Source organism: Bufo bufo, chromosome 1 (genome assembly GCF_905171765.1).
Source record: "Bufo bufo chromosome 1, aBufBuf1.1, whole genome shotgun sequence".
NCBI lineage: Eukaryota > Metazoa > Chordata > Amphibia > Anura > Bufonidae > Bufo > Bufo bufo.
In genome coordinates, this window is record NC_053389.1 from 49,899,336 (window position 1) to 49,960,283 (window position 60,948).

The 60,948-nt window shown below is 45.4% G+C and overlaps 1 protein-coding gene across 1 annotated transcript; it reads left to right on the forward strand.

Annotated features, from left to right (window-relative positions):
• Nucleotides 1-38,656: 38,656 nt before the first annotated feature.
• Nucleotides 38,657-60,719, forward strand: FBXO42 (F-box protein 42). Its single transcript, XM_040423207.1, has 10 exons — nt 38,657-38,781; nt 43,348-43,605; nt 48,496-48,612; nt 50,788-50,922; nt 54,699-54,852; nt 57,455-57,565; nt 57,792-57,888; nt 57,967-58,023; nt 58,119-58,235; nt 58,800-60,719. Exons 2-10 carry the CDS (start codon nt 43,365-43,367, stop codon nt 59,856-59,858), a joined length of 2,088 nt encoding a protein of 695 aa, XP_040279141.1. The 5' UTR covers nt 38,657-38,781; nt 43,348-43,364; the 3' UTR covers nt 59,859-60,719.
• The last annotated feature ends 229 nt before the right edge of the window (nt 60,720-60,948 follow it).

Here is a 60,948-nt window from a genome sequence, read left to right on the forward strand (position 1 = left end):
TCCTGACCTCTGGCTTCGCAAAGACTCTGCTCGGTTTCACCATCCGTTTGGACTTTTGCTTTACAGCTTTATTTTCAATAAAGCCTTCTTATTTTCACTTATCTCTTGTTGTACGTCTGGTTCATGGTTCCGTGACATTAGGACCAAGCCATGAATTCTGACGGTACAGGGCCATCCTCGCTACCCACGCTGGTTGCCAGACTTGATCAGCAGGATCACCTGTTGGGTCGGTTCGCTGTGGCGTTGCAAACCCTGCTTGAACGCACGGCTCATTTCGCTCCCGTTGCCGATGGGTCGGTTGTCGCTCCTGGGCTCGCTCCTACTGCCGCTTCGGTTGTTGCGCCAGAGTCTACCCCGACACCTGTTGTTGCGCCTGCGGTGTTTCGGGGTATGACCGGTTCTGCCCCTCTTCCACAGCGCTTTGGGGGAGAGCCAACTCAGTGCCGAGGTTTCCTTAACCAGGTGGGCATTTATTTCGAGTTGCTGCCACATGCCTTTCCTACTGAGAGATCAAAGGTGGGCTTCTTGATCTCGCTGCTCTCGGACAAGGCCTTGGCCTGGGCCAGCCCTTTATGGGAGAACAACAATCCGGTGGTTGCCGAGTTTTCCGGTTTTGTTGCTTCTCTTCGGAAGGTATTCGATGTGCCGGCTCGTGCTGCCTCTGCTGCGAAGCTCCTTATGTCCATCAGACAGGGTTCACGATCCGTAGCTGAATACGCCATTGAGTTTCGTACCCTGGCAGCAGAGGTGGGCTGGAATAATGAGGCTCTGGTCGCTGCTTTCTCTCATGGTCTCTCGGATGCCTTGAAGGATGAGGTTGCAGCTAAGGACCTACCAGTTGAGCTCGAGTCTCTTATTTCTTTCCTGATTTTGATTGACACCAGACTCAGGGAGAGACCTTCCTTTAAGGAGAACCTGCGGAGGTCTTCTAACAGATTGGTGCCTACGTTTGCTGCCCCACCCGTGCCTCCCTCTCCTCCCACGCCTCCTGGGGATGACTTGTCTGGGGGTGAACCCATGCAGCTGGGGTTTGCTCGCCTGTCCGAGGGGGAGAGGGCACTCCGGAGACGTGAGGGCCGATGCATGTACTGTGGTATCGGTGGGCATTTTCGGTTGGCATGTCCGAACCGTCCGGGAAACGCTCGTACCCTGAGATCCTGTCGGGGGCAGATCTTGGGTGGAGTCTCCTCGTCCCCGGTTTCCCGTGTTGACAAACCACTGATCACTGTTGTCCTCTCCTGGGTCGGGGGCTCGGTGACGACCCAGGCGTTGGTGGACTCTGGTGCTGGTGGTTTGTTCATTGATAGTGTGTTCGCTGCCGCCAATTCCATTCCTCTGCAGGCTCGAGGTTCCCCACTGGCTCTTGAGGCGATAGACGGCAGACCCCTTCTGCCGCCACACGTGACTCATGAGACCCTTCCAGTGGGGATAGCCATTGGTGCCGTTCACAGAGAGTCGGTCTGCCTCCAGGTTATTTCGTCTCCACACTACTCGGTGGTCTTGGGGTACCCCTGGCTCCAGAAGCATAATCCGACTTTCGATTGGAGATCGGTCGAGATCCTCTCGTGGTCACCGCAGTGTGGGGCTAGTTGCATCCATGGGTCTGTCAAGTTGCTGTGTACTTCCTCGGACTCTCTGTTGCCTCCTGAATATGAGGAGTACCGGGATGTATTCGATAAGGTGCGCGCGGTTGCCCTACCTCCGCACCGCCCATATGATTGTGCCATAGAGTTACAATCTGGTGCCGTTCCTCCTCGTGGCAAAGTCTATCCACTGTCGGTAGCGGAGAATGAGGCCATGGAGGAGTACGTGAGGGAGGCGCTTTCACGCGGACACATTCGCAAATCTTCGTCCCCGGCAGGGGCTGGATTTTTCTTTGTGAAAAAGAAGGGCGGTGAGTTGAGGCCTTGCATCGATTACAGGGGTCTCAATCGCATCACGATCAAGAACGCTTACCCGATACCCTTGATTTCCGAGCTGTTCGATCGCCTTAAAGGGGCCACGGTCTTTACCAAACTCGACCTGAGGGCGGCATATAACCTGGTAAGGATCAAGGCGGGCGATGAGTGGAAGACCGCGTTTAACACCAGGACCGGTCATTACGAATCCTTGGTTATGCCCTTTGGGTTGTGCAATGCGCCCGCAGTCTTTCAGGAATTCATCAACGATGTTTTCCGTGACCTGTTGCAGCAGTGTGTGGTAGTCTATTTGGATGACATCTTGGTATATTCTGAATCCATGGAGGCCCACATTCTGGATGTCAGACGAGTGTTGCAACGGTTACGAGAGAACAAGCTGTTCGGTAAGCTTGAGAAATGCGAATTTCACCGATCCCAGGTAACCTTCTTAGGTTACATCATTTCCGCTGAGGGGTTCTCCATGGATCCTGAGAAGGTTTCGGCTGTCTTACAGTGGCCCCAGCCCAGTGGTCTTCGTTCCCTGCAGCGCTTTTTGGGCTTCGCCAATTATTATCGGAAGTTCATCAGGGACTTTTCCATGCTGGCCAAGCCTCTCACGGATCTGACCAGGAAGGGCAGTAATTCCCAGGTCTGGCCGCTCGAGGCCATCCGAGCTTTTGAGGCCCTAAAGTCCGCCTTTGTGTCGGCTCCGATTCTGTCGCATCCCAACCCTGGGTTGCCCTTTGTCCTCGAGGTGGACGCGTCTGAGACGGGAGTAGGCGCCCTTCTGTCTCAGCGTAGAACACCAGAGGGTCCTCTGCTTCCTTGTGGGTTTTACTCCCGGAAACTGTCTTCCGCGGAGTGCAACTATCAGATTGGTGACAGGGAGTTATTGGCCATCGTGCAGGCCCTTAAAGAATGGAGGCACTTGCTCGAGGGTTCGGTGGTTCCGGTTCTCATCCTGACGGACCACAAGAATCTGACCTACCTTTCTGAGGCCAAGAGATTGACACCACGTCAGGCCAGATGGGCTCTGTTCTTGTCACGTTTTAATTACGTGGTCTCCTACCTACCCGGTTCCAAGAACATCAGGGCGGATGCCTTATCACGGCAGTACTCCGAGCTGTCCAGGGAGGAGTCGATTCCGACTTCGGTCATACCTCCGAATCAGATCCTGGCCGCCATTCGCACCAGCCTGACCTCTCCCCTGGGTGAGCAGATTTTGGCGGCTCAATCTGGTGCTCCCTCTGGGAGACCCAACGGCAGATGTTTTGTGCCTGAGGAGTTGCGCACTCGGTTGTTGCGAACCTACCATAACTCCAAGACCGCGGGGCATCCTGGAAAGAATCAGCTGTCCTGGGCTGTTTCACGTCTGTTCTGGTGGCCTTCCCTACGTTCCGACATCGCCGCATATGTAGCGGCATGCTCCGTTTGTGCCCAGAGTAAGTCCCCTCGGCACCTTCCGTTGGGCCTTCTGCAACCCATAGCCACCGGGGAGCGTCCATGGTCACACCTGGGGATGGATTTCATTGTGGACCTCCCTGCATCCCGAGGCCATACGGTCATTCTCATGATTGTGGATCGGTTTTCCAAAATGTGCCACTGTGTTCCTCTCAAGAAGTTACCCTCTGCACAAGAGTTGGCCACGATTTTTGCCAGGGAGGTCTTCCGGTTGCACGGTTTGCCTAAGGAGATTGTGTCGGATCGGGGGAGTCAGTTTGTGTCCAGGTTCTGGCGCGCCTTTTGCTCCCAGTTGGGGATTCATCTCTCCTTCTCCTCGGCCTACCACCCTCAGTCCAATGGGGCCGCAGAACGATCCAATCAGGCCTTGGAGCAATTCCTTCGTTGCTATGTCTCCGATCACCAAGACAATTGGGTTGACCTCCTGCCTTGGGCTGAGTTTGCCAGGAACACGGCGGTGAACTCTTCCTCTGGGACGTCTCCCTTCATGGCCAATTATGGGTTCCAACCTGCCGTGTTACCGGAGGTATTCTCTCCCCAGGATATTCCGGCTGTGGAGGATCACCTTTCCGTCCTACGTGCTTCTTGGGTACAGATCCAGAAGTCCCTTGAGGTCTCTGCGCAGCGCCAGAGACTCCAGGCTGATCGCAGACGAGCGCCTGCTCCTTCCTACCAGGTCGGAGACCGTGTATGGTTGTCCACCCGCAACCTCAACCTTCGAGTGCCCACTCCCAAGCTGGCGCCTCGCTTTGTTGGTCCCTTCCGAGTGCTTCGCAGGGTAAACCCGGTAGCCTATGCCCTTGCGCTTCCTCCTGGCATGCGGATCTCCAACGTGTTTCATGTCTCCCTGTTGAAGCCACTGGTGTGTAATCGTTTCACTTCCTCGGTTCCTCGGCCTCGTCCGGTCCAAGTGGGCAATCGTGAGGAATATGAGGTGAGCAATATCCTGGACTCACGCCTGGTCCGCGGTCGGTTGCAGTTTTTGGTCCATTGGCGTGGTTATGGTCCAGAGGAGCGTTCCTGGGTTCCCTCCGCAGATGTCCATGCTCCTGCCTTGCTCCGAGCCTTCCACGCACGCTTCCCTCAGAAACCGTTTTGTGCTCCGCGGAGGAGGGGCCCTTGAGGGGGAGGTACTGTCATGGTCTTACCTGCTTGCTGCTCTCCTTCGTTTGACATGTGCTGGCGGCCATCTTGGTTTCTTGTAGCCTTCCACCCTGCGGCTCCTCCTTCCCCTGGGAGGAGCTGGATGCCTAGCTCATATATATAGGAGGTCTGTGGCTTCAGTTCCTTGCTTGGTCCTCTTGTGTTCACATGCTTCTAAGACTGCTGCTGCTTCTGGTTCCTGATCCTGGCTTCGTCTGACTACCCTTCTGGTTCCTGATCCTGGCTTCGTCTGACTACCCTGCTGGTTCCTGATCCTGGTTTCGTCTGACTACCCTGCTGGTTCCTGACCCTGGCTTCGTCTGACTACCCTGCTGGTTCCTGATCCTGGCTTCGTCTGACTACCCTTCTGGTTCCTGACCTCTGGCTTCGCAAAGACTCTGCTCGGTTTCACCATCCGTTTGGACTTTTGCTTTACAGCTTTATTTTCAATAAAGCCTTCTTATTTTCACTTATCTCTTGTTGTACGTCTGGTTCATGGTTCCGTGACACACAGTGCACGCCCCTTTAACAGTGACCTCCACAGTGTCTGCCCCTTTAACAGTGACCTCCACAATGCCCACCCCTTTAACAGTGACGTCCACAGTGCTCGCCCCTTTAATAGTGACCTCCACAGTGTCCACCCCTTTAACAGTGACCTCCACAGTGCCCGTCCCTTTAACAGTGACCTCCACAGTGCCCGCCCATGTAACAGTGACCCCCACAGTTCCTGCCCCTGTAACAGTGACTACCCCTTTAACAGTGACCTTCAGAGTGGCCGCCCCTTTAACAGTGACCTTCACAGTACCCGCCCATTTTAGAGTGACTTCCACAGTGCCCACCCCTTTAACAGTGACCTTCATAGTGGCCGTCCCTTTAACAGTGACCTTCACAGTACCCGTCCATTTTAGAGTGACTTCCACAGTGCCCATCCCTTTAACAGTGACCTTCATAGTGGCCGTCCCTTTAACAGTGACCTCCCCAGTACCTGTCTCTTTAACAGTGACTTTCACAGTGTCTGCCCCTTTAGCAATGACCTTCACAGTGTCCGCCCCTTTAACAGTGATCTCCACAGTGCCTGCCCCTTTAACAGTGACATCCACAGTGGCCGCCCCTTTAGCATTGACCTCCACAGTGACCGCCCCTTTAATAGTGACCTCCACAGTGTCCACCCCTTTAACAGTGACCTCCACAGTGCCTGTCCCTTTAACATTGACCTCCACAGTGCCCGCCCATGTAACAGTGACCCCCACAGTTCCCGTTCTGTAACAGTGACTACCCCTTTAACAGTGACCTTCATAGTGGCCGCCCATTTTAGAGTGACTTCCACAGTGCCCACCCCTTTAACAGTGACCTTCAAAGTGCCCGCCCCTTTAACAGTGACCTTCATAGGGGCCGCCCCTTTAACAGTGACCCCCACAGTACCCACCCCTTTAACAGTGACTTCCACAGTGCCTACCCCTTTAACAGTGACTTCCACAGTGCACGCCCCTTTAACAGTGACCTCCACAGTGTCTGCCCCTTTAACAGTGACCTCCACAATGCCCACCCCTTTAACAGTGACGTCCACAGTGCTCGCCCCTTTAATAGTGACCTCCACAGTGTCCACCCCTTTAACAGTGACCTCCACAGTGCCCGTCCCTTTAACAGTGACCTCCACAGTGCCCGCCCATGTAACAGTGACCCCCACAGTTCCTGCCCCTGTAACAGTGACTACCCCTTTAACAGTGACCTTCAGAGTGGCCACCCCTTTAACAGTGACCTTCACAGTACCCGCCCATTTTAGAGTGACTTCCACAGTGCCCACCCCTTTAACAGTGACCTTCATAGTGGCCGTTTCTTTAACAGTGACCTTCACAGTACCCGTCCATTTTAGAGTGACTTCCACAGTGCCCATCCCTTTAACAGTGACCTTCATAGTGGCCGTCCCTTTAACAGTGACTTCCCCAGTACCTGTCTCTTTAACAGTGACTTTCACAGTGTCTGCCCCTTTAGCAATGACCTTCACAGTGTCCGCCCCTTTAACATTGATCTTCATAATGGCCGCCCCTTTAACAGTGACTTCAACAGTGCCCGCCCCTTTAACAGAGACCTCCACAGTGCCCATCCCTTTAACAGTGACCGCCCTTTAACAGTGACCTCCACAGTGCCCGCCCCTTTAACCCTTTAATAGTGACCGCCCCTTTGACAGTGACTTTCACAGGGACCGCCCCTTTAACAGTGACTTTCACAGGGACCGCCCCTTTAATAACAGTGACCTCCACAGTGCACGTCCATTAATAACAGTGACCTCCACAGTGCCTGCCCCTTTAATAACAGTGTCCTCCACAGTGCCCACCCCTTTAAGCAGTAAAGAACAATGGCTGAGTTGTTATGGAAACCTGGAGTAAAACTGTGTGTATGGCAGTTGGGATTTGAAGAGAAAGACTTGCAGGCTTGTATTGACTAATGTGGATAATTTTTGGGGAATATCTCAGAAACTGTACATCCTAGAGAGCGGAGACCTGGTCTAAAACCTTCTCGGACACCTGAATTACCTGTGTGCCAAATTTGGTCAAGATCGGTCCAGTCGTTTGGTCGCGCATAAAGAACGTCCAGACAGACAGACAAACTCATTTTTATATATATATAAAAAAGAGACTAGCAGAAGGACAAGGCTTCGCATGGGTATATTTCATCTATTTCATTTTGTTTCCGTGTGTCGTAAAAAGATATCGACAGTATCCCCCATAACAGTGACCTCTACAGTACCTGCCCCTTTAACAGTGACTTTCACAGTAACCGACCCTTTAACAGGGACCTTCATAGCGCCCACCCCTTTAATAACAGTGACCTCCACAGTGCCCGCCCATTTAATAACAGTGACCTCCACTGTGCCCGCCCCTTTAATAACAGTGACCTCCACAGTGCCCGCCCATTTAATAACAGTGACCTCCATAGTGCCCGCCCCTTTAATAACAGTGACCCCACAGTGCCCACCCCTTTAAGCAGTAAAGAAAAATGGCTAAGTTGTTATGGAAACCTGGAGTAAAACTGTGTTTATGGCAGTTGGGATTTGAAGAGAAAGACTTGCAGGCTTGTATTGGCTAATGTGGGTAATTTTTTGTGTAATATCCTCGGGAACGGTACGTCCTAGAGACAGGAGACCCGGTCTAAAACCTTCCCGGACACCTGATGTACCTGTGTGCCAAATTTGGTGAAGATCGGTCCAGTCGTTTGGTCGAGCATAAAGAACGTCCAGACAGACGTCTAGACAGACAGACAGAAACTCATTTTTATATATATATATATATAGAGGGGGTTAAATGTGTGCAATCAACGTTATCGTCAATCACATACCATACATTAGCCCCAGGTGTCTGCTGTTTAAAAATGCAGCTATGGTGCTCGCGAGCGTCCGCCATATTTAAATACCCACCCACCGAGGTATATTTACGTTGGGTGGTCAGGAAGGGGTTAAAGCATTGTACAGGGAGTCCCCTTGTAGCAGTAAATGCTGATCAGCAGGGAGGTGTAATGTGCGTGTCTGTTAGGCCATTGTTGGTGTCGAGGGCAATGAGCTTTGGATGCTTCATCCGAAGTCGCTACGTTCAAAACTTCGGAATAATACCGTACAGCGAGACTTCATTAAATAACTTTTGTAGTTGATTTTTAAAGTGGAAAACCACTGTAAAACTTGAAACTGAACTCTGCTTCGGTCCCGTTTAGGACCTCTGAACCAAAGACGAGTTCAGTTTAAAGTTTTAAAGTGTTTTTTCCACTTTAAAAATCAACTACCCGAGTTATTCAATGAAGTCTCGCGCGACTTCGTGAATAACTTACTTCGGCTCATCGGAGCCCATACATTCTAATACTGTACGGAGACGGATCTCTGTGCGGTATTATTTCGAAGGTTTGAATGAAGCGACTTTAGACGAAGCATCTGAAGCTTAACTCAACACTAACCATTATAGACGTCTGCGCCTATCTCTACGCACAGCTACAGGCGCCTAGAATACAGAAGAATGGCAATTAATAAAAAAACAAACAAACAACAAATTACTAAAAAAATTGAGAAATGGACAAAAATATATAGAAACAATGGTTCAACGATAAGTTTTTATTAAAAACAATAAAACCGGCAGCTTTCACTTCAACTTCTACAGTAGAAAATATATATATGAATAAATATCAGGTGCGGAGAACATACTGAAAACCTGTTGTATTCAGTAAAACATGTCACATACAATGTGGACCCCCCAGATAGCAGCCCACATACAAAATCACACTGAACCCCCCCCCCCCACACACACACACACACACACACACACATACAAAATTACACAGCACTCCCCTCTGCATACAATATTACACGGCCTCACATTCTGCATTTCAATAATACACCCCCCCCCCCCCGCACACAATATTACATGGCCCCCACCTCTGCGTACATTTTCACACAGAATCCCCCAGCATACAGTTCTTGACCCCCCTCCCCTCAGCACGTCCACAGCGCACACATCTACAAACAGCCTGAGCTCTCTGGCTTCCGACCCTTCTATTCACGCTGCCTATTCAGAGTCACGTGACAAGCGAATGTCACATGACCAGTGACGTCAGGAGGTCCGTTTCCTGTATGGAGTTTAGCCGCTACCAATAGGGAAGCCTCCTTAGCGCCATGTTGGTACACCCAGGAGATGTTTCTATAGCCATGAACCTCAAACAGCAACTCTTGCCACGGACCAAGTCCATTCAGTACTGCTGGCAAAAAGTAAACTGACAGTGTTATAGTAGTTATATTCTTGTACATAGGAGGCAGTATTATAGTAGTTATATTCTTGTACATAGGAGGCAGTATTATAGTAGTTATATTCTTGTACATAGGAGGCAGTATTATAGTAGTTATATTCTTGTACATAGGAGCAGTATTATAGTAGTTATATTCTTGTACATAGGAGGCAGTATTATAGTAGTGTCGGTGGGTAATAATTCAATTAAGAATTATTAATTATGGTCATAAAAATTATTAATCATAAAAAATAAAATTTATAAAATTTGTCATAAATTCTTAAAATCATGACCTGGTGAATTGTAGACAACCTAATTGATACAATTCACATCTGAGTCCGACTATTTCCTCAGATAAATAAGTTCTTTTTGACGTGAGATGATGTTAATGATAAAATGTAGTTCTGCATTATACAATAATACATAGGTATTATAAAAATATGCAGATTTATTGGTTACAAGGTTATAAACATATATAAGTAATAAACACAATGATACATGCAAATGAATATATATAGCGTTAATATAAAGCATTACAAGCTTAACAATACATGTGAGTGGAAATAACTCGTCACATTATAACCAAGCTATTATTAGGTTAGGATATCAAAATATGAACATAAGTTATATACATTACTTCTGTTCAGAGAAAACCTCATGATATCAGGATGGGCATGTCTAATCCTAGACATCAATATAGAATGCTGAATACATTCCACCCCCTCTAACCAACTACACATCACATGACCTCAAGATGGGCAAATCCATCCAAGGATATAACTTAGAAGAGATAACTGTATCCTTCCACCCCATCCTGGACTATTTTCACATACATGACTTTGGTAAGAATATTAAGACAAATAACAGGGATCTAGGATTTTGCTAGTCCATATCTTAAATGGGAAGGATTTGAAATAAGTCCCTCCTGTGGGAATCCATCACTTAGCTTGGCGAAGAATGTTCTATCAATAAATAAATATATATATATGAGCAATTATTTAATGCTTTGCTAGATTATGAGTCTAGATTCTTCTGCAGGTAGAATGAAGCCTCACAATATCCTAAAACTACATCTCAATATGGAGATGATCAATTAATTTAATTATTTATTTATTCGCCAATCTAGATGGTATAATTTCACCCACACTATCAAATTAGTCTTAATAAAATGAAATATCATTTTCTGTGTCTCTTACCAAGTCCTAGTAGGAATCTCACTTCTGCTCCTAGGAAAGCTGGGTGGTCCATCATAGCACATCTCACTATGGCTTTCATCTTGATAGACCTCAACTTCTCCTCTCCTTCCTCCTTTCTTTCTCACTTTCTCTTACCTTCTCCTCTTTTCTTACTGTGTATGGCTTATGATCCCAAACTTATCAGTTAGACACACCTTCCTAGTTTGGATCTTTCCAATCATTGTCGGATGGGCGTGATCATTGATAAAAATGTGACATCATAACCCTACCCAGAATGCACTTTTGCTACTGTTGTAATGTCACCTACTGATACATAGGTGGCACTGCTGTATAAGCTATCTGCATCATAGTATAAAGGGTTAACTTATATAAGTCTGAATATACATTTTGACCTTAGAAGCTTTAATTCAAAGCCATAGGGATTAATTCTGACACTTGTAGCAATTAGAGACAGACCTCTAGGCGTCTCTTTTGAATGTTTTTCACACTTAATTTATGGATCGTAAATGGCTTGTTTTCTCAGAGATATCAGTACCTCCTGTCATACCAAAGATGTGATTAATTGTTACAAAACACACATCTTCACAGACACTCTTCTAATGAGAAATATATACAATATACTGGATACATGTTGTCTTCGTAACATATAACAATATAATATAAACAAATATATATATATGTCCTACTGATTGTCTTATGCTAAGGACTAACTAAGGCTCATTAAATGAATAGATACATATTATATATTTTGCTTCATTAATAAATGCCTAATTGTATAGGTAATTATCACCAGCTGCACAGAGCTTATCTTTATCGCCCGTCATAAATTTAAAAGTAGACAAGGAGGCATCTTCTCAGACTGATACATTCATGAGAAGAATAACACTGAAGAGTATAAACCTTTGTGTGACCTTAATTTGGCCTACTCAAGACATACAAAATTGTAACTATAGTCGAGCATGGCTCTTAAAGGCAATGAACATCTATCTTGACAATGATGAATTGGATATGAATGTATTTACCTATGAAAATGCACAACAGTAGTTATATTCTTGTACATAGGAGCAGTATTATAGTAGATATATTCTTGTACATAGGAGCAGTATTATAGTTGGTATATTCTTGTACATAGGAGCAGTATTATAGTAGTTATATTCTTGTACATAGGAGCAGTATTATAGTAGTTATATTCTTGTACATAGGAGCAGTATTATAGTAGTTATATTCTTGTACATAGGAGCAGTATTATAGTAGTTATATTCTTGTACATAGGAGCAGTATTATAGTAGATATATTCTTGTACATAGGAGCAGTATTATAGTTGGTATATTCTTGTACATAGGAGCAGTATTATAGTAGTTATATTCTTGTACATAGGAGCAGTATTATAGTAGTTATATTCTTGTACATAGGAGCAGTATTATAGTAGTTATATTCTTGTACATAGGAGCAGTATTACAGTAGTTATATTCTTGTACATAGGAGCAGTATTATAGTAGTTATATTCTTGCACATAGGAGGCAGTATTACAGTAGTTATATTCTTGTACATAGGAGCAGTATTACAGTAGTTATATTCTTGCACATAGGAGGCAGTATTATAGTAGTTATATTCTTGTACATAGGAGCAGTATTATAGTAGTTATATTCTTGTACATAGGAGCAGTATTATAGTAGTTATATTCTTGTACATAGAAGCAGTATTATAGTAGTTATATTCTTGTACATAGGAGCAGTATTATAGTAGTTATATACTTGTACATAGGAGGCAGTATTATAGTAGTTATATTCTTGTACATAGAAGCAGTATTACAGTAGTTATATTCTTGTACATAGGAGCAGTATTATAGTAGATATATTCTTGTACATAGGAGCAGTATTATAGTTGGTATATTCTTGTACATAGGAGCAGTATTATAGTAGTTATATTCTTGTACATAGGAGCAGTATTATAGTAGTTATATTCTTGTACATAGGAGCAGTGTTATAGTAGTTATATTCTTGTACATAGGAGCAGTATTACAGTAGTTATATTCTTGCACATAGGAGGCAGTATTACAGTAGTTATATTCTTGTACATAGGAGGCAGTATTATAGCAGTTATATTCTTGTACATAGGAGCAGTATTATAGTAGTTATATTCTTGTACATAGGAGGCAGTATTATAGTAGTTATATTCTTGTACATAGGAGGCAGTATTATAGTAGTTATATTCTTGTACATAGGAGCAGTATTATAGTAGATATATTCCTGTACATAGGAGGCAGTATTATAGTAGTTATATTCTTGTACATAGGAGGCAGTATTATAGTAGTTATATTCTTGTACATAGGAGCAGTATTATAGTAGTTATATTCTTGTACATAGGAGGCAGTATTATAGTAGTTATATTCTTGTACATAGGAGGCAGTATTATAGTAGTTATATTCTTGTACATAGGAGCCGTATTATAATAGTTATATTCTTGTACATAGGAGGCAGTATTATAGTAGTTATATTCTTGTACATAGGAGGCAGTATTATAGTAGTTATATTCTTGTACATAGGAGCAGTATTATAGTAGTTATATTCTTGTACATAGAAGCAGTATTATAGTAGTTATATTCTTGTACATAGAAGCAGTATTATAGTAGTTATATTCTTGTACATAGGAGGCAGTATTATAGTAGTTATATTCTTGTACATAGGAGGCAGTATTATAGTAGTTATATTCTTGTACATAGGAGCAGTATTATAGTAGTTATATTCTTGTACATAGGAGCAGTATTATAGTAGTTATATTCTTGTACATAGGAGCAGTATTATAGTAGTTATATTCTTGTACATAGGAGCCGTATTATAATAGTTATATTCTTGTATATAGGAGCAGTATTATAGTAGTTATATTCTTGTACATAGGGGGCAGTATTATAGTAGTTATATTCTTGTACATAGGAGCAGTATTATAGTAGTTATATTCTTGTACATAGGAGGCAGTACTATAGTAGTTATATTCTTGTACATAGGAGCAGTATTATAGTTGGTATATTCTTGTACATAGGAGGCAATTTTTATTGTAAAAAACAAGACAAATACAGTTACATGAACAAAGTTTCACTTCAGTTCAAAAACATAAATTACATTCAGTGTTCGTAAATGATTACTCCACTATAGAAAACACAAAAACATTTTTAACTTAAAAAACATCCTATAGTACAACCGAACAATAAGAGAACCATTTCTAATCCAGATGTACATTTCTCCACAATATTTTGTTGTTCTGGTTCTTACTTATCTCCAATGACCTGATCCACCTGAGTTCAGACAGTATTTGGCTGACTGTTGTTGTGTGTTGGAAGGCCTCACTGTGTAGGGACACTCGAGTTCTTGCATGCCAGTGGTAATACCTAATGGTGGATATTATTATATATAGCGTACCCTTGTCGATGTTACCATTAGTAGATGGAATACCATAGATAATCTCAGGATACTTTAGGGACTGCAACCTTGGGATTCTTAAATTGCCAGAGACTTCTGTCCATATTTTCCTTCCTCCCGAGCACTCCATTATGAAATGTTCCATGGTCTCTTCTTGTGGACATCCCAGAGGACACTTCCTATCTGACTGAGATAGGTACTTCAAATTACCTCTGACAAAGAGCCTCCCGTGTAGTGACAACCAGGCAATGTCATACAGTTTAGCAGGAAGTCTCTTCCCATTGAGGAACCTCAGACTTTCCTGCAGTGTGGTGGTCGGACAATCCCTCAGAGCAAGGGGAGAACAAAAGAAGTCCCTACATATCTTATTGTATAGTTCTTTCCTGGTCTTACTCATGATGAAAGACTTCTCTAGCCTCCACTTCCTGACACACTTCAGGGCATAGTCCAGGTACTGGGGGAGGTAGTCACTCGTCCTTCTCCTCCTCTTGAGACTGTCGCCTCGCACCCAAGATTCTGCAAAAGGCAATATCCAATCCCTGACACTATTCACCCACAGGGAGCTGTTCTCCGAGTCCAGGCCACCAAAATTGACTTTTAGAAACATGGAGTCAAAGAACACCCTTGGATTTATCATATCCAGCCCACCCTCTCTCCTCTGCAGGTATGTTATACCCCTCTTTATTAGGTTCAACCTGTTCCCCCAAAGAAGCTGGAAGAACAGGCTAAAGAGCCTAGCCGAGAAAGATTCTGGCAAAGGAAAAATGATAGATATATATAAGAAGACAGGGACCAGATAAGTCTTTAACATTTTGACCCTTTCTCTATAGGTCAGCCTCCAGTTCTTCCATCGCTGAACCTTTGCATTTCCGGCTTCCAATTTATCTTCCCAGTTTATCCTGGCATTATCGTCCCTCCCAAATTTAACCCCTAAGATCTTAATATAGATGGAGGCTTTCGTAAATTGTGGCAGATCAAAGTCTGGATCAGAACTTAGTGTCCAGAAAGCTTGACTCTTCTCAAGGTTGACCAGAGACCCTGAGGCCTCCGAGTAGCTTCTGATGGCTGCAGACAACATCTTCACCTCATGAGGCTCAGATATCACCACAGTAACATCATCCGCGTAGGCGACAACACTCAGGGGCAGGCAGTGGGGGACCGGCACCCCCTGAAAATCACACTCCTGCAGTGACCTCAGGAACGGGTCTAAGGCAAACACATACAGCAGTGGACTCAGCGGGCAACCCTGTCTCACCCCTGCCTCAACCCTGAACGTGCCCCCCTGCCAACCATTGATCAGAGGAAAGCTCTCTGCCTCTCTGTACAAAGTCTTCAGCCAATCGATAAATTGTCCCGGAATACCGTACTTTGACAAAGTGGCCCATAGATACTCATGGTCTACTCTGTCAAAAGCTTTAGCCTGGTCCAGACCTACAACATATCTCCCACACCTCAGGGCTTTACATCTCTCAAACATCTCCCTTATCGAGATGACTGCTCCAGAGATGTTCCGCCCTTTTACTGTGCCGAACTGACAGCCTGACAACAGTGCCTGGGACAAACAAACTAACCTAGAGAACAAAATTTTCGCCAGAATCTTCCTGTCGACATTCAAGAGGGCAATCGGCCTCCAGTTCTTGATATCACTAGGCTCTTTCCCTTTAGACAGCAGAATTAAGGAGGACACCCTCATGGACGGAGGCATCAGGTGACTTTCTAGACAATTTTTGAACACGTCCACGAGGATTGGAGCTAAGTGGTCTCTGAACTTCTTATAAAATTCTGCGGTAATACCATCTGGACCTGGTGCCTTCTTCAGATGTAACTGATCAATGGCCTCTTTAACCTCCTCCACCGTTAATTCTGCTGTTAAAGGAGAAAAGTCCAAATTTTTAGTATCAGGGCCTGGAGTTGCCTCCAAGAATTGAGCCATCTTTTCTTTATCCAAAACCTTCTTCTGAAATAAGTCAGCATAGTAGGATCTCACCACCCCCAGGATACCCTCCCGAGATTCCTGCAAAACACCCTGGGAATCAGTGAGACCTGCAACAGATTTATTAGCCACACGCTCCCGGCAGTTCTCAAAGGGATCAGGAGACCCTAAGGTCCCATAATCCCGTTCAAGAACCAGGGAGGTGTACCTGTTGTACTGATACTGCCTCATCTCAGATTTCAGTCGGTTTATCCTTCGTTGGTCCCCCCCATCTGCCGAATACAGTGACTCCAATTCTTTCCGCAGCTTGAGATACTGGCTATATTTACTCTTCCCTTTTTTTAAAGACAGTCTCTTTAAGAGGGATCTGATCTCATCCTTGACGTCCTCCCACCAGTCAGCCACGTTTTCGTAAAAATCCATTCTCTCTAGCTGATCTTCAAGAAGGGAGTGGATGCAACTCTGGATGTAAGGATCATCCAAGAGGCTGGAGTTGAGTTTCCATGACCCTCTCCCGAGATCAGGGCGCTTGGTGGCTCCCAAACAGAAGTACAAAGCTAGGTGGTCAGAATAAGGGACAACTTTCTCTCTCCTCTCACTGATGTTTTCAGAAGGACTCACCAGAGCTAAGTCTATCCGACTACTTCTGCCAGCACAAGAATAAGTGAACTTTGGCTTTCTACCACCACATGAAAACACATCGGACAGACCAGCCTGAAGAATCATCCTGTTCAGGACCTTAGAATCTCTAGTAAGCGGCCTGTCAGTAGGTCTGTCACTGGGCATCATAACAGCATTAAAGTCCCCCGCCATGACCACAGGAAAAGATGTGAACAGGTATGGCTTTACCTCATTAAAAAGGTCAGTCCTCTCAGTCACTGTCTGTGGACCATAGATATTGATGAATCGGAGCCTTCTACCTCGGATTGTGACCTCCAGGACCAGACACCTTCCCATGGAAACCTCCGTTAATCTATGTATGGTCACATCCCTGGTGTTAAACAGTATGGAGACCCCAGCATATGGTTCCACAGCCAGCGACCAGAAGGAAGGACCAGACTGCCATTCTCTCTCTGCCTCTCGTACTAGACCCAAAGTATTTAGATGGGACTCCTGCAAGAAGAAGACATCGGCATCCAGATACTTCAGATGTTCATACACAGCATGCCTTGTTCTCCTCACTTTCATGCTATTTACGTTGCTGGAAATGACTTTAATATAAAAATCAGCCATTAAAATGAAACAAAGTGGAAGAAACAGAGAGATGGACCCCATCATCATATATCAGAGTCTGAGCACTCCCGCTGACCCCCACCAGTTTCCATGTCTGAATCATACTGTTCCTCAACTTGAAAAGGTCTCTTTTTAGAAGGAGGATCATCACTTGGGTCCTCATCATACTCGGCCATCATACGTTTTAACTCACTTTCCATTTCTGCCTCTGCGTCTGACTCCGACAAGACACTGAATCTATTGGCGGTCACTGTCCCATCTGGTCTACTGTCCACTTTCACCTTACTTGGCTTTCGGACAGTGGTCCACTCACCCTCAGGCTTACGGCTGGACTTATCTTTTTTCTTTCTTTTAGGCTGCTTATTCTCCCCAGTGGTGAACACTGGAGCAGAAGAAGAGACAGCCTCTGTGTCTACAGCCTGTGTGACCACCTCCATGTTCCCCTCAAAGATATCCGACTGGGGTTGGGTTTGTACTGGATCACTGTCTGGTAAGTCCTGTTGAGGCTCTGGCCCTGTTGGTACTGACCCCGATAACAACGTGTCCTCCTCTAGGTCATCTATCCCTTCCGGTAAGTCATCATCAGGAAAGTCATTGCTTATGTTGTGCCAGGCGATGGGACAGTCCCTGTGGGAATGACCAATCGTACCACACAAATTACACCTAATGACCTGGCAGTTGGCACTGACATGACCAATCTCACCGCACAGGTTGCACTTCACCATGGTGCACGCACTCGCTAAGTGACCGGTCTTCCCACACTTAAAGCACTTTCTAGGCTGACCCGCGTAGAAGCACACACCCTTCTCCCTGCCAATGAAGAAAGAATTGGGCAGATGTTGGGTTATATTGTGGTGCTGATGGAGCTTCACCAAGACCTTCCACCCCCCAGTCCAGATACCGTCTTCATCTCTGGTTTTAGTGAGTTCGGACATAAGGTCACAATGTCTCCTCAGCCAAACTACAATGTCCTGGTGGGGAACCGACTCATTCCAGAAGATGATGGTGACGTTAACAGTATCTGGCTTAGAGATGGGGATAAAACTGAACTTATTCCAGCCTTCTTCTTCCCTGAACCTGGTGAAGCTAGCCCAGAAGAGATCGAGATCAGACATAAGCTTAAAGCTGATGTCAAAACCCTGCCTGTCCGGGAGGTTTATGACAGCCAGGATGTTGGATGGCTGGAAGCCCATTTGCTTACATAGCAGCTCTCTGATGACATACCTCCTATCGGGCAGCTCTTCCTTGGTACCTCTATGCTTGAACCTGACCACGTTCCTCCTCTTAAAAGCCTGGCCGGTATAACTGGTGTTTGACCTAAATGATGGTGAGCCACGGCTCCAGGCATTCCCAGAGGAGGTGTGACCAGGTCCACTATTTTGCTGTCCTTGTGAGCCTTGTGTAGGCTGCTGGCCTCCTGTACTAGGGGGTTCTGGTGCTGTCTGTGTAACTAACGGGGGAAACTCCTGTACATTAGATTGTACTGACCCCTCCACACCATCAGTGTCACCAACATTAACAGAGGGATCCACAGACTGGCCTGATTCCCCAGAGGATCCCAGATCCCAAACAGACTGTGGTGCACCCTCCCCTGACAGAGCAGTATCACATAGCGTATTATCACACACAGTATCATCAACATCATCAGACACTTGAATGTTCTTAGCAGTATCCTCAGACACATGAATATGCTCAGCAGTACTGTCCTGTACATGGATGTCCTCAGCAGTACCGCCCTGCACAGCACAGTCCTGAGGACCTGGCTCAGTAATAGCAGTTTCATGTGCTGCTGCACTGTTACCTTCTGTTAGGAGTCCACAGTCCATGTGCTCAGTGCTGCCCCCAGACTCTTGTGGTGACTGCACTGTTACTACAGGGTTACCTTCAGGTAACAGGCCACATTCCTCCTGCAGAGTAGTGGATGCTGGGACTTGTAGTGCCATGCTAGGAACTGCTTCAGGTGCTTGCTGCTGCTGGACGCTTGCTTCCCCTTTGTACAGACTTCCTTCTTTAAAGGAAAAACTTGCTGGCTGCAGTAAGGGTTTTCCATGGGACTGCCGGGCGCCATCTTGGAAAAAATCTGATACAAAGCGCTGCTGGTTCTTATAAGTCTCTCCAACTGGTCCTAGTTGTTCCAGGACAGAGTCCATCTCCCTTACGGTGCCAGCGAGCTGTATGGCCAGGGAGCTCAGCTTGCGGTCGTGCAGCTCCTGGTGGTCAGGGTTTGCTGCCTTCAGCTTGTACATGCAGTCTATCTGCTTCTGAAGCTGCAGTTTCTCTCTTCTCAGAGTCTCCATTCTCTGTACCAGTGCTGGGATTTTGTCAGCGAGGCTCAGCTCAGGTGCGCGCTCTCCCCCTCCAGCAGACTGTCCATTGCTGGGTATTGCAGGCTGTGGACTCACAGGTGTAGTGGCTCCGCTTGTGTCCAGCCCAGGTCTCTGCACTGCTGGTGAAGACACTTGTGGCTTTGGACTTGTTGCGGTCACTGCGGTGGGGGCACAATCCCCAGTTTGGAGACCGGCTCCCAGGTTTTCTCCAGTGGCTGCACCTGGTAACCTTCCTGCTTTACCTTCTTTGGTTTCATCCACACTTTTTGCATCTTTCTTGCTGCTGCTCCCAGATCTCGTACGGTCAGAAGTTATCAGGACATTTTGCTGCAGATTTTGCTGTATGGTCTGTCTCTCCAGAGAAGTTCTTCTCTGTCTGCATGGGGAGGGTGAGGGCTGCACACCTTCCGGCCGCAATGGAGTCTTCACCTCCTGCACAATCTGCTGGCCTCTTCCCTCAGGGTATTCTGGACGCTGCACATTCACACTGGTCGATGGCTTCATCACACTCTTACTTACTGCGGCTGCTTTCTTTTCTGCTGTTACTTTCTTTACTTCTTGGCTTCTTCCTCCATAAAGACTGCTGACACCTTGACTTGGACCGCTGACGACATTACCGCTGACATTCATTTTCTTCACAAGAACTTTGGGATTTTCATCCACAGGTTGAGATGTCTGGGAATTGTTTCCCAGAGTAGGCCTTGGAGCAGGGGCCTTGCCTGGGGAGTATCCCCGCCCAGGGTGACCCCTCCCTGGGCTAGCTCCTGACATGAGGAGAACCACCTACACACGTCCTCTCAGCTAGGAGGCAGTATTATAGTAGTTATATTCTTGTACATAGGAGGCAGTATTATAGTAGTCATATTCTTGTACATAGGAGGCAGTATTATAGTAGTCATATTCTTGTACATAGGAGCAGTATTATAGTAGTTATATTCTTGTACATAGGAGGCAGTATTATAGTAGTTATATTCTTGTACATAGGAGCAGTATTACAGTAGTTATATTCTTGCACATAGGAGGCAGTATTACAGTAGTTATATTCTTGTACATAGGAGGCAGTATTATAGTAGTTATATTCTTGTACATAGGAGCAGTATTACAGTAGTTATATTCTTGCACATAGGAGGCAGTATTACAGTAGTTATATTCTTGTACATAGGAGGCAGTATTATAGTAGTTATATTCTTGTACATAGGAGCAGTATTATAGTAGTTATATACTTGTACATAGGAGGCAGTATTATAGTAGTTATATTCTTGTACATAGAAGCAGTATTATAGTAGTTATATTCTTGTACATAGGAGCAGTATTATAGTAGATATATTCTTGTACATAGGAGCAGTATTATAGTAGTTATATTCTTGTACATAGGAGCAGTATTATAGTAGTTATATTCTTGTACATAGGAGCCGTATTATAATAGTTATATTCTTGTATATAGGAGCAGTATTATAGTAGTTATATTCTTGTACATAGGGGGCAGTATTATAGTAGTTATATTCTTGTACATAGGAGCAGTATTATAGTAGTTATATTCTTGTACATAGGAGGCAGTACTATAGTAGTTATATTCTTGTACATAGGAGCAGTATTATAGTTGGTATATTCTTGTACATAGGAGGCAGTATTATAGTAGTCATATTCTTGTACATAGGAGGCAGTATTATAGTAGTCATATTCTTGTACATAGGAGGCAGTATTATAGTAGTCATATTCTTGTACATAGAAGGCAGTATTATAGTAGTTATATTCTTGTACATAGGAGCAGTATTATAGTAGTTATATTCTTGTACATAGGAGGCAGTATTATAGTAGTTATATTCTTGTACATAGGAGCAGTATTACAGTAGTTATATTCTTGCACATAGGAGGCAGTATTACAGTAGTTATATTCTTGTACATAGGAGGCAGTATTATAGTAGTTATATTCTTGTACATAGGAGCAGTATTATAGTAGTTATATACTTGTACATAGGAGGCAGTATTATAGTAGTTATATTCTTGTACATAGAAGCAGTATTATAGTAGTTATATTCTTGTACATAGGAGCAGTATTATAGTAGATATATTCTTGTACATAGGAGGCAGTATTATAGTAGTTATATTCTTGTACATTGGAGGCAGTACTATAGTAGTTATATTCTTGTACATAGGAGGCAGTACTATAGTAGTTATATTCTTGTACATAGGAGGCAGTACTATAGTAGTTATATTCTTGTACATAGGAGGCAGTATTATAGTAGTTATATTCTTGTACATAGGAGGCAGTACTATAGTAGTTATATTCTTGTACATAGGAGGCAGTATTATAGTAGTTATATTCTTGTACATAGGAGCAGTATTATAGTAGTTATATTCTTGTACATAGGAGCAGTATTATAGTTGGTATATTCTTGTACATAGGATGCAGTATTATAGTAGTCATATTCTTGTATATAGGAGGCAGTATTATAGTAGTCATATTCTTGTACATAGAAGGCAGTATTATAGTAGTTATATTCTTGTACATAGGAGCAGTATTATAGTAGTTATATTCTTGTACATAGGAGCAGTATTATAGTAGTTATATTCTTGTACATAGGAGCAGTATTACAGTAGTTATATTCTTGCACATAGGAGGCAGTATTACAGTAGTTATATTCTTGTACATAGGAGCAGTATTATAGTAGTTATATTCTTGTACATAGGAGCAGTATTATAGTAGTTATATTCTTGTACATAGGAGCAGTATTATAGTAGATATATTCTTGTACATAGGAGGCAGTATTATAGTAGTTATATTCTTGTACATAGGAGCAGTATTACAGTAGTTATATTCTTGTACATAGGAGCAGTATTACAGTAGTTATATTCTTGCACATAGGAGGCAGTATTACAGTAGTTATATTCTTGTACATAGGAGGCAGTATTATAGTAGTTATATTCTTGTACATAGGAGCAGTATTATAGTAGTTATATTCTTGTACATAGGAGCAGTATTATAGTAGTTATATACTTGTACATAGGAGGCAGTATTATAACAGTTATATTCTTGTACATAGGAGGCAGTATTATAGTAGTTATATTCTTGTACATAGGAGGCAGTATTATAGTAGTTATATTCTTGTACATAGGAGCAGTATTATAGTAGTTACATTCTTGTACATAGAAGCAGTATTATAGTAGTTATATTCTTGTACATAGGAGGCAGTATTATAGTAGTTATATTCTTGTACATAGGAGGCAGTATTATAGTAGTTATATTCTTGTACATAGGAGCAGTATTATAGTAGTTATATTCTTGTACATAGGAGGCAGTATTATAGTAGTTATATTCTTGTACATAGGAGCGGTATTATAGTAGTTATATTCTTGTACATAGGAGCAGTATTATAGTAGTTATATTCTTGTACATAGGAGCCGTATTATAATAGTTATATTCTTGTATATAGGAGCAGTATTATAGTAGTTATATTCTTGTACATAGGGGGCAGTATTATAGTAGTTATATTCTTGTACATAGGAGCAGTATTATAGTAGTTATATTCTTGTACATAGGAGGCAATTTTTATTGTAAAAAAACTAAACAAATACAATTAAATGAAACAAAATTTCTCCATCAGTTCAAAACAGAAATCACATTCAGAGCTCATACAATGATTTTTCCATTATGGAAAACACAATAAAACAATTTTTAACTTAAAGAGTCCACATCTGTTGAAGAAGGGAAAAAAATATATATATATATAATTCAAACAGAAAAATGAGATAATTATTTTTAATCCAGAGATATATTTATCCATTAGGCCTCATGCACACGACCGTATTTTTTTGCGGTCCGCAAAACGGGGTTCCGTTTTTCCGTGACCGTTTTTTCATCCGTGGGTTTTCCTTGATTTTTGGAGGATCCACAGACATGAAAAAAAAGTCGTTTTGGTGTCCGCCTGGCCGTGCGGAGCCAAACGGATCCGTCCTGAATTACAATGCAAGTCAATGGGGACGGACCCGTTTGACGTTGACACAATATGGTGCAATTTCAAACGGATCCGTCCCCCATTGACTTTCAATGTAAAGTCAGGAGTTAATATACCATCGGATCGGAGTTTTCTCCAATCCGATGGTATATTTTAACTTGAAGCGTCCCCATCACCATGGGAACGCCTCTATGTTAGAATATACCGTCGGATTTGAGTTACATCGTGAAACTCAAATCCGACAGTATATTCTAACACAGAGGCGTTCCCATGGTGATGGGGACGCTTCAGGTTAGAATATACTAAAAGAACTGTGTACATGACTGCCCCCTGCTGCCTGGCAGGTGCTGCCGGGCAGCAGGGGGCAGCCCCCCCCCTGTAGTTAACACATTGGTGGCCAGTGTGGCCGCCCCCCCTCCCTCCCCTGTAGTTAACACATTGGTGGCCAGTGCGGCCCCCCCCTCCCCTGTAGTTAACTCATTGGTGGCCAGTGGGCCCCCCCTCCCCTGTAGTTAACTCATTGGTGGCCAGTGCGGCTGGCCCCCCTCCCTCCCCTGTAGTTAACTCGTTGGTGGCCAGTGGGCCCCCCCTCCCTCCCCTGTAGTTAACTCATTGGTGGCCAGTGCGGCCGGCCCCCCCTCCCCTGTAGTTAACTCATTGGTGGCCAGTGGGCCCCCCTCCCTTGTAGTTAACTCATTGGTGGCCAGTGCGGCCGGCCCCCCTCCCTCCCCTGTTGTTAACTCGTTGGTGGCCAGTGGGCCCCCCCCTCCCTCCCCTGTAGTTAACTCGTTGGTGGCCAGTGGGCCCCCCCTCCCTCCCCTGTAGTCATATTCTTGTACATAGAAGGCAGTATTATAGTAGTTATATTCTTGTACATAGGAGCAGTATTATAGTAGTTATATTCTTGTACATAGGAGGCAGTATTATAGTAGTTATATTCTTGTACATAGGAGCAGTATTACAGTAGTTATATTCTTGCACATAGGAGGCAGTATTACAGTAGTTATATTCTTGTACATAGGAGGCAGTATTATAGTAGTTATATTCTTGTACATAGGAGCAGTATTACAGTAGTTATATTCTTGCACATAGGAGGCAGTATTACAGTAGTTATATTCTTGTACATAGGAGGCAGTATTATAGTAGTTATATTCTTGTACATAGGAGGCAGTATTATAGTAGTTATATTCTTGTACATAGGAGGCAGTATTATAGTAGTTATATTCTTGTACATAGGAGCAGTATTATAGTAGTTATATTCTTGTACATAGGAGCAGTATTATAGTTGGTATATTCTTGTACATAGGATGCAGTATTATAGTAGTCATATTCTTGTACATAGGAGGCAGTATTATAGTAGTCATATTCTTGTATATAGGAGGCAGTATTATAGTAGTCATATTCTTGTACATAGAAGGCAGTATTATAGTAGTTATATTCTTGTACATAGGAGCAGTATTATAGTAGTTATATTCTTGTACATAGGAGCAGTATTATAGTAGTTATATTCTTGTACATAGGAGCAGTATTACAGTAGTTATATTCTTGCACATAGGAGGCAGTATTACAGTAGTTATATTCTTGTACATAGGAGCAGTATTATAGTAGTTATATTCTTGTACATAGGAGCAGTATTATAGTAGTTATATTCTTGTACATAGGAGCAGTATTATAGTAGATATATTCTTGTACATAGGAGGCAGTATTATAGTAGTTATATTCTTGTACATAGGAGCAGTATTACAGTAGTTATATTCTTGTACATAGGAGCAGTATTACAGTAGTTATATTCTTGCACATAGGAGGCAGTATTACAGTAGTTATATTCTTGTACATAGGAGGCAGTATTATAGTAGTTATATTCTTGTACATAGGAGCAGTATTATAGTAGTTATATTCTTGTACATAGGAGCAGTATTATAGTAGTTATATACTTGTACATAGGAGGCAGTATTATAGTAGTTATATTCTTGTACATAGAAGCAGTATTATAGTAGTTATATTCTTGTACATAGGAGCAGTATTATAGTAGATATATTCTTGTACATAGGAGGCAGTATTATAGTAGTTATATTCTTGTACATAGGAGCAGTATTATAGTAGTTATATTCTTGTACATAGGAGGCAGTATTATAGTAGTTATATTCTTGTACATAGGAGGCAGTATTATAGTAGTTATATTCTTGTACATAGGAGCAGTATTATAGTAGTTACATTCTTGTACATAGAAGCAGTATTATAGTAGTTATATTCTTGTACATAGGAGGCAGTATTATAGTAGTTATATTCTTGTACATAGGAGGCAGTATTATAGTAGTTATATTCTTGTACATAGGAGCAGTATTATAGTAGTTATATTCTTGTACATAGGAGCAGTATTATAGTAGTTATATTCTTGTACATAGGAGCCGTATTATAATAGTTATATTCTTGTATATAGGAGCAGTATTATAGTAGTTATATTCTTGTACATAGGGGGCAGTATTATAGTAGTTATATTCTTGTACATAGGAGCAGTATTATAGTAGTTATATTCTTGTACATAGGAGGCAATTTTTATTGTAAAAAAACTAAACAAATACAATTAAATGAAACAAAATTTCTCCATCAGTTCAAAACAGAAATCACATTCAGAGCTCATACAATGATTTTTCCATTATGGAAAACACAATAAAACAATTTTTAACTTAAAGAGTCCACATCTGTTGAAGAAGGGAAAAAAATATATATATATATAATTCAAACAGAAAAATGAGATAATTATTTTTAATCCAGAGATATATTTATCCATTAGGCCTCATGCACACGACCGTATTTTTTTGCGGTCCGCAAAACGGGGTTCCGTTTTTCCGTGACCGTTTTTTCATCCGTGGGTTTTCCTTGATTTTTGGAGGATCCACAGACATGAAAAAAAAGTCGTTTTGGTGTCCGCCTGGCCGTGCGGAGCCAAACGGATCCGTCCTGAATTACAATGCAAGTCAATGGGGACGGACCCGTTTGACGTTGACACAATATGGTGCAATTTCAAACGGATCCGTCCCCCATTGACTTTCAATGTAAAGTCAGGAGTTAATATACCATCGGATCGGAGTTTTCTCCAATCCGATGGTATATTTTAACTTGAAGCGTCCCCATCACCATGGGAACGCCTCTATGTTAGAATATACCGTCGGATTTGAGTTACATCGTGAAACTCAAATCCGACAGTATATTCTAACACAGAGGCGTTCCCATGGTGATGGGGACGCTTCAGGTTAGAATATACTAAAAGAACTGTGTACATGACTGCCCCCTGCTGCCTGGCAGGTGCTGCCGGGCAGCAGGGGGCAGCCCCCCCCCTGTAGTTAACACATTGGTGGCCAGTGTGGCCGCCCCCCCCTCCCTCCCCTGTAGTTAACACATTGGTGGCCAGTGCGGCCCCCCCCTCCCCTGTAGTTAACTCATTGGTGGCCAGTGGGCCCCCCCTCCCCTGTAGTTAACTCATTGGTGGCCAGTGCGGCTGGCCCCCCTCCCTCCCCTGTAGTTAACTCGTTGGTGGCCAGTGGGCCCCCCCTCCCTCCCCTGTAGTTAACTCATTGGTGGCCAGTGCGGCCGGCCCCCCCTCCCCTGTAGTTAACTCATTGGTGGCCAGTGGGCCCCCCTCCCTTGTAGTTAACTCATTGGTGGCCAGTGCGGCCGGCCCCCCTCCCTCCCCTGTTGTTAACTCGTTGGTGGCCAGTGGGCCCCCCCCTCCCTCCCCTGTAGTTAACTCGTTGGTGGCCAGTGGGCCCCCCCTCCCTCCCCTGTAGTCATATTCTTGTACATAGAAGGCAGTATTATAGTAGTTATATTCTTGTACATAGGAGCAGTATTATAGTAGTTATATTCTTGTACATAGGAGGCAGTATTATAGTAGTTATATTCTTGTACATAGGAGCAGTATTACAGTAGTTATATTCTTGCACATAGGAGGCAGTATTACAGTAGTTATATTCTTGTACATAGGAGGCAGTATTATAGTAGTTATATTCTTGTACATAGGAGCAGTATTACAGTAGTTATATTCTTGCACATAGGAGGCAGTATTACAGTAGTTATATTCTTGTACATAGGAGGCAGTATTATAGTAGTTATATTCTTGTACATAGGAGCAGTATTATAGTAGTTATATACTTGTACATAGGAGGCAGTATTATAGTAGTTATATTCTTGTACATAGAAGCAGTATTATAGTAGTTATATTCTTGTACATAGGAGCAGTATTATAGTAGATATATTCTTGTACATAGGAGGCAGTATTATAGTAGTTATATTCTTGTACATTGGAGGCAGTACTATAGTAGTTATATTCTTGTACATAGGAGGCAGTACTATAGTAGTTATATTCTTGTACATAGGAGGCAGTACTATAGTAGTTATATTCTTGTACATAGGAGGCAGTATTATAGTAGTTATATTCTTGTACATAGGAGGCAGTACTATAGTAGTTATATTCTTGTACATAGGAGGCAGTATTATAGTAGTTATATTCTTGTACATAGGAGCAGTATTATAGTAGTTATATTCTTGTACATAGGAGCAGTATTATAGTTGGTATATTCTTGTACATAGGAGGCAGTATTATAGTAGTTATATTCTTGTACATAGGAGCAGTATTATAGTAGTCATATTCTTGTACATAGGAGGCAGTATTATAGTAGTCATATTCTTGTATATAGGAGGCAGTATTATAGTAGTCATATTCTTGTACATAGAAGGCAGTATTATAGTAGTTATATTCTTGTACATAGGAGCAGTATTATAGTAGTTATATTCTTGTACATAGGAGCAGTATTATAGTAGTTATATTCTTGTACATAGGAGCAGTATTACAGTAGTTATATTCTTGCACATAGGAGGCAGTATTACAGTAGTTATATTCTTGTACATAGGAGCAGTATTATAGTAGTTATATTCTTGTACATAGGAGCAGTATTATAGTAGTTATATTCTTGTACATAGGAGCAGTATTATAGTAGATATATTCTTGTACATAGGAGGCAGTATTATAGTAGTTATATTCTTGTACATAGGAGCAGTATTACAGTAGTTATATTCTTGCACATAGGAGGCAGTATTACAGTAGTTATATTCTTGTACATAGGAGGCAGTATTATAGTAGTTATATTCTTGTACATAGGAGCAGTATTATAGTAGTTATATTCTTGTACATAGGAGCAGTATTATAGTAGTTATATACTTGTACATAGGAGGCAGTATTATAGTAGTTATATTCTTGTACATAGAAGCAGTATTATAGTAGTTATATTCTTGTACATAGGAGCAGTATTATAGTAGATATATTCTTGTACATAGGAGGCAGTATTATAGTAGTTATATTCTTGTACATAGGAGCAGTATTATAGTAGTTATATTCTTGTACATAGGAGGCAGTATTATAGTAGTTATATTCTTGTACATAGGAGGCAGTATTATAGTAGTTATATTCTTGTACATAGGAGCAGTATTATAGTAGTTACATTCTTGTACATAGAAGCAGTATTATAGTAGTTATATTCTTGTACATAGGAGGCAGTATTATAGTAGTTATATTCTTGTACATAGGAGGCAGTATTATAGTAGTTATATTCTTGTACATAGGAGCAGTATTATAGTAGTTATATTCTTGTACATAGGAGGCAGTATTATAGTAGTTATATTCTTGTACATAGGAGCGGTATTATAGTAGTTATATTCTTGTACATAGGAGCAGTATTATAGTAGTTATATTCTTGTACATAGGAGCCGTATTATAATAGTTATATTCTTGTATATAGGAGCAGTATTATAGTAGTTATATTCTTGTACATAGGGGGCAGTATTATAGTAGTTATATTCTTGTACATAGGAGCAGTATTATAGTAGTTATATTCTTGTACATAGGAGGCAATTTTTATTGTAAAAAAACTAAACAAATACAATTAAATGAAACAAAATTTCTCCATCAGTTCAAAACAGAAATCACATTCAGAGCTCATACAATGATTTTTCCATTATGGAAAACACAAAAAAACAATTTTTAACTTAAAGAGTCCACATCTGTTGAAGAAGGGAAAAAAATATATATATATATAATTCAAACAGAAAAATGAGATAATTATTTTTAATCCAGAGATATATTTATCCATTAGGCCTCATGCACACGACCGTATTTTTTTTGCGGTCCGCAAAACGGGGTTCCGTTTTTCCGTGACCGTTTTTTCGTCCGTGGGTTTTCCTTGATTTTTGGAGGATCCACGGACATGAAAAAAAAGTCGTTTTGGTGTCCGCCTGGCCGTGCGGAGCCAAACGGATCCGTCCTGAATTACAATGCAAGTCAATGGGGACGGACCCGTTTGACGTTGACACAATATGGTGCAATTTCAAACGGATCCGTCCCCCATTGACTTTCAATGTAAAGTCAGGAGTTAATATACCATCGGATCGGAGTTTTCTCCAATCCGATGGTATATTTTAACTTGAAGCGTCCCCATCACCATGGGAACGCCTCTATGTTAGAATATACCGTCGGATTTGAGTTACATCGTGAAACTCAAATCCGACAGTATATTCTAACACAGAGGCGTTCCCATGGTGATGGGGACGCTTCAGGTTAGAATATACTAAAAGAACTGTGTACATGACTGCCCCCTGCTGCCTGGCAGGTGCTGCCGGGCAGCAGGGGGCAGCCCCCCCCCTGTAGTTAACACATTGGTGGCCAGTGTGGCCGCCCCCCCCTCCCTCCCCTGTAGTTAACACATTGGTGGCCAGTGCGGCCCCCCCCTCCCCTGTAGTTAACTCATTGGTGGCCAGTGGGCCCCCCCTCCCCTGTAGTTAACTCATTGGTGGCCAGTGCGGCTGGCCCCCCTCCCTCCCCTGTAGTTAACTCGTTGGTGGCCAGTGGGCCCCCCCTCCCTCCCCTGTAGTTAACTCATTGGTGGCCAGTGCGGCCGGCCCCCCCTCCCCTGTAGTTAACTCATTGGTGGCCAGTGGGCCCCCCTCCCTTGTAGTTAACTCATTGGTGGCCAGTGCGGCCGGCCCCCCTCCCTCCCCTGTTGTTAACTCGTTGGTGGCCAGTGGGCCCCCCCCTCCCTCCCCTGTAGTTAACTCGTTGGTGGCCAGTGGGCCCCCCCTCCCTCCCCTGTAGTTAACTCGTTGGTGGCCAGTGGGCCTTCTCCCCTCCCTCCCCCTCCTAATTAAAATCTCCCCCCTATCATTGGTGGCAGCGGAGAGTACCGATCGGAGTCCCAGTTTAGTCGCTGGGGCTCCGATCGGTAACCATGGCAACCAGGACGCTACTAGGACAGGTCATATTTTTTTGACGGACAGGATACACGGATCACGGTCTCGGCTGCAAAACGGTGCATTTTCCGATTTTTCCACGGACCCATTGAAAGTCAATGGGTCCGCGAAAAAAAACGGAAAACGCCACAACGGCCACTGATGCACACAACGGTCGTGTGCATGAGGCCTAACTGTCTGTTTTTATGGTTCCTCTTAATCTCTAATGATCTTATCCACCTGAGCTAAGGCAGTATTTGGCTGAATGCGGTCCTGTGTTGTTGAAAGTTCTCGCTGTGTAGAGACATCCGGGTTCTTGCATGCCAATGATAGTACTTAACCCTTAGGATACCGAAGGTTTTTCATTTTTGCGTTTTCATTTTTCTTCCCTATTTTCCTTGAGCCATAACTTTTTTATATTTCCGGTCACATAGCTGTATGAGGGCTTATTTTTTGCAGGACAGGTTGTACTTTCTAATGCCACCATTAATTATGGGTTTTTATTCCCGCAGCGTTTCGTTTATGGCAAAAGAGACCCATGCCCTTCATTTGCTGGGTCTATCAGGGATTTTTAAAATGCCATTTAAACTCAATATTGCTAATTTCTTATCCTGGCCTGCCATCTGGTGGCCAAAATAAGGATTGCAGCATGAACACTTTTGCCTCGTCAGCCAGGCTGAAAGTGTTCAGCACAACTATCAATGCCCCAATTGGCCTCACGGGGCATCGGTAAAAAGCCCAGATGAGCTTCCGGGTTTTTGTGCATTTAGATGCCGTTATCTCACTTGGTCACGGCATCTAAAGCATATAATTATCGCGATCAGCATTATTGCGGGTCACGGTAACTTGCCGCCGGTCTCTGCTATTTGAAACAGCAGAGATCTGCCGGTCATGGCGCCCGCTGCATATACGAGCCGGCGCCATATTTACAAATCACTCCAGCGCCATACATGTACAGCGCTGGTAGCGAACGGGTTAATGGTGGTTAGTATCACATACATTGTTCCCCTGTCAATATTACCATTAGTAGATGGAACATCATAAATAATTTCAGGATATTTCAGGGACTGCAACCGAGGACCTTTCATCAGTTTAGCCCTAGTCTAATTATGGTCTTACCTTATAGGGCAGCCCCCCACTGATGCCATGGCACTTTTTTTTTTTTCCAAAGACCCTGTTCGTGCGCTGTTGGCGCCGTTGATTTCGGCGCCTTATATTATAATGAGCTGACTCGGTTATACTAGGCGGAGACTCGCAGTTTCTCTGGGGGCGGTTCTCTTCTCCCTGGCTGTGAGCGCATCCAATCAGAGTGCACCGCTCTTAGCCAGGGAGGAGCTCATTCTAACTCACATAGAAGTGAATAAGGCATTCTGGGAGTTGTAGTTTCTTAACAGCTGGAGTGCCGGAGGTTGCTGATCCCTGATGTAAAAGATGGTGAGCCACGGCTCCAGGCATTCCTAGAGGAGGTGTGACCAGGTCCACTATCCTGCTGTCCTTGTGGGCCCTGTGTAGACTGCTGGCCTCCTGTACTAGGGGGTTCTGGTACTGTCTGCGGAACTAACGGGGGGAACTCCTGTGCATTAGACTGTACTGCCCCCTCCCCACCATCAGTGTCACCAGCACTCACAGAAGGAACCACAGACTGGCCTGATTCCCCAGATCCCACACAGACTGTGGTGCACTCTCCCCTGACACAGCATTATCACACAGATGATCAAAAGTATTATAACGCAGAGTATCAGCAATATCATCAGACACATGAATGTCCTCACAGTCCTCAGCAGTACAGTCCTGCACAGCAGAACCCTGAGGGCCTGGCTCAGTAATAAGAGTCTGATGTGCTGCTGCACCGCCACCTTCTGGTAGGAATCCACAGTCCATCTGCACAGTGCTGCCCCCTGATGCTTGTGGCGACTGCACTGCTACTACAGAGTTACCTTCTGGTAGATGTCCACTGTCTGCTGCAGAGTGCTGAATGTTGGGACTTGTAGTGCTGTGCTAGGAACTGCTGCAGGTGCTTGCTGCTGCTGGATGCTTGCTTCCCCTCTGTACAGACTTCCTTCTTTAAAGGAAAAACTTGCTGGCTACAGTAAAGGTTTTTCATGGGACTGCCGGGCACCATCTTTGAAAAAATTCTAACTCAAAGCACTGCTGCTTCCTGTAAGTTTCTCCAACTGGTCCTAGTTGTTCCAAGACAGAGTCCATCTCCTTTACTGCGTCAGCGAGCTGTATGGCCAGGGAGTTCAGCTTGCGGTCATGCAGCTCCTGGCGGTCAGGGTTTGCTGCCTTCAGTTTGTACATGCAGTCTATCTGCTTCTGACACTGCAGTTTCTCTTGCTTCAGAGTCTCCATTCTCTGCACCAGTGCTGGGATCTCATCAGCCAGGCAGAGCTCAGGTGCGCGCTCTCCCCCTCTAGTAGACTGTCCATTGCTGGGTACTGTAGGCTGTGGACCCACAGGATGGCCTCTCACAGGTGTAGTAGTTGTTCCTCCGCTTGTTTCTAGCCCAAGCCTCTGCACTGCTGGTGAAGACACTTGTGGCTTTGGACTTGCTGCGGCTGCCTTCACTGCGGTGGGTGCACAATCTCCAGACTGGGGACCGGCTCCCAGGGTTTTCCAGTGGCTGCACCTTGAAACCTTCCTGCTTTTCCATCTTTGGTCTCCTCCACACTTTTTGCAACTTTTTTGCTGCTGCTCCCAGATCTTGTACGGTCACTCTGCATCAGGACATTTTGTTGAAGATTTTGCTGTATGGTCTGTCTTTCCAAGGATATTCTTCTCTGTCTGCATAGGGAAGGTGTGGACTGCAGGCTGCATTGGACTCTGCTTCACCTCCTGCAATCTCTGCCGGCCTCTTGCTTCAGAGTATTCCTGCACTGTGGTTTTGCTGTCACTTTTTCCTTCTGAAAGCTGCACATTCACACTGGTAGGTGGATTCATTAAACTCTTACTTACTGCTGCTTCTTTCTTCTCTGCAATTACTTCCCATCCGGGCTTCTTGCTGCACTTGGACTGCTGAGGTTCTACACATTCATCTTCTTCAGAAGGAGGATTGGGAATTAATTAGGCCTTGGAGCCTGGGCTTTGCCTGGGGAGCATCCCTGCCCAGGGTGGCCCCTTCCCTGGAGGAGAGCTACTGAGACACAACCTCTCAACTAGGAGGCAGTACTATAGTAGTTATATTCTTGTACATAGGAGGCAGTATTATAGTAGTTATATTCTTGTACATAGGAGGCAGTATTATAGTAGTTATATTCTTGTACATAGGAGCAGTATTATAGTAGTTATATTCTTGTACATAGGAGCAGTATTATAGTAGTTATATTCTTGTACATAGGAGGCAGTATTATAGTAGTTATATTCTTGTACATAGGAGCAGTATTATAGTAGTTATATTCTTGTACATAGGAGGCAGTATTATAGTAGTTATATTCTTGTACATAGGAGCAGTATTATAGTAGTTATATTCTTGTACATAGGAGCAGTATTATAGCAGTTACATTCTTGTACATAGGAGCAGTATTATAGTAGTTATATTCTTGTACACAGAAGCAGTATTATAGTAGTTATATTCTTGTACATAGGGGGCAGTATTATAGTAGTTATATTCTTGTACACAGGAGCAGTATTATAGTAGTTATATTCTTATACATAATAGCAGTATTATAGTAGTTATATTCTTGTACATGGGAAGCAGTATTATAGTAGTTATATTCTTGTACATAGGGGCAGTATTATAGTAGTTATATTCTTGTACATAGGAGCAGTATTATAGTAGTTATATTCTTGTACACAGGAGCATTATTATAGTAGTTATATTCTTGTACACAGGAGCAGTATTATAGTAGTTATATTCTTGTACATAGGAGGTAGTATTATAGTAGTTATATTCTTGTACACAGGAGCAGTATTATAGTAGTTATATTCTTGTACATAGGAGGCAGTATTATAGTAGTTATATTCTTGTACATAGGAGGCAGTATTATAGTAGTTATATTCTTGTACATAGGAGCAGTATTATAGTAGTTATATTCTTGTACATAGGGGGCAGTATTATAGTAGTTATATTCTTGTACATAGGAGCAGTATTGTAGTAGTTATATCCTTGTACATAGGAGGCAGTATTATAGTAGTTATATTCTTGTACATAGGAGGCAGTATTATAGTAGTTATATTCTTGTACATAGGAGGCAGTATTATAGTAGTTATATTCTTATACATAGGAGCAGTATTATAGTAGTTATATTCTTGTACATAGGAGCAGTATTATAGTAGTTATATTCTTGTACATAGGAGCAGTATTATAGTAGTTATATTCTTGTACATAGCAGGCAGTATTATAGTAGTTATATTCTTGTACATAGGGGCAGTATTATAGTAGTTATATTCTTGTACATAGGAGGCAGTATTATAGTAGTTATATTCTTGTACATAGAAGCAGTATTATAGTAGTTATATTCTTGTACATAGGAGCAGTATTATATTAGTTATATTCTTGTACATAGGAGCAGTATTATAGTAGTTATATTCTTGTACATAGGAGCAGTATTATAGTAGTTATATTCTTGTACATAGGAGCAGTATTATAGTAGTTATATTCTTGTACATAGGAGGCAGTATTATAGTAGTTATATTCTTGTACATAGGAGCAGTATTATAGTAGTTATATTCTTGTACATAGGAGCAGTATTATAGTAGTTATATTCTTGTACATAGAAGCAGTATTATAGTAGTTATATTCTTGTACATAGGAGGCAGTATTATAGTAGTTATATTCTTGTACATATGAGCAGTATTATAGTAGTTATATTCTTGTACATAGGGGCAGTATTATAGTAGTTATATTCTTGTACATAGGAGGCAGTATTATAGTAGTTATATTCTTGTACATAGAAGCAGTATTATAGTAGTTATATTCTTGTACATAGGAGCAGTATTATATTAGTTATATTCTTGTACATAGGAGCAGTATTATAGTAGTTATATTCTTGTACATAGGAGGCAGTATTATAGTTGATATATTCTTGTACATAGGAGCAGTATTATAGTAGTTATATTCTTGTACATAGGAGGCAGTATTATAGTAGTTATATTCTTGTACATAGGAGGCAGTATTATAGTAGTTATATTCTTGTACATAGGAGGCAGTATTATAGTAGTTATATTCTTGTACATAGGAGCAGTATTATAGTAGTTATATTCCTGTACATAGGAGGCAGTATTAGAGTAGTTATATTCTTGTACATAGGAGCAGTATTATAGTAGTTATATTCTTGTACATAGGAGGTAGTATTATAGTAGTTATATTCTTGTACATAGGAGGCAGTATTATAGTAGTTATATTCTTGTACATAGGAGCAGTATTATAGTAGTTAGTAGATATGACTTTATCTCCAGAGCTTGTGTTTGCCCCAAGCAGAGCAGATACGTGTCTGGTAGTTTAGGATCACAGTATGTAATTATTTTCTTGGTCATTAGAAATAGATTTATATCATTCTGTTACAATGTGTGGGTAGAGGAATAGCATAATGTCTCTGCTTAATATAGGACATTAAATATTGGCAGGATCCCCCGGTTGAAGAGGCTATGCTGTATTTCTTCTGCCCTTTCTGTCATTGCTGAGGACAGACAGTGGCCATCATTCAAAAACATCCTATTTAATTTTAATGCCCAGATCAATAAATGGAAAATTACATAAAGTTTGATACAGCAGAAAGCAGCACTGAATAGACTGGACATATGCCATATTCTGATATATTATTGTGTTATATCCATAGGGGGCAGTAGATTAGTTTTATACCAGTTCACTTCTCTTCCTAACGATGAAAATGAGCGGCTCCTACTCTTCCCATTCAGAGATCCAGACCTGTGAATAAGGGCTCATGCACACGACCGTATGCCCTCCGAGACATACGGTCCGTAAGCGGGCTATATGTCCCGGAGCGGCATACATTGTGCGCACGGGAGCACACAGCATCATAGACTACAATGATGCTGTGCACGTCGGGTCGCCCGCGGGGCCATTGTCCCTTTAAGGAAGTTGGCCCAACACTGATAAGTATCACTTATCTGCAGAATAGTTGTAAGTTTATGTTCAGTGGGTGTCCAACTGCTGGGACCACCGCTGATTGTGAAAACAGGGTTCACTGAGTCCCTATGTGAATGGATTGGCATTAAAGGGGTTCTCTGAGGCTTTACCTAAATTCTCTATTTTAGCTAACCTATGGAAGGAAGAGACTTTCTGCAATACTTACCCCTCCATCATGCCTCCGATTCCGCAATCTCGACTGTAATTACGTGACTGGCTGCAGGCTCCTCCGACTGGATGCGCTCCTGTTCAGCTGCATCTTGTAAATACAGCTGAACAGGAAGAAACAGTAGCACATCTGGTTGGGACTTCAACAGACAGTCGGGCAGTCCCATGGTCACAGACGAGATTGTTGAATTGGCTGCGCAACGGAAGGGTAAGTACTTCTGAAATTCTCTCCCCTCCACAGGTCAGAGAATTTACATAATGTCCTGGAGAACCCCTTTAAACGCTGTAGGGCTGCTGGGATTAGCCAAGTGCTGTACTCAGCTATCTCTTGCAGCTCCATAGAGTTAAATGGAGCTTGACTGCCACTCTATTTAGACAAGGAACGTGGGGGCCCCAGCAGTCCGACCCCAGCCAATCAGAAACATTTCACTTTTCCTGTGGCTAGGTGATAATTTTCAGTCTTGGGCCTACCTCCTTAAAGGGACCATCCAAACATTTAGGGGCACATATATTAAAATTGGCGTTTTAGACGCCAGTCTTAATAAAGACCCATAGCTGGTGGTGGATCAACTCCTGCATAACTGAAACGGGACGGATCAGTTTTGCAGCCCATAGACTTCTATTATGACGGAATGAATAACGGAATGCTTCTAAAGGCATTCCCTCATAGAATTGCGTTATGGTGCGTGGTAACGGAACCCATAACACAATTCACCTTTTACCAGTAAACGAATCGCAAACTAATTTCATAACCGGAAATTCGCTCATCTCTAGATGCGACATTTCGGTTAAACAAGGCCTTTTTTCAAGCATTGTTGCTGCAGAAGCGTCTGGTGGCGGCTAACTTGCCTCTACACATTGAAGCGTACATGAGGCCGAGCTGAATGTGCGTGTTTATGGGGGAGTCTCAGAAGAGACCCCCTGTCTTATGTGTATTCCCAGCATTTCTTCTGCTCGTTCAGTATCTGGATCATACATGATGATAATGTGCGTTCAGGCCGCACACTGCACCGTGGAATTGGGTTTAGCAGCTTTTAGGTTTCATCCAGACCTGGGTGAGGGCTGAATTGTTGGCTCACCTTCCATTCATCATGTCATATATACGGAAATGGGTGAATGGCCATGTATCAGGGTACCACACAGCCCCCCTGACTCTTCAAGTCATTATTTTTATTTTTTTGCTAGAAGCTGAGATTTTTTTTTACATTTCTTTAAACCTGTAGCTGTCACTTTTGGATACACTTTGACTGTAGGCACCATGGTGGTCATTTATAAGAGCGATATAGCTATCACTGTTAGGGAGCTACTGTGGCTGTCAGTGTATGGACGTAATTGGGGCGCCACTGTGAAAGGAGCATTGTGGCTGTCATTCTTTGTGGGGTCTCCACAGCTACCATTCATTGCAGAAGCACTATGGCGGTCATTCACTGTGACGGCACTGTGGCTATTATTTATGGGGGGCATTGTGGCTTTAATTCAGGTTGGGGACACCTTGGCTGATTGTGGGGGCACTCTTCCTGTCATTTATGGTGGGGGTACTGTGACTATTATGGGGGCTCAGGCTGAGTGGTTGATACAGTTAAAGAAAGGGATAAGAACTATCCCCTATTGTTGTAACCCGCTTATAGTGAATGTTTTCTGATTCATTACTAGTCTTCAGCCTCTGACCTTCCCAATATGGCGCCTCAGCCATCCGGGTTGTACAGCGCATGCGCGCGTCAGGCGATTGACCAGCTCTTCATGGCGTCGGGCGAGCGCGGCGGACGTTCTCCGTGCGTGTGAATGCTGACGCATGTACGTGCGCGCCCCCGGCCGGCTCTGGCCCTTCCTCTTCTGTCGCCGCTGATGCTACTGAAGATGGCGGCTCCGTGACCAGGGAGGAAACCGGCACCAAGGCTGGGAGAGAGCGCGCCTCGCCAGGTGAGAGAGTGCAGCCCGAGGCGGGAGGCCTCCTGTCATACATGTCTCTGGTAGCCGCCTCGTCTCTGCTGACTGTCTCATCCACGGCGGCTGTCTCTTCGTGGCCGGTCATAGCGCCCCATCCCCTTAGTCACCGTCTCTCTCCATCGGTGTCTATTGGTTAGTCTTCATCTTCTGGCTGTCTCTTCCCCCTCAGTGACTGTCTCTTTAAACATTTGGTCTGTCTCTGGCTGTGAATCCATTCTGTCTAATTTATGGATGTCTAGGAGTCTGGCTCTTGTCATGTGTCAGCCCATGGCCGCATACCTGCTGTGGTGGGTTGTCAGATTTCTACCCCGCACTAAACCTGCTGGGGAGGTTGTCAGTTTTCGACCCCATAATCAGCATGTAGGGGTTGTTGTCAGGTGTACACTATGGTGTCAGTCTGCCAGGGGGGGTTGTCAGGTGTACACTATGGTGTCAGTCTGCCAGGGGAGGTTGTCAGGTGTACACTATGGTGTCAGTCTGCCAGGGGGGGTTGTCAGGTGTACACTATGGTGTCAGTCTGCCAGGGGGGGTTGTCAGGTGTACACTATGGTGTCAGTCTGCCAGGGGGGGTTGTCAGGTGTACACTATGGTGTCAGTCTGCCAGGGGGGGTTGTCAGGTGTACACTATGGTGTCAGTCTGCCAGGGGGGGTTGTCAGGTGTACACTATGGTGTCAGTCTGCCAGGGGGGGTTGTCAGGTGTACACTATGGTGTCAGTCTGCCAGGGGGGGTTGTCAGGTGTACACTATGGTGTCAGTCTGCCAGGGGGGGTTGTCAGGTGTACACTATGGTGTCAGTCTGCCAGGGGGGGTTGTCAGGTGTACACTATGGTGTCAGTCTGCCAGGGGGGGTTGTCAGGTGTACACTATGGTGTCAGTCTGCCAGGGGGGGTTGTCAGGTGTACACTATGGTGTCAGTCTGCCAGGGGGGGTTGTCAGGTGTACACTATGGTGTCAGTCTGCCAGGGGGGGTTGTCAGGTGTACACTATGGTGTCAGTCTGCCAGGGGGGGTTGTCAGGTGTACACTATGGTGTCAGTCTGCCAGGGGGGGTTGTCAGGTGTACACTATGGTGTCAGTCTGCCAGGGGGGGTTGTCAGGTGTACACTATGGTGTCAGTCTGCCAGGGGGGGTTGTCAGGTGTACACTATGGTGTCAGTCTGCCAGGGGGGGTTGTCAGGTGTACACTATGGTGTCAGTCTGCCAGGGGGGGTTGTCAGGTGTACACTATGGTGTCAGTCTGCCAGGGGGGGTTGTCAGGTGTACACTATGGTGTCAGTCTGCCAGGGGGGGTTGTCAGGTGTACACTATGGTGTCAGTCTGCCAGGGGGGGTTGTCAGGTGTACACTATGGTGTCAGTCTGCCAGGGGGGGTTGTCAGGTGTACACTATGGTGTCAGTCTGCCAGGGGGGGTTGTCAGGTGTACACTATGGTGTCAGTCTGCCAGGGGGGGTTGTCAGGTGTACACTATGGTGTCAGTCTGCCAGGGGGGGTTGTCAGGTGTACACTATGGTGTCAGTCTGCCAGGGGGGGTTGTCAGGTGTACACTATGGTGTCAGTCTGCCAGGGGGGGTTGTCAGGTGTACACTATGGTGTCAGTCTGCCAGGGGGGGTTGTCAGGTGTACACTATGGTGTCAGTCTGCCAGGGGGGGTTGTCAGGTGTACACTATGGTGTCAGTCTGCCAGGGGGGGTTGTCAGGTGTACACTATGGTGTCAGTCTGCCAGGGGGGGTTGTCAGGTGTACACTATGGTGTCAGTCTGCCAGGGGGGGTTGTCAGGTGTACACTATGGTGTCAGTCTGCCAGGGGGGGTTGTCAGGTGTACACTATGGTGTCAGTCTGCTAGGGGGGGTTGTCAGGTGTACACTATGGTGTCAGTCTGCCAGGGGGGGTTGTCAGGTGTACACTATGGTGTCAGTCTGCCAGGGGGGGTTGTCAGGTGTACACTATGGTGTCAGTCTGCCGGGGGGGGTTGTCAGACATTGACTTTTTATTAAGTTTTCTGGGGTGCAGTTTGTCAGATGGAAGCTCCATCCTCATCCTGCTGGGGTGTTGTCAGACGTGGCACCCGTGGGCAGGTAGGTTGCTCAATGTCGGCTTTGTATGCCTGTGGGTGGCTGATTCTGGGTTGTAGATTTCCAGTGAGTTCTCAGATGTTGCCTCCATGCTCCACCGTTCCGGAAAGTTGTCAGATATCTACTCCATGCTCAGCCTGCCGGGGGAGGTTGTCAGATTTGACTATATTTCCTGCCAGGCTGGGGTTGTCAGGTATTAACTACATCAGCTTGCTGGGGTGCTGTCACCCATAAATAGACTTCTGGGTGTAAGGTGCCAGATGTGCGCCTCTTCGAGGGGTTGTCAGATATTGGTTTGATACTCAGCCAGCCTAGAAAGTTGTCAGATATCGACTGCATGCTCCGATTGCAGACGGGAGGTCAGATTTTACTATGTGAGGGTTGTCAGATGTCAATTATGTATTGGGGCTGCTGGGGGTGTTGTCAGATGTCACTGAGTTTTCGGCTCTGGGGGGTTGTCAGATGTCACTGAGTTGTCGGCTCTGGGGGGTTGTCAGATGTCACTGAGTTGTCGGCTCTGGGGGGTTGTCAGATGTCACTGAGTTGTCGGCTCTGGGGGGTTGTCAGATGTCACTGAGTTGTCGGCTCTGGGGGGTTGTCAGATGTCAGCTTTGTAATCCACATCTGATTACAATGTTGTCCTGGTCATGTCTGCAGAGATGTCTCTTTGTTATTCCAGCAGGATAGTTGTCAGCGCTCAGTCGGGTGTCAGGCGATGCCAGGAGCCCTCTGATTGGCTCGCATGTCTGTTTCCCAGCCAGGCTGCGGTGCCCCCTGGTGGCACATACCTTGTATGGGTCACTTACTTTAGGTCCCGGGTCTCAGTCGTGGAGGACGGCACGGCCTGACACCCTCATCACCTTTCTGATTTTAGGGCGTATCCCTTGTTGGGTATCTAAGCTCCTGTGCTGTGTAATGTATAGGATCCTCGCTCTCTGTAGGGTTTCTATTTGGCGCGTATTCATACCGTACATGGGGTCCGGCGTCACAACCGCTCCATGGTAAAGATTGCAGAATTTGGCGCCCCGTTCGCAGCACCTCTGGTAGATTTGGCCCCTTATTTCTATGGTGTAAAACAGGAACCTCTCCTCTATTATTGAGCGGCTTTCTGAGGGCGCAGTCTGGGGCCCCCCCTTGTACCCCCTCCGTTTTTCCCTTGCAGTGTAGAGTCAGGGCGGGTATGGAGCCATCAGATGTCGGCACTTTCGTTATCATCGGTGCTAATTACCATCCTGTCTTTCCTTTGTCCCCGGCAGCGGCTCAGCCCCGTCAGATGTCCCTGCCGAGTATATTGTCCCCCCAGCTGTGCGGTTCACTGTGCTCGCTGCGCAGGAGGCCGCTCAGTCCTGCCGCCGGCCAGTGCACATGGTGTCCTACAGGACCGGCCGAGCAACGGCTCTTGTGGGCCAATTTACACGCACTCCTCCCCCGCAATAATTAGATCTTTAGTGGTTGTGACTTTCTGAGACCTTTTATATACTTTACAGTTTTAAAGGGGCAGTCCAGGATTAGAAAAAAATGGCTGGTGTCTTCATAAAGGGCTTGCCCACAGGGTAGGGGATAATTGTATGAATGGAGGGGATCTGACTGCTGGGGCACCCCCATTTGAATGATGCATTGGACTCGCTCCCTTCAACTTTGTGGGACCCCTGGAGATAGCAGAGTGCTTGTACCCTGCTGTCTCTGCCAGTCCCATAGAGCTGAATGGACTGCCGCACCTGCCCGCGGGTAATGACTACACCTATTGAGGTGGAGCTATTTTTGGAAGAAAGCAGCCATGTTTGTGTAATCCTGAACCAGCGATAACTTCTGTGTCTTCATGAGACTATTGCCCAGTTGATGGGCACGTGCCACTCTGTGCCTCTAATCGAGTAGTCCCAGCTGTGGGCATGCTTATACTTGTGGTACCACCGCCGCTGCTGGTGCTATCTCCTGTCTCTCACGACTTTCCCACGGAGGATCATCGACATGCCCGGGCAGATAACGCCGTCTGATTGTGTTCAGAGCCGGCATCTGTGTGTGCCAGGACTCGAGGGCACGATTAGTATGTTTGAGTGATAGGGCAGTCGCCTGCAGTTCAGTCAGACGATCAGAAGGGCAGGAGGTGAGTGCAGCCGATGCTTGATGTGCCCGCTCGTAGGGACAGGAGTGGTGGTCAGATCGCACGGGCAGTTGGGGGGGGTCATCTACTACTCGCTCTATTGTGCCGTGTTCTTCCGTTTGCATTTAAACAAAAATGTGCAAAATGTGAGGTTCATACAGCCAGTCATATGAGCTGTATGCAAAGAAAGAGTACTTGGATCCCGTGCCCTCGGTTTGCTGGTTTGGGCATAGAAAATCAGCACTGGGTGTCAGGATGCAGTTGCTATTAGCGGGCTTCAGCACTAGAGGGAGCTGTTCTGCAGTGTTCCTAGGAGAACCCCTTTAACTCCGAGCCTTTATATTAACGTTTCATTTCAATTGCAGGACGTGTGTGGAATGCCATGGCCACCTCTTCTGAGAGCGAGGATGACGCATTCATGGCCATTGACGGAGAGGATGCTGTAGACGGGACCATGGAGCAGGAGGAAGAGCCACAGGCGACAGCTGAGGTGACCAAACACCACCGCTCAATGTCTGAGCTGCCGGAGGAGGTCCTGGAATACATCCTGTCCTTCCTGTCTCCATATCAGGAACATAAAACTGCAGCCCTAGTGTGTAAGCAGTGGTATCGGCTCATTAAAGGTAAGACATGGTGTGCACACGGTCCGAGCAGCAGCATGTCCTGCACACCACACCGCCAGAGCGCACGTTACCCATTGCCATGTCTATAGAGCCTAAGTTCAGCTTTCCTTTTTTCTAAGCCCAAGGTGATCTCTGTTCAGAAACAGTTTTAGTACATGAGTGTCGGTGCTATTTAAGGCCCCTTTCACACGGGCGAGTATTCCGCGCGGGTTGAACGCATTGCACCCGCACTGAATCCTGACCCATTCATTTCTATGGGGCTGTGCACATGAGCGGTGATTTTCACGCATCACTTGTGCGTTGCGTGAAAATCACAGCATGCTCCTCTTTGTGCGTTTTTCACGTAACGCAAGCCCCATAGAAATGAATGGGGTTGCGTGAAAATCTCAAGCAGGTGCGGTGCGATTTTCACGCACGGTTGCTAGGTGACGATCGGGATGGGGACCCGATCATTATTATTTCCCCTTATAACATGGTTATAAGGGAAAATAATAGCATTGTGAATACAGAATGCATAGTACAATAGGGCTGGAGGGGTTAAAAAAATAAATGTAACTCACCTTAATCCACTTGTTCGCGCAGCCGGCATCTCTTCATCTGTGAGCAATAGGACCTTTGATGACGTCACTGCGCTCATCACATGATCCATCAGTTTTGACTGCGATTGCGTTCCTGCTCGCGCGGGTTTGCCGCAATGCACCGGGACGCATCCGGACCTAATCCGGACACGCTCGTCTGCAAGGGGCCTAACCCTTTCAAGGCCAGAGGTTTTTTTTTTGCGCTCCCTGGCCTCCCAGATTTGTAACTTTTTTTATTTGTCTGTTCACGTAGCCATATGAAGCATTATTTTATTTTTTATTTTTTTCGGGATAATTTGTACTTTCCAACGCCACCATTTAATATTGCATATGATGTAGTGGGAAGCCGGAAAAAAAATCCAAATGGGGTGAAATTGCAAAAAAAAAGGCAATTAAACCACAGTTTTACTTATTTTTTTTTATTTACGATGTGCGATAAAACTGACCGGTTACTTTTATTCTACAGGTCAGTACGAATGCGGCGATACCTTATATGTATAGTTTTTCTTAGGTTTTGTTAGTAATAAAAAAATCTTATTTATTTTTTTGTCGCCATTTTTTTTACCCCTATAACTTTTTTGTAATTATGTGTACGGAGCTCATTTTTTGCGGGGCGATCTGAACTTTTCATTGATACCATTCTGGGGTGTATGTGACTTTTTGATCACTTATTTATTTATTTATTTATTTTTGTAGATAATGAAGCGACCAAAAATGGCGAATCAGTCATTTAGACGCTTTTTTCCATTTTGCTGTTTGCCGTATGGGGAATATATTTTTATACTATGGGCGTTTTCGCACATCGCGACACCTGTGAAGTGTATTTATTTTTTGAAGGGAAGGGTGGTGATTAGAATTTTTTACACTTTTCCCATAGGGAACCTATTACAGGCTCCTCCGATCGCCACACGGGGGAGCTGGAGCATAACCGAAAGCTTTCGGTTTAAAGTGCGCGCAGATGCCGTGGTCAGGATTGACCACGGCATCTGAGAAGTTAAATGTCCGCAGTCTGCATTACTGCCAGTTGCGGACATTAGCCGCGGTTGTCTGCTAAAAGAAGCAGACGGCCACCCGCGGCTATGGCGCCCTCAGGGGGCAGGAGCGGGTGCAGTCTTTAAACACACGCCCGATGACGTACATGTCTGTGGTTCGGAACGGAGGCACGGAGTGCTTCCGTGGTGTTTCTGTCCGTGCCTCCGCACTGCAAAAAAAATAGAACATGTTCTATTTTTTTGCGGTGCGGATGGATCACAGACCCATTCAAGTTGAATGGGTCTTGATCCATCCCGGCCGCTGTGTGGACGTTGCCCGTGCGTTGGGAACTGCAAATTGCGGTCTCCAATGCACGAAATGGCCGCACAACGGCCATGTGCAAGAGGCCTTATGCTGTAAACTCTAGTGTGTTTTGCCCACATGTCTCCTGGTGAGTGCATAGGATGTTTACCATCTGTCCACGCTGGAGGCCACAGCGATGCACCTGTGCCATCTCGCCAGTCCCATTGTGTATGGCTGCTATTCTCTCTGCGGTATTAGGTGCTGTGAACGTCTCCTCGTCTGGCACTCTCTTCACAAGGTGCTGTGTGTATTCTATGAGGCTTTAAGATTATTCAGCTTTCAGACTTTGTATTTCAATTCCTCTCTGTTTTTAAGATCTGTTTGCTGTCAGTGAATGGAAACATTATTCAGACTGAAAAACTGCCCAGATGCACACGACCGTTCCGTCTTTTGCAGTCTGCCCATGTGCCTTCCGCAATTTGCGGAATGGAACAGGCGACCCATTGTAAAAAATGCCTATTGTCTGCAAAACGGACAAGAATAGGACATGTAATATTTTTTTTGCGGGGCTACGTAACGGAGCAACCGTTTTGCGGCCCCGTTGAAGTGAATAGGTCCGCACCCGAGCTGCAAAAACTGCGGCTCAGATGCGGACCAGAACAACGGTCGTGTGCCTGAGCCCTATCTCTGCACCAAAATACATGTGAAATACGCCCAAAAGTGTGTCCTGTTGATTTGAATGGGGAACACATGCGTTCATGCAGCTTATATTTTTACTCTGCTGATTTGAAATCCACAAAAAAGGCTAACCTGTAACTTGTGATGTGCATTTCACATGGACTACGTGCCGAATTGTCCCAGGCAATAGGAGGTATAGATATGTGTCAAATACATTTGCATTCTGATTTCTATTGTACTCACCATCATATTTTCAGCTTTAAAAAAAAAAAAACTTTCTGGACCTTGGGATTTTCAGTTATTGTGTTCTCATTTTCTACTACTTGCCTACCCGGAGCCATAACCTTTTTATTTTTCGTTTACATCGCCGTATGAGGGCTTGTTTTTTAGCAGGACAAGTTGCACTTTTTAATGGCACCATTTACTATTGCATACAGTGGGAAGCTGGAAAAAAATTCCAAATGGGGTGGAATTAGAAAAAAAAAAAAAAGCAATTCCACCACAGTTTTATAGGTTTTCATTTTTACAGCGTTCGCTATGCGGTAAAACGTAATTCTCGGGGTCAGTGCAATGACTATATTACATTTATATAGTTTTTCTTGTGTTTTTAATACTGGGAAAAAAAAAAAATTATCGCCATATTCTGACCCCCATAATTTTTTTTATATATATATATTTTTATATATATATATATATATATATATATATATATATATATATATATATCTACAGAGCTGTGTGGGGGGCTTATTTTTTTGCGTGACCATCTGTAGCTTTTATTGATACTATATTAAGATTTATTTTATTTTTTTTTTTTTTTTTTTTACTTTTACTTTTTTTTTCTTTTTTGGTGAATCAGTTAGTTTTATTTTTCAGGTACGCCTTTTGCCATTTTTCTCAGCAATGCGAGCACATATGAACATGGGACCAACACAGATGCCTTCACCTGGAAAGTGCATATGTAACGGGTCAGCCATTTTCATTGGTACAAAACTGCTGACAGATGCCCTTTTAAATGAGTGTAACCTCTCAGTTTTCTGGTCGCTTTGCAGCTGATCTGAATGTTTCCCGCAGTTGCCATTTCAGACCGTGTTTCTCCCCGGGATTATTTTTTCCATCCTCGTGTCTGTGTTCAGGCCTCTTACCATTTATAGTCTATAGTAGTAATATCCGTGCAGCTCGAATTCTGCACCAACAGCTTCTTATTTTATCCCGACTCCTGGGAGTCTCCAGAATGTAACTGGGCGCTCCATGTTGTTTTCCCCCCTCATTTCAGGATACCCCTAAATAGCCTTCTGTAGCCTGTAATACATGAAGACAGAGGAGCGGGGATGTGGGCGCTGTTGTAGACGTCACCATTTCATTCACCCAGTGTTCTCTTTTCCTGTCCATTATAATGTCACGCATGCAGGAGGGAACGTCCATTTGATGAGCAGAGAATGACGACTGACTAGGAGATGTGGGTGACTGAGGGTAAGACTATTCACCCCATAGGCTTAGTTTTGTGGGACGCCCTGGAAATTATATCCGATTATTCCTGTTACAACCTAAGCTGGCAACACACGTAGATGTCAGCTGAACCCACCAACATTTAGCAGAGCCAGCCTTCCATCTAATGTGTACACGTGCCGCCAGATTCTCATGCAACGGCAGACTCTGGGGCAGATAGATAGGACGGTTAGCTTTCAGCATGCCTGATCCAAGATCTGGTAGCAGGTTACTCTCTTTTGCATGCTCTGCCCTATGGTGCGGGGCATTTAAAGAGGAACTGTATCTTCTCCCGACGCAACTGTTTTAGAAACTACTTGCTACTAGTTGAAGGGGGGGTTGGTCTTCCAGAGTCTGGCACTGATTGGATAATGTCAGACTTTGCAGAGACCCCCCCCCCCCTTCCCAACTGGTAACGCCCATCTGGACCTTCATTGCAAACTGATAGCAATTCGTTCATAACTTCTAGCAGGAACAATAAAGAAATAGCACCAGAATTGCATGGGGGAACGCAAGTGGTAACTAAAACAGACATGTCAGGAGAGGGGACAGGTCCTTTTCGTGAGTAAGGTTGTTACTCTGCCCCCTTTTTGAATAACTTTAATCCTGTGCTGCTCTCTGATCACATGGTGGCTCCTGCCAGGCACAGTTCATGGTAGAAAGCTGTCACAGTGGCTTGCGGGTGCACCAATGGAGCCCTGCATCAGGGACCTAGACTTCTGAGTGATGGACACAGAGGTGGGACAGTGTAAAGTCTGGACCCTCCGCTGGATAGACTGCCATGTTTAACGGAGGCAGTTGTTCAACTTCCAATCCAAAATGTCTGTGTGCCACAAAGCATCTCTTTAATAATGCCTTCTTCTTCCACCAGGGGTCGCTCACCAGTGTTACCATGGATTCATTAAAGCTGTCCACGATGGAAATATTCAGTGGGAAAGCAGGACCTACCCCTACCCCGGGACCCCAATTACTCAGCGCTTCTCACACAGTGAGTGTCCATGCTTGTCGTGTTTGCGCGTTTGACCCATGTGAGACTTTTTTTCAGGCTATATGTGGAGCCCTGGACACCCAACCCATCAGAACTGACATGTTACTGTCACTCTAAGGGTCCATTCACACATCCGTGGAATGGGTCCGCATCCATTCCGCAATATCCGGAACGGGTGCGGACCCATTCATTCTCATTTGGGCAGGAATGGATGCGGAGAGCACACTATGTGCTCTCCGCATTTCCGGAGCGCGGCCCCGATCTTCCAGTCCGCAGCTCCGGAAAAAAATGGAACATGTCCAATTCTTGTCCGCAATTGCAGACAAGAATAGGCAGTTTGGTTGGGGGTGCCAGCCAGGTGTATTGCGGATCCGCAAATTGCATTACACCACGGACGTGTGAATGGACCCTAAGCCACAATTAAAGGGAACCTGTCACCAAAAAAACGCTTACTAAGCTGTTAATAGTACCTTATAGTGCTGCATAGTAGTTTCCTAATGCACTTTTTCATCGTTTAGCCGCATCTAGCCTCCTTGAGAAATCGATGTTTTATTCAGCCGCTGCCCCCTGCTTCAAGTCAGGTTTGAAGTCAAGGGGGCAGCGGCCTAGGCGTCTCCAATGCTGCTCTCCCCGCCGCCTTTATTGACAAGCCGGATCTCAGTGCCGGGACCGCGCTCCCAGCCCGCATGCGCAGTAAAGGGCTGCTGTAGCGCGATCCCGGCTCCGGCTCGTACACTCAGCCGACTTCAGTTTCTCTACTGCGCATGCGCCCGGCATCTTCTGTAACTGCGCTAGTATGTAAGGCGGGCGCATGCGCAGTAGAGAAACTGAAGCCGGCTGAGTGTACGAGCCGGAGCCGGGATCGCGCTACAGGATACAGCAGCCCTTTACTGCGCATGCGGGCTGGGAGCGCGGTCCCGGCACTGAGATCCGGCGTGTCAATAAAGGCGGCGGGAGGCGGGGAGAGCAGCATTGGAGACGCCTAGGCCGCTGCCCCCGTGACTTCAAGCCTGACTTGAAGCAGGGGGCAGCGTCTGAATAAAACATTGTTTTCTCAAGGAGGCTAAATGCGGCTAAACGATGAAAAAGTGCATTAGGAAACTACTATGCAGCACTATAAGGTACTATTAACAGCTTAGTAAGCGTTTTTTTGGTGACAGGTTCCCTTTAAAGAGGACCTTTCATGGGTCCAGACTTTATAAGATAAGTAGCACGTTAGGTAGGGCATAAAGCAGGGATCCTATAGTGCTTATTATTCCTGGGCGCGCGCTCCATTCGCCCGCTGTGTCCTCCGGTATTTTCCCCACTCTGTATGCTAATTACTAGCATCGGAACAGGGAGGAGTAGACGCCAGGGTTTCTCAGTGGGCATCTCCTTCTCCCTGGCTGTAGCGCTGTCCAATTGCAGAGCGTCACAGCCAGGGAGTTTTTTTCTCCCTGGCTGTGACGCTCTGCGCTGCGATTGGACAGCGCTACAGCCAGGGAGAAGGAGACGCCCTCTGAGAGAGACTCAGTCTCCTCCTCATTGTTCCAATACTCCTCATTATAATACAAGGTACCAAAATCAATGGGGGGGCCACAGCGGACGAACGGGGGGGACGGGGACGGGGTCTTTAAAAAAAAACAAAAAACATGGCATCAGTGGGGGCCGCCCTATAAGGTAACACCCTAATTAGACTTTTGCAAAACTGATGAAAGGTCCTCTTTAAGGTGACCTGATGAATGTTCTGGATTATCAGAAGGTATATCCATGTAGATAGAGAATCTCCTGTAAGGCTCCGTCCAGGGTCACTGATGCCGTCTACTGCTATCATTACATAGTACAGTTGAAAAAAGGCATAAGTCCACCAAGGGATAGGTGGTGATGGGAATTGGGGAAAGGGGAGTGAAAACCAGACTGCTACACATTTACCTCAGCATCAAAGGGCTAGTGTCATCTCGGACAATGGGGGCATATCGCTAGGATATGCCCCCATCGCCTGATAGGTGCGGGACCTGCACCTATATCGAGAACTCAGTCTTCTGCTTTTAGATTGTGAGGATTATTTGTGTCTTGTGTTTTTTATTCTTTTTTTATGGATAGATGGATATTATGACCACAACCTCCACGTTACACACTGGGTTCTAGTAGTGCCCTATAAACCAGTAATAAGGATTTATGTTTTACTTTTGTCAGGTGCTTGTTACTACGACTCTAACCAGTCCATGTACGTGTTTGGCGGGTGCACACAGAGTAGCTGTAACGCTGCCTTCAATGACTTGTGGCGGCTGGACCTTAACAGCAAAGAATGGATCCGACCTCTGGCGTCAGGTGAGTGTGTGGCTTCCGTGGTGGTGGTCCAGGGAAGCGGCAGATTTAGATGCTGTTTTTTATAGCCGTCTTTTCTGTCGCTGCAGCAGCTTATTAATAGTAGACAAAGGTCATAGCCGGAGATGATGAGAATCCGTTTTGCAGCAGTTTGCGTCGCTGTAGTTTGCACCACATTTATCAAATGTCGCACATTGTTTGATAAATTTGATGCATCTTTAAAAGTGTTCTCCAGTTGATATCCTGCAAACCCCTCACCCCCAAACAGCTGTTCTGCAGTGGCGCTAGTACTAGAACATTGTGCAATTCATGGAGCTGGTTATTGCAGCTGCTCCCATTCATATCAGCTGCAGCAGCGCTGCCGTAACCAGCTCTATCTACTGCACAGTGGACAGAGCTGCAGAACAAGCTGATTGTCAGGGGCGCAGGTTGTTGGACAATCCCTTAAAAGGGTTATCCCAGTGATTGCTAACCTCTGGCACGCCAGCTGTGGTGAAACTACAACTCCCAGCATGCACCATTCATTGCTTTGGCGTTCTGAGAACAGCCAAGCTAGTGTTCATTTTGGGAGTTGTAGTTTTGCCACAGCTGGAGTGCCGGGGGTTAGCCATCACAGGGTTTTCCCATGACAGTCTTTCTAACAATGCTAGAACCAGACCTGTACCTCACATGGATCCAGAGATGTCTCAATTAAGGTCTCCAATTTCTCTGCTAGACTTATTTTGGACTGACAGCTCAGGGGCGTGTCCTTTCCGCTGTAGCGCTTTGCCTATAACTGATAGAGCTGGTGACAGTTGAAGATTTAAACTGAGTACGTGCGACCACCTCAGTGAGGTGGACATAGAAAGCGGGGTAAAGAACAAGCAACATGTGGCGCTATATACAGATGCATTTTATTGAATGACAAGTGGCTATACTACATTTTTAATTGCATGCAGTTCCAAAAGTATTCGGATCCAGGTGCTGGTTTGAAAAATGTTGAATATTTTTCATGGCACAATCCCGTTAGGTCTAACGCTTCTGACTTAGGATGTTACTCCACTTTCTACTTCACTGTTCTCTACTGAAGTACAATTGTGGCAAATTTTTGGACTTTCTAAGGCCTCTTTCACACTTGCGTTGTTGGGATCCGGCATGCACTTCCGTTGCCGGAGGTGCCTGCCGGATCCGGAAAAACGCAAGTGTACTGAAAGCATTTGAAGACGGAACCGTCTTCCAAATGCTTTCAGTGTTACTATGGCACCCAGGACGCTATTAAGGTCCTGGTTGCCATAGTAGTAGTGGGGAGCGGGGGAGCAGTGTACTTACAGTCCGTGCGGCTCCCGGGGCGCTCCAGAATGACGTCAGAGCGCCCCATGCGCATGGATGACGTGATCACATGGATCACGTGATCCATGCGCTTGGGGCGCCCTGACGTCACTCTGGAGCGCCCGGGGAGCCGCACGGACGGTAAGTACACTGCTCCCCCGCTCCCCACTACACTTACCATGGCTGTCAGGACTTTAGCGTCCCGGCAGCCATGGTAACCACTCTGAAAAAGCTAAATGTCGGATGCGGCAATGCGCCGAAACGACGTTTAGCTTAAGGCCGGATCCGGATTAATGCCTTCCAATGGGCATTAATTCCGGATCCGGCCTTGCGGCAAGTGTTCCGGATTTTTGGCCGGAGCAAAAAGCGCAGCATGCTGCGGTATTTTCTCCGGCCAACAAACGTTCCGTACCGGAACTGAAGACATCCTGATGCATCCTGAACGGATTACTCTCCATTCAGAATGCATTAGGATAATCCTGATCAGGATTCTTCCGGCATAGAGCCCCGACGACGGAACTCTATGCCGGAAGAAAAGAACGCAGGTGTGAAAGAGCCCTAAAAAGTCGCAGTTGATAAATTGGGCTTCCATCAGCGCAACACCCACTTTTCAGAACTGGAGTGAGTGACATAAAAGTGCCCAATTTTTTGTGCAAAGAAGTCCAAAAAATCAGAGCACTATTTTGGGACTCTTAAAAAAACAGAATTCTGGAGAGCAAGGCTTGAGAAATTGCCGCCCCCTTCCCTATCTCCATTGATTTTGCATGTAATTACCATTGTCATGTGACAGCTGTGATGTCATCACTCCTCATATTTGTGGTACAGATCGGGCACTAATTTCGTACCGGATGCTACTGTTCTGCAGGGGCATAAATTGTCCTGACTGCAATCGTGTAATATACCTGTGTGGGGTGGTTCAGGGGATGACGCATCTATCATTTGTCAGGGACAGGCTGCTTTCTTGTCACAGATTACACGTTACCTTGTCCTATAGCAACGTGAGCGAGAGATTATTATTCCCAGCTCTCTGCCTGAGAATACGCTGCTGAGCGATATCCCACGGGAGGGGCCGCACCACAATCCCACCCTGCTGTCAGGACAAGGCCGGGCTGCGGGCAGGTTTGCAGTCATTAGCTCATAGTCTCTGGAAAGCTGCCCAGGAGTTGTGTGTCATAACTTGTGCCCAGGTAGAGCGTCTTACCCATCCCGACATGGAGTCTGAAGGCTGGTGTTTTATGACGGCAGGGCTCAGGCCTCCCGCTGTGGGAAGCACCTCTGTCGTTTAGGATGGAAGGAGGGGTGTTAGAAGTGGTTACATGATGGATTTCACTTTTAGGCCATAGATTTTGTCCTAGTTACAATGGGTTCTGCATTTTCCTTGTAAATACCGAGCATCCAGTGGTTGGCGCTGATGGAGCAGAATTTATTGCAGCCCCAGTGAGACATTTCCCACAGCCAAACCCTGTGTCTAAGGGCTCATGCACATGACCGTATGTATTTTGCGGTCTGCAAAACACAGATCTGTAAAAAATACGGATGACGTATGCATTCCGTATTTTGCAGAACGGAACAGCTGGCCCCTAATAGAACTGTCTTATCCTTGTCCGTTATGCGGACAATGATAGGACATATTTAAATTTTTTGGCGGAATGCACACAGAGTAAATTCAATTTTATTTTTTTATTTTTTATGGTTCCGCATATGGTCCGCAAAAAACCCGGAATGGACACTGAAAGAAAATACGTTAATGTGCACGAGCCCTAAGGGATTATTGGGAAATCCCCGGACCTTCCCGCCCCCCCCACATTCTAAGCAAAATGCGGGCCGCAATGCATGAGCACAGTCTGTGGGGCAGCCGCAGCGGATCGCGGACCCATTCACTTTAATGGGTCCGCGATCCGGCCGTTCCGCAAATGATAGAACATGTTGTATCTTTTTGCGGAACGGAAGTACGGGACGAAACCCCACGGAAGCACTCCGTAGTGCTTCCATAGGGTTCCGTTCTGTGCTTCGGTTCCGCACCATTCCCGGATTTGCGGACCCATAGAAGTGAATGGGTCCACATCCGTGATGCGGAATGCCCACGGAACGGCACCCGTGTATTGCGGAACCGCAATACGGCAACAGAGCGCACACGTTCGTGTGCAAAAGGCCTTATACTGGGCGCTCAGATTTGCCTCCCTCACCCCAGCATATATATAATATAATCTCCTGGGAACTGGGCAGGATAGTTTCCCACCACTTGCTGGCATCAGTGCTTTCATAATGGTCCTGTCTGGATTCCTGTCTGGGAGCGGCAGGGGAGGGGGTCACTATATTTAGGCCATTCCGTACGGAAGACTGGCACTGCACCTATGTGTAAAGGCAGAGATAATGCCGGTGAATTACACACATACACGGTGTATGATGTGTATGCTGCTTATAATATCACTACTTTGCTCCTATTTCTAACTCCTGGTGTGTTTTCACAGGTTCCTATCCCTCTCCAAAGGCAGGGGCCACACTTGTCGTATACAAGGAGCTGCTAGTTCTGTTTGGTGGATGGACGCGCCCTAGCCCGTATCCCTTACATCAGCCTGAACGCTTCTTTGATGAGATTCATACATACTCCCCATCTAAAAACTGGTAAGATGTGATTTTTCTCTCAGGGCATGCGGAGAGGGTAACCGCCATCTGCTTGTAAATGGTGACCTGAGATCTGCAGAGTCAGTGACAGACTACCAGTTTCCAGTATGTGATCTGTATATACCTAGGAGCCAGAAAATAATTTTAGTCACCAAATTTAAAAGGGTTTTCTGAGATCTTTATACTGATGACCTATTGCAGCTCAGCCTCATTAACTTCAATGGGGCTGAGCTGCTCCTAGACCATGTGACCAATAAACGGATCTGATCGGTGGTCTGACAACTAGGAGCCCCACTGATCAGCTATTTGAGAAGGCAGTAGTGCCACGGCCTTCTTTCAGCTCACCAAGCACAGTGCCACCCATTTGATAGCGGCTGTGCTTGGCATCATAGCTCGGCCTCATTCACTTCAATAGGGCTGAGCTGCACCTATGCCATGTGACCAATAAATCATTTCCAGCCTCGGATAACCCCTTTAATGTTATGATTATTAACCCCTTGACTCGACTGACTATATACGTCCTATCTGCACATACCCCGTGCAGATAGCAGCATGTATATAAATGTTCAGGCAGCTCTTTAATCCTAGCGCTGGGTTTAACTACTGCAATCTAGCAGGAGCAGGTCGGGTCCTGGCTGTCGGACACAGCGGGTACCTTGAGGAGAAGACGGGAGCGGTTTATTACCGCTCTTGTCTTCTCCAGTGCCGACAGAAGAGCGCTGCATGAGCTTCCTTTATTAGTCCCGGCGGTCATGTGACCGTCGGGTGTGTCTGGGCAGGAGCAGAGCTGCAGGGTCTTAAGGAGACCCTGATCAGCTCTGCCTGTGTGTAATGCCCCCACAGTGGGCTTTTTTTCCCCCTGTAACTGGGGCTACTATGGAGCCCCAGTTTTCCCCAAATTAAACCTAAAAAAGGGGGGGAGGGGATCTCAAAAAAATCCATGATAATAAAAAGCCCTAAGTGTCAAATAAAACACATTGCAAAAATTATTTTGGTAGACTAATAAAGTTAGGGTCACTAAACCACCACGTGTGAAAAATTGCCTGGACATTCAGGCCTTTTTTAGGCCCGGTCATGAAAGGGTTGTTTGTGCAGAGCCCAACTGTACAGAACTTTGAAATGGAACTCACAAGTGATGGCCTATCTGATCAGCGGGGGTCCGACACCCTGAACACCTGCCAATCAGCTGTTCTGCAGTGACTCCGACACCCAGGTACACGGCTCCCTCCATTGTGTAGTTGTCAGAGACGGTTACTGCAACACTGCTTTAATTGAACAATTGGTAACCAGCTTCATCCACTACAGAACGTAGCTGTTCCAGAAGAACGGATCCGCTCCGCAGGGGTGTCCGGTGTTGGTGAATGTGGTGTTTTAACTCCCCTAACTTAATTTTTTATTTTAGACTACCAAAACTTTTGAAGTGTTTGTGACACTTAGCACTCATTGTTAATGTTTTTTTTTTTTTTTTGAGATTTTGTTTTATTAGAGGTGAAGACATTTATTTATTTTTATATCATTTTAGCTTTTATTATGCCCCCCCAAGGGGTTTTCAAAAGCCCTCTGGGAGGGCTTTTTTTTTTTTTTTTAGTTTCGTTCTGTACTTTTTTTTTTCCCCATTGTTACTAGGGCAAAAGAGCACAGGCAGAGCTGATCTGATTCTACTAACGGTACTTTCACACTTGCGGCAGAGGAATCCGGCAGGCAGTTCCGTCGCCGGAACTGCCTGCCGGATCCGTCAAAACGAATACCAACTGATGGCATTTGTAAGACTGATCAGGATCCTGATCCGTCTTACAAATGCATTGAAATGCCGGATCCGTCTTTCCGGTGTCATCCGGAAAAACGGATCCGGCATTTATTTTTATTTTTCCTGGCATTGCGGTATTTTGAATGCGGGATCCGACACTAATACATTCCTATGGGGGGAAAAATGCCAGATCCGGTGTTCCAGATTTTTGGCCAGAGATAAAACCGTAGCATGCTGCGGTATTATCTCCGTCCTGAACGGTCAAAAAGACTGAACTGAAGACATCCTGATGCATCCTGAACGGATAACTCTCCATTCAGAATGCATGGGGATATACATGATCAGTTCTTTTCCGGTATAGAGCCCCTAAGGCGGAACTCTATGCCGGAAAAGAAAAACGCTAGTGTGAAAGTACCCTAAGGCCTTGCAGCTCTGCTATACACGAGACACTTGACGATCACATAATCGCCAAGTTCATTAGGGGAAGCAGCACTTTCTCTGTTCGCTGCATAGCACTCATTGATCGCTATGTACTAAGGAAAGGAGAAGGCAAAAGCAGTAATAAACCACTGCTGTCTTCTCCGGTTCCTGGCTGTCATAGTGCAGGAACTTTTGCATGTTCTGTGGCCCAGATTAAAGACCAGCACCAAGAACTGTACGTGTACGGCGCTTGGTCACTGTGAGGGCAAGCAGATGGTGACAAAACTGCAAATTCTTTTCGCCGGTTGCAAACTTAGTCGCATTTTGGTCGCCATTTGGAGGCCTTTGTAGTGAGGTGAACATTGTCTTCCACACTGTCTCACCTGATATGCCAGCATTAGTTTCATTGTAATTAACCTCAAGGCATCTTTCCAGGTGGAACTGCATTGTGACCACCCATGGGCCTCCGCCGATGGCTGGGCATTCATCCTGCGTTATCGGTGATAAGATGATCGTCTTCGGGGGATCTCTTGGTTCTCGGCAAATGTAAGTTGACATCCACTATATTCATCTACTGGAAATGTCCACACCAGAGTGCATACGCCATTACTTACTGCTTCTGTATGAGACGGACCAGTCGTATGTATACTGCCATATCCCACCGTTCTTGATGCACATCTCTTCCCCCTGGAATTCATACAAGCTGCCCTTGAAATGTAAAGAGTTTGTAACCTGTGATCAGTAAATGAATAATAATATGCTGGTGTTTCAGGAGCAATGATGTCTGGGTGCTCGACATGGAGCAGTGGTCTTGGTCCAAACCAAACATCTCCAGGCCTAGCCCCCACCCCCGAGGAGGACAGTCTCAGGTACGCTTTTGTCTTCATGTCCCCTCTTACACATTGGTTAATATGAGATGATAATGTCATTGACCTTCCCGCTTATAGATTATCATCGACAGCGAGACTATCCTGATCCTGGGTGGCTGCGGAGGACCCAATGCTGTGAGTACCCAATGTGCCGTAGTCCAGCCCTTTGTGCTCTGCTGCGTAGTGTTACAGTCTATGTGACTGACTATCATCATGTTACTCCCTTTCAGCTTTTTAAAGATGCCTGGCTGCTGCACATGAACACAAATCCCTGGACCTGGCAGCAACTGAAAGTGGAAAACGAGGATCATGGAGCCCCAGAACTGTGGTGCCACCCAGCCTGTAGGGTACGTCCTCCATGTGTGCCCATGGCCACCTAAATTTCCTTTGCCTTGTCCATTGGTCATAGGACTTTTTATGCAGCTAAGGCTACTTTCACACTTGCGTTCAGAGCGGATCCGTCTGGTGTCTGCACAGACGGATCCGCTCCTATAATGCAGACGTTGGTATCCATTCAGAACGGATCCGTCTGCATTATAGTTCAGAAAAAATTCTAAGTGTGAAAGTTAGTCAGACTGATCCGTCCAGACTTTACATTGAAAGTCAATGGGGGACGGATCCTTTTGAAAATTGCACCATATTGTCAACTTCAAACGGATCCGTCCCCATTGACTTACATTGTAAGTCTGGACGGATCCGTTTGCCTCCGCACGCCCAGGCGGACACCCGAATGGATCCGGAGCTCACAAGCGGAACCCCGAACGCTAGTGTGAAAGTAGCCTAATTAGTGGATTCTAGGGCCATTAATCTTAGTACATTTTTGGTCTAAATTCTGTATTGTTATCACACACAGTCTGATCCCTGACATATATATACAGAGTAGTAATGATGCTCTCTCCCCTTTCCTGTAGGTGGGTCAGTGTGTGGTGGTGTTCAGTCAGGCACCCAGTGGTCGCGCTCCTCTTAGTCCAAGCTTGAATTCCCGTCCTTCACCAATCAGTGCAACTCCACCTTCCCTGGCGCCTGAGACTAGAGAGTACAGATCACACTCCCCTGTCCGTGCATCCGATGAAGCCCCTTGTGTAAATGGACGCTGGGGGACCCTCAGACCCCGACCTCCGAGGCACACTGGAGGTGGGTCCCGTGAAGGAAGCCTTTCTCCAGGTAGGGGTGATGGCCTATCACCTGTCCTTAATGGGGGCAGTGTGTCTCCCGCTGCAGCTTTGGACAGCCCCCTGCAGGTCATTTCCCCCCCTGCCGCTGAGAGCTGTGAGCATAAGGCACCTCCCCTGCCTCCTGCCCGTCGAGGATCCCTTCCAGAGCAAAAGGATTTATGTCTCAGTGCAGAAGAATGCACATGGAAAAGGGGGGATTTAGATATGGACCCTACAAGTAGAAACCTGCCTGAACAGACAAATGGAGTCCACACTCCCCCGCACATTACTTCCACGTTTTCTGGAGCCGTGTCGCCTGGAGCTCTTCGTCGGGGACTGGAAGCTGTTCGAGCCTTTGTAACTTCCGCACCTTCTTCCTCTTCATCACATGGGGGAACTAACCCCGCCAGCCCGCCTACCCTCACCTCCCCTGGTTCTCCCAGCAGCGGCTCTGAAGCAGCCTCAACACGTCCAGTCCCGGCCCAAAGTGATGGCCACTCCTTGCCCCCTATCGCCCGTCGTCTAGGACATCACCCTCCTCAGTCGCTCAACGTGGGGAAGCCCTTATATCAGAACGTGAACTGCAAGCCTATGCAGATGTATGCCTTGGACATTCAGGGAACCCGGGAATGGGGTCGTGTAAAATGGAAGATTTTCAGCAACAGCTCTGTGGTGGGACCCCCCGAAACCAGTCTACATACTGTTGTGCAGGGTCGAGGGGAGCTTATCATTTTTGGTGGTCTCATGGACAAAAAACAGAACGTGAAATATTACCCCAAAACCAACGCCTTGTATTTTGTAGGAGCTAAGAGATAATGTGGACGTCAGAGACTGTTACCTGGGGATGTCCCCCACCCAACTCCCTTTTTACACTATTTGACCCCTTGTGATATGGTCCCTTAGATCTTGGATAGGAGTCAGTGCATAAAATAGGGCCTTGGGGTTGAGGTGACAGTCGTGTCTCTCCCTGCCCCCCTCCTGATATGACACCTCTCTGCTATGGGCTCCTGCAACACCTGTGTAAAGCTTCTTAGTCAGTGCTGCAATCTATTATATCGGAGGGTTTGGACGGGCTCAAAAGTGGGGTGGTCACCGGGCTGCTGGGAGTCCCAGTCCTGATATACATAACTGACCCGTGGCTATCCACTTTCCTATTAGTAATGGTTGCTACAATCCACCCCTTAAGCTGTAAGAGTGGCTGCAACTCTCTGGTGATTTTAAAACTTCAGCACCCATCTTCCCCTGGCATGCAGGTCGCTGGATGGGTGCAGGGTGTGAGAGGAATGTTCTATTTTGCAAGATTTACATTTAAATAAAGCCAAATTCACAGAACGAGCTGAGGATTTCCCTGCAGGAGCCTCTCTGAGGGGTTGTCTTGTGTGTTGGGTCTGTACAGGAATACGAGATGGATTTTATCCAGTGGGGACCTGATGCCGCAGTGATTCGCACACCGCTCTGTATACTAGTCCTAAAGCAAACCCGCCATATACTGATAGAGCAGAGGCCACAGTCCCAGAGACTTCTTTCACATTGTGACCAGATGGTTGTATATGCCGGGAAAGGTCCAGACACATACATAAAACAGATACAGAGGCTAAAAGTGCCATTTTGGCCTCCGTTCTATCACTGCATGTAGGGGTTACTGGTTTTTGCTGCATGAAATAGCGCAGCAGACTGTAAAAAGAGCACTACGCAGTGTCATTTTCTCTTTTTTTTTTTTTTAACATAGGAGCCTACAGGATATGGATGCCATCTGTGAAAAGGGTTTATTCGGTGCCAGGAGGAAACCAGACAACTCCAGATCAGCCTGCTGTAAAGAACTGGTAAGTACTTGCCTGACAGATCACGCTGGACTCTATTTACCAAGCTGCAGCGGTGACGTCACGTCGACAACACATGACCCCTG

Coding starts and splice junctions, on each gene's coding strand:
- FBXO42 (XM_040423207.1), top strand. CDS start 43,365: ATGGCCACCTCTTCTGAGAGCGAGGATGACGCATTCATGGCCATTGAC. Junction 43,606..48,495: donor GTGGTATCGGCTCATTAAAG/GTAAGACATGGT, acceptor TTCTTCCACCAG/GGGTCGCTCACCAGTGTTAC. Junction 54,853..57,454: donor TACTCCCCATCTAAAAACTG/GTAAGATGTGAT, acceptor GCATCTTTCCAG/GTGGAACTGCATTGTGACCA.